The sequence below is a fragment of the Diospyros lotus genome, chromosome 10 (genome assembly GCF_014633365.1).
Source record: "Diospyros lotus cultivar Yz01 chromosome 10, ASM1463336v1, whole genome shotgun sequence".
Classification (NCBI taxonomy): Eukaryota; Viridiplantae; Streptophyta; class Magnoliopsida; order Ericales; family Ebenaceae; genus Diospyros; species Diospyros lotus.
The window spans coordinates 3,309,665-3,381,753 of NC_068347.1; the positions used below are offsets into that span (position 1 = coordinate 3,309,665).

At 36.0% G+C, this 72,089-nt stretch overlaps 1 protein-coding gene across 1 annotated transcript; it reads right to left on the reverse strand.

Annotated features, from left to right (window-relative positions):
• Positions 1-2,962: 2,962 nt before the first annotated feature.
• On the reverse strand, positions 2,963-54,955 carry LOC127811585 (xanthohumol 4-O-methyltransferase-like). Its single transcript, XM_052351575.1, has 3 exons — positions 54,729-54,955; positions 3,426-3,668; positions 2,963-3,286 (listed from the first exon to the last, which is right to left on the reverse strand). The coding sequence occupies exons 1-3, from the start codon at positions 54,894-54,896 to the stop codon at positions 2,987-2,989; spliced, it is 711 nt and encodes a 236-aa protein (XP_052207535.1). The 5' UTR covers positions 54,897-54,955; the 3' UTR covers positions 2,963-2,986.
• Positions 54,956-72,089: the final 17,134 nt, after the last annotated feature.

Below are 72,089 nucleotides of genomic sequence, written 5' to 3' on the forward strand. Positions count from 1 at the left end.
ACTTAGGAAGGCTAGACGATGCATTAATCTCAACACATACTCTAATAAAATCCAGTCTAGATCTCCCCTCAATCATTGGATCCGCATGGAGAGGCATGCCCAGGGCACTAGCAACTGTAGAGTATCCCTTACTATTCCAACCTTCAAGAGGGACCCCATAAATTTTATCCCACACAGGAATAACCCAGCCAGTGTCTCTGAGAAAATTCATATTGAGCTCCCAACGACGAAGGAAAATATGATAGCCCGCAAATTAAGTGATGCAGGTCAGTATTGAAAATTTAAGCATATTACCAATACTATTAAATTGAAAGAAATAAAATCTGGAGGTGTTTGATAGTACCTCACTGAGTCCAAATCGTTGCCACATCCTTCGAGCCAGTGACCGAACCACTTAGAATGGATGGAGATACCATTCTAAGTGTGCTTTTTTTGAAAACTGAATCTTGGAGATACCATTCTTCTGAATGCACGGGGTATATATTTCAATTGTTGTTACTTGTGCGGGTTTTTTTTTTTTATCAGTAATATCTGCCCACGATTTCAAGTTATTTTTTACCGTACCCATGTCTTCTATCCCTTTGTCTTCACTCTGCTCGGAAGATCCATTACTAGCATGCACGACCGTGTCATGCAAGACCGTCGCTTCCCTGATCAGATTCCTCAGCCTCCGTTGAGCTTACGAAGGCTACGGATGAGGGTTCACCTCCTTCTCTCCCACTGAAGCCATCTGTTTCAGGGTAACCCAGATTTTCCCGACCCGATTGCAGAAGACGTCCAAGTCGGGCTTCCGACACCACCAAGGCGAGTTGTTGGCTTCCCTTTTCCATTTCCGCTGATCTATCTTTCCCCAAGATTGACTTTCCGGTTCCCTCAAGCCCTAATGACGCCTCTTCTAGTTGGCCTTTATCAGTTTCAATACCCCCTGTTTTTCCATCCCCTGTTTTGAGCGCATCAACTCGAATAGCCGACGCCACAATGCTTAGTTCTTTGTTCACCTTCTCCCTTGTGATGCTCAAGAGTGTTGCCCAGAGTCAATACTACTTCCAGCCCTTGAGTGCCTTCCTCGCGATTGCCATTTATTCGAACCGAACGCGTCACAGGAACATGGGGTCCTGAAATTTTCTCCTTTCTCACCTTCGGTCCTGATTTCTTCTACCTCCATCTTGCTGCAGATCTTTGTTTGCATGTTTGGAGCCCCTACCCGAGCCTCGTGGCATCCCTTAAGCTCACCGGTTCTAGATTGGAAGATTTGTGGAAGTGTATCAATAATTTCCATATCCAGGTGGCCAGAACTTTCTTAATGTTATGGAGGATCTCCCAAAAGACCAAGGCTCGATAGCCAGTGGCGGAGACCGGCGAGAAGGGGCAGACAGCGGTGGCAGAGGCCGGCAGCTTAACGCGCCAGTGATACCAAGGCAGAGAGAGAGCAGATCAGGAAAGCAGGGCGAGCCCAGATCTTAGATTGGAGACAAAGCAAAAATCGAGATCCAGGAAGGCAGAGGGGCAGGGCTGGCGCGATACTGGGTCACGGTGGCTTTCACAGATCGTAAAGAGGGGGAGATGATGATGATGGCGACGGCCGGAGCTCGAGAAGGAGAGAACAGAGATAGAGACAGTGGTGGCCCGAGGTGTCGGTGGCGGCGATGGCAGAAGCAAATCGACGAACTGTGGCGGTTTGCAGTGCGATGGAGGTCTCGAGGTGATCTTGTCGCCGGCGATCGGAGAAGGCAGATCGGAAGATCGCTGGATGTGAAGCTGAATCACTCCAAGCAACCACAGATCCATGATGACTCTGTAATGAGGCTTAATAACTATCTGGGAGAAGTGGGTTATAGAGGAAATGGTATCTTCTTGACTTGGAGGAATTTGTCAGTGACGGTGCCGGAGAAGAAAGACGACCGGCAGTCCATTTTGGAAGGAGTCACCGGCTATGTTGAGCCCGGCCTGGTTTTGGCCGTCATGGAGTACCCTTTCTTACCCTTCTCAACTTCACTGTGACTTCAGTTCCCTTGTTCTGAGGCCTACTCTCTCATAAAGCATTGCACTTTTAAATTGGAAATAAACCAACGCCTAACAATAGAAGAAAGAAATAACTATTCCAGCCCCAGGGTATACCTCCGCTGCCAAAGGAATAGTCTTTTGGGGTGGATGTTTTTTGGGCTCTAGATTCCGTATTCAAGCTCTAATAAGGGAAAAAAATTTAATAGTTAGAGTGATCTTAAAAGTTAAAAATTACTTGTTCGTCCTCACGTTTGCGATGGGCTAAGGATCAAATTGGCTGTTGAGTTCTCTGATTTACATTTTTTGCTGATATCGTAGAATCGAATAGCGAGAGCGTTCGTGATAATGTGTTAATTAAAAAAAAGAAATAATTATTTAATAAAAAAAGAAAAAAATTATTAATTGGAGCCTATTTTTCAAGTGTGAAAGAGAAACCAGAATTTGGACCTTAAATAATAAAATTTATTTTATGGACAGGCGATTGAAATAGGACTATAAATTTTTTTATGAATTTTTAAATAATAATTTTAATTAAAATAAATAGGTAATTTTTATAGAAAAAAATATTTTGAATGCTATTCTCACTTGCAAGTTAACTTCATTTAATATACATAAATTATTTTATATGTCTTGGCAGAGGAGATTTGATGTGGCTTTTGGAATATTTGTGGGCTTTTCAAAATCATATTCTTTGTCCAGAAATATTATTTGGACAGTTAGAAGTGAAAATTAACTAGCGTCGTACTCTTACACTAATATATTGTATTATGTCTCCAATCAATGCAAATGTACAATACACTAAACAAAAATATCAAACCAAGTGTTATTTTAAGTGCCCGAATAACATTTTTAGATCCATAGCACAATAGAATACTCTTTATTGGAATGAAGAGAGATGGTACAACATCTCTACATAACATAACGTTTGTATATAACGTTTTTATAGGAGGACCATACATGGAGGAATTGGAGAGAGAATGATTTAGTTCGGATAGGCCTCAATGATGGAAAGCAAAGCTGGGATCCGGATGATGTTATAGCGTGGGAAGCCTCCTTTCTCCAGCACTAGTTTCCATTCAGCCTCGGTCCTCTCTTTTCCACCAGAGCTGTGAGCAAGCATTATCAGATCGTGCACAAATACCGTGTTATCAAACATGCTTTCACCATCTGGCTTCAGAATCACTTCCATTAGAATCACCTTTCCTGTCTTGTCTGGGATTGCCTTCCGGCAGTTCTTCAGGATCTTCACACAGTCTTGGTCGCTCCAATCATGCAAGATCCACTGCACGAATTCATGATTAGAAAATAAATTAAACCATCTAGACAGTTAATACTATTCAGGAATATTGCTTAATTAGTTAACTAATAATAACTTGTTATGTTTTGTGTGTTTAAAGTATTTCCAAATTTAATTCCATTACCTTCATGAAAACTGCATCAGCCTTTGGAACAGACTCAAACATGTCACCTCCAATATGGGTAACTCCTGGGTACTCAGGTGCTGTGGCGACCACATGTGGTAAATCAAAGTTGATTGCTTTGATGTGTGGATAGGCCTTGGTGATCTCGGATGTCGAAGTTCCAATCCCACCGCCCACATCCACTAGCGACCGAATGGAATGAAATCCATCTTTGTACGCAGCGACGATTGCGGTAGTGGTGACCTTGGATGTACATCCCATTGCAGCGTTGAGGACCTTGCTGAAATCTGGGTTGGCGGAGCAATAGTCCCATATCTCTTTGCCATGTGCCTTTTCGAACGCAATCCCACCTTCCCGCACACACCTGCTGAAGCATCGCCAGGGGGCTAAAGCCCTGGGGTCGCTCGACAAAAGTACGAATGGCGCCAGGCTCAGCTCAGCATCGTGCAGCAGGAACTTGGAGGCGTGGGTCAACCCGTAGAGGGTCTCTCCGCCGTCATCCGACGGAGGAGTGGCTGTGAAAATCTTTTTCCGAACCAGAAATCTCATGATTCGCTCCAGGCTAACGATATCAGGGGAAGGAGCGTCGATGCCGGCGACGATTTGGGATAGGCTGATTGGACAGTCGGAAGAATGAATAATGTCAGCTATGCGGAGCTCCACCGCACACTTGAGTGCCATGACGTCTGCAAAGCTCAGCATCTGTTGCCATATCTCTGCTTGGGCATCAAGCAATACCATTGCCTCTGCATCAATGGCTTCCTTCTCCATAATCATTCCCCCTCTCTCTCTCTCTCTCCCTCTCTATGTGTTTAAGCTTACGTATAGAAGAGACTTTGCTTGCTTGTACGGAAGATGAATATAAGGGTGGCTTTTATAGGGGAGTAGTGCTACGGAAGATGAATACAAGGGTGGCTTTTATAGGGGAGTAATGCTATTTGACCCCTGAAATGCCACCCAGAGTGCCACCCTCTAGATGTCGCGATATCTTAAATGATATCCCCATATGAGAGGGTAGCAAAAGTTTCAAAATTCAAATGCCTTTATCTTTCTCTCTCACACCCTTCTTTCTTCATGACCCTCCTCATTTTGGCCTTCTCTCTCTCTCACTCTCCCATGCTCCCCTTCGAGTAGGCGCGTTCCTTCATTCCTCTCGCTCAGGCCATCTCTCTTTCTCTCTCCACCCCTATGCGACAGCGTCTCTGGCATCCCTTGAGCTCCTTCCACCCTCGATCTACAAGGAGATAAGTCTTTAATTTTATTAGCAAAGATATATACGTGTTATTAGGTTTTGCCAAAACTTTAAACTTAGATCTACGAAGTTTCGGTCATTGGATCTTGGTAATTTTTGGATATGTTGGTCGATGGGGATAGGGGTGTCGGGTGCTTGCCTCTGATTGCCGAAAACCACCTGCCACGATGGCCGATGGCGACTGGCAGTGCGTATATACGCACTATGAGTTTGGTTGAAATTTTAAATTTAAATCTATAGAGATTCGGCTATTGGATCTTGTTGGTTTTTGGGTATGTTGCTCGATAGGTCCTTGGGTGTTGAGTAGTTACCTCTAATCGCCATAAACCATCGGTTACAGTGGCCAGTGGTGGTGGCAGTGTATTTTTAAGTTTGGCCGAAAATTAAAAATTAGATCTATTAAAATCTAACCCTTAAATATGTCTGATTTTTTTATATGTTAACTCTCTTGACTTGGTGTTTCTAATGGTAGGCTCTGATTGTGAGAAGATTCGGCCAGCAGTGGTCGCCGGCGACGTTGGCAGCGACGGTTGTGACTGTACTTACATACATATATTTATATATATTTACATATTCTCTTTTGTAATTATTTTAATTTATATTGTAAATATTGATATTTAATTATGAATTTGTATCGAAGATGTTGAAGTTAATATTGAATTTGTATTGTATTTGTGATCTATGAATATTTTGAAGGTTAAAATTAAATTGAATTGGTTGAAATTTAAATGTTAATAAATTGAATTGATTTGTATTTGTTTTGTGAATCTTTGAATTGAAATTAGTAAATTTATTTAAGAATTGAATGGTAAGTAATTGTTGTTAATTTTATTTGAATTTAGATATTTATTAATGTGTATATATATTTTAAATTTATATTAAATAAAATTTATTTTAACTAAAATTAAATATTAATATAAAATTCAATATTAAATTTATTTTAACTTAAATTTTATTTAATATGAATTTAAAATATATATCCACATTAATAAATATCTAAATTCAAATAGAATTAATAATAATTACTTACCATTAAATTCTTAAATAAACTTAATAATTTCAATTCAAAGATTCACAAAATACAATACAAATTCAATATTAACTTCAACATCTTCAATACAAATTCATAATTAAATATTAATATTTCTAATATAAATTAAAATAATTACAAAAGAAAATATGTAAATATATATAAATATGTGTATGTATGTACAGTCACAACCGTCCTGGCCAACGCCACCAACAACAACTGTAGACCGAAGCTTCCCATTATTAGAGCCTATCATTAGAAATACCAAGTCAAGAGAGTTAACATACAAAAAAATGGGATAGTTTTAACGATTAGATTTTAGTAGATCTGACTTTTAATTTTTGGCCAAACTTAAAAATACATTACCAACCACTACCGGCCACTGTAGTTGGTAGTTTTCGGCAATCAGAGGCAACCACCCGAGACCAAGGGCCCATCGACCAACATACTCAAAAACCAACAAGATCTAACGATCGAATCTCCGTAGATCTAAACTTAAAGTTTCGACCAAACCCATATAACGCTTACATACGCATTACCAATTACCACTGACCATCGCAGCTGGTGGTTTCCGAGGATCAGAGGCAATCACCCGAAACCCCTATTCCCATCGACCAACATATCCAAAAATCACCAAGATCTAACGGCTAAAACTCCATAAATCTAAGCTTAAAGATTCGGCCAAACCCAATAACGTGTATATACATATATATCACTTTAATAGATTTATCTCCTTTTAGATCTAGGCCAATGGAGACGTGTGACAGACAAGAAAGAGAGAAAGAGAGATGGTCGGAGTTGTTGCAATGGAGGAGACGATAAAGCTACAATGAAAGAGAAGAACGAGACACACGAGTTGTTGACAAAGGAACGAGACAAATGAGCCAAAAAAAGAGACTGCCAGAAGGGGAAGAAGAAAAGCGAGCGGGCTCGTGCGAGAGAGAGATAGAAAGGAATAAGAGGAAAGGTCGCGCAGGAGATAACGAGAGAGAGAGAGAGAGAGATGGGGGGAAGGTGAATTGAGGGTATGCTAGTAATTGGCTCAATGGGTAAATTTTTAATTTAGCTGAGGGTGCCATTTTGGAGGGCCAAATAGCATTATTCGGGGGGGGGGGGGGGGGGGGGGGAATAGCACTTCGAGGGGCCAAAAAGCAGTAGAATTAAATAAGGATTTGAAGTGACACTTAAAATTTGAAATGTAATATTTAAAGTAATAGAATTTGAACCACATTATATCCAAATGCAATCTTAGTGTTTTTAGCCAAAAATTAAAATTTTAAAAATTAATTATAAATTAAATAACCCCTTATTATATATATCATTCTTTACTAATTAAAAAAAATATATTCACTAGAAATAAAATTACAATGAATGAATTTGAACTGAAGCTTAACCTTGCCTTAACAAGATAAAAGAAGAAATATTATCACTTGGAGGGCTTAAGAAATAATAAGATTGAATACTTCAAAGATCTACATTAATAAATTTGTAATCATTTGAGCTATGTATGTAGGGGAGAATCCAGCAATCCAGGGTGGGGTGGGCTAAAAAATTTGGACTCGGCTATCACTAAAAAATTAAAATTTTTACTTTTAAACTTTAAATTTTATTGTGGGTTGCCATACGTTTCAGCTCAAGACAGCTCACACATAAATTTGCTCTTCAGCGTATGTTCTAATCTATTAGTGTGCCTCTCTTTTGTCATGTTACTGCTAAAGACTTAAATGGTTTTCTTGTTAGATGCAGGTCACCAACATTGCTTGAAACCTCCCCCCAAAAAAAAACTTTTGACACGTAAATTGAAAAAAAAATAAGCACTTCACATAGTTAATGCTTCTAAATTTAGTTACTGTTTAATGCCTCTCGAGGGACACACATGGTAAGAAGAGGTACCATGCGATTGAGTATTGTAAGCAACACTAGAATATGCACGCCCTAGTGAGGTGGATCCATGCATGGCAAGTCTGAATATGGAATATCTACCCATGCATGGTAAGCTAGGATATGGGACATTTGCATAAAAGCCTAGATATGGAAAGTTTGCCTGATGGTAATCTTGGATATAGCAAGTTTGGGTGTGTCGAATCTACTAGTATCATGCCCAAGCACAATATGCACGTGGCCTATATGGTAGTACTCTTGGGATGTCGTTAAACTTTTTGTGTGACATTCTGTGTTATCGGACGCTTTTATCTTTCATTATTAGGAATTCATTTGCCATGCCCCTATGTAAGAGCTTAGAGTTTTTGCATTTGAGAGTCCTCGTGGGTTTTAGTGCGGTGAGACACAAATAAAAATTAAGTAGGTTAACAAGATTGGAATTCATAACCTCTAAATAATAATAATTTTTTAAATAACTTTATTACTAGACTAAGTCTCAATTTTATTTAAAACTTTATCTAAAGATATTAAAAAGTAATATGTTACCATCAAACGTCACTCCTCTACTACTATACAGTCAAACACACTAATTTTACTTTTTATTTAAAAATATTTAGTCTAATTATCAATTGCATGTCTGGGAACTATCCCAAGCCTCTAGATTATATATTAAAGAGAGGTGCCGTGGGTACAAGGATACAGATATATGATTAGCAAACTAATTAAGGCATCGATAATGTCAATAACGATGGTGAAAACAAGTCCTCAAAATAGACTAAATTTGCTCCTTTGCTTGCAGTAAATCACCACAATACAATTAGACATAATGAGAAAGGCATCACCCAACTGGTTAAACTGAGTTACGTTTCCTGCTAGGATAGTCAGCAAACTACACCCCTTTACTAGTCAATCCAACTACAAATGAATAAAATATATAGTAAAATCCACCACCATGGTATTAGTCCAAGTTGTTAGAGTTCCGTGGCAAGGTTCTTAAGTTCTAAGTGTACGAATTTTGAGGCTAATTTTTATTATTATCTCTTGTGATTTAGTGGGCTCTAGAATACCAAGTACGTGTTTAATTTTATAGGGTTTTAATTAAGGGCGATAAAAAGTCATATGTTTGAATTAAATTTTTGTATAGACGAATATGTGGGCTTATGTGTAGTTAACATATATATCTATCATCTCAAACAACAATTGAAGCGTCTCAAAGAGTTATCACAATCTTAATGTTTTCCTTTTTAATAAGAATATCTATTTTATAACTGTTATTTTCAGTCCATCAACACCCTATCAATTTAATCCCTTACTTTATTATCGGAGTGTATTGATGGTGAAGTATAACAACACCGTTTAAAGACTGGAGGGTCAACTACAATCCGTCGTCCACGTGTCAGCGGATTGCAGCTTAGCAACCACCCAAGATTGACCTTGAAGCCAAATGGCTTCCTTGAAAGCATCAGTAATAACCACATATTCTACTTCAGTGGAAGACAGTACAACCAGAGAGTGCAGCTGAGATTTCCAATTGATGCAGTTACCTCCTAACTAGGGTGAAGAAAAATGTTGTAGTGGACTTACGAGAATCCCTATGATCTCTTGGAAAGTAAGGTCAAGGTATTTTTTGTTAGTCAGAGTACTATTCATTTATGTAAAAATCCTATTTATCATGAAAGAATTAAACATGTGGATGTAAAGTATCATTTTGTAAGAGACCAGGTGAGTGATGGAGTTGTTACAATCCTTAAAGTGCCAACTGAGGACAATCTAGCCGACATGGGAACAAAGGTAGTGACTGCAGCCAAGTTCAAGCACTGCTTGGGCTTGTTACATGTTGAAGTTGGTTAATCTAAACCAACATGAGCAATGAAGGTGAGGATTGAAGTGTGTTGCACTGGTTAGGGTCTGATCGTTAATGCTTCAATGTGGAGATTGTTGATGGTGAAGCATAACGACATCGTTTAAGGATGAAGGGTCAGCTACAATCCGTCATCCATGTGTTAGCGGATTGCAGCTTAGCAACTGCCCGAGATCGTGCCTATTCTCTTTGATGGTTTTGTCCTTTACGATGTGTAATGTTGATTGTCGATGCTGCCTTTATCTAGTGCAATCCTAGCCCTTCAATCTCATCGTGAGTCTCTTATTTATTGCATAGTGCCTCGAGATTTGAAATAGCAAGAAAAAAAGTGTGAGAGAGATAATGAATAATGTCAACTATGCGGAGCTCCACCACACACTTGAGTGCCATGACGTCTACAAAGCTTAGCATCTGTTGCCATATCTCTGCTTGGGCATCAAGCAATACCATTGCCTTTGCATCAATGGCTTCCTTGTCCATAATCATTCCCTTTCACTTTTCTCTCTCTCTCTCTCTCTCTCTATGTGGTTAAGCTTACATATAGAAGAGACTTTGCTTGCTTGTATGGAAGACGAATACAATAGTAGCTTTTATAGGGGAGTAATGCTATTTGGCTCCTGAAGTGCCACCCTCGAGATATCGCAATATTTAAAATATTGCAATATCTCGAATGATATCACGATAAGGAGGTAGCTAAAGTTTCAAATTTCAAATGTCTTTCTCTTTCCCTCACACCCTTCTCTCTCACATTCTCTCTTTGTGACCCTCCTTCATCTCATTTTGGCCTTCTCTCTCTCTCTCTCTTACTCTCCCATGCTCCCCTTTGAGTAGGCTCATTCATCTCTTCCTCTTGTTCAGGCCATCTCTCTCTTTCTCTCTCTCTCTCTCTCTCTCTCTCTCTCTCTCTCTCTCTCTCTCGCGTCCGACTGAGCCTTAAACGTCCCTTGGGCTCGTTCTAGCCCTGATCTACAAGGAGGTAAGTCTTTAGTTTTATTAGCAAAGATATATATGCATTATTAAGTTTTGCCAAAACTTTAAACTTAGATCTATGGCGTTTTGGCCATTGGATCTTGGTGGTTTTTGGGTATGTTGGTCAATGGGGATAGGGGTGTCGGGTGGTTTCCTCTAATCGCTGGAAACCATCGGCCACGATTGCCAGTGGCGACTAGCAGTGCATATATACGCACTATGGGTTTGGCCGAAACTTTAAGTTTAGATCTATAGAGATTCGACCATTGGATCTTACTAGTTTTTGGGTATGTTGGTCGATGGGCTCTTGGGTGTCGGGTGGTTGTCTCTGATTGCCAGAAACCACTGGCTACGATGGGCGGTGTTGGCAACAATGTATTTTTAAGTTTGGTCGAAAATTAAAAATTAGATCTACTAAAATCAAACCGTTAAATTTGTTCTTTTTTTTTGTATGTTAACTCTCTTGATTTGGTGTTTCTAATGATAGTCTCTGATCGTGGGAAGTTTCGGCCAACAGCATTGGCGACGACGGTTGTGACTGTACATACATATATATATTTATATATATTTACATATTCTCTTTTATAATTATTTTAATTTATATTATAAATATTGATATTTAATTATGAATTTGTATCGAAGATATTGAAGTTAATATTGAATTGATTTGTATTTGTTTTATGAATCTTTGAATTGAAATTAGTAAATTTATTTAAGAATTGAATGGTAAGTAATTGTTGTTAATTTTATTTGAGTTTAGATATTTATTAATGTGTATATATATTTTAAATTTGTATTAAATAACATTTATTTTAACTAAAATTCAATATTAATATAAAATTTAATATTAACTTAAATTTTATTTAATATAAATTTCAAATATATATACACATTAATAAATATCTAAATTCAAATAAAATTAATAATAATTACTTACCATTCAATTCTTAAATAAACTTAATAATTTCAATTCAAAGATTCACAAAATAACTACAAACTAATTCAATTTATTAATATTTAAATTTCAACAAATTCAATTTAATTTTAACCTTCACAATATTCAAAGATCACAAATACAATACAAATTCAATATTAACTTCAACATCTTCGATACAAATTCATAATTAAATATCAATATTTATAATATAAATTAAAATAATTACAAAAGAGAATATGTAAGTATATATAAATATGTGTATGTATAAACAGTCACAACTGTCGCCGCCAATGCCATCGGCGACCACCATTGGCCGAAACTTTCCACAATTAGAGCTTATCATTACAAACACCAAGTCAAAAGAGTTAACATACAAAAAAAATGGGACAAATTTAACTGCTAGATTTTAGTATATCTGATTTTTAATTTTCATCCAAATTTAAAAATACATTGCTAGCCACCATCGACCACTGTAGCTAGTGGTTTTCGGCGATCAAAGACAACCACCCAACACCCAATGACCAATCGACCAACATACCCAAAAATTAGCAAGATCCAACGGTTGAATCTCCGTAGATCTAAACTTAAAGTTTAAGCCAAATCCATAGCGCGTATATACGCACTGCCAGTTGCCACCGGCCACAATGGCCAGTGGTTTCTGACAATCAGAGGCAACCACCTGACACCCCTATTCCCATCGACCAACATACCCAAAAACTACTAATATCCAATGCCCAAAACTCCGTAGATCTAAGTTTAAAGTTTCAATCAAACCCAATAATGTGTATATACGTGTATATCACTTTAAAAGACTTACCTTCTTCTAGATTGGGATCAATGGAGACGTGTGGTGGGGGGGGAGGGGGGTTGAATTGAGGGTAGGTTAGTAATTGACTCAATGGGTGAATTTGTAATTTAGCTTTGGGCGGCACTTTAGGAGGTTGAATGGGAAATTCTATTTGCAACCATACGTTTTGCTTTTCATAACCCACTTTTAATATTCCTAAAATATCCTGAAATGAAAACTCATATTTGCCCTTCATTTAAATATTTGACACTCAACCACCCATCATTACTCTTCAAGCGCGTTCACTCACTTTCTCGATCAGGATCACCATAGCCACTTTACTCACCCACTGAACATCGCACAACCACTATTATTCAATACTTAGCATTACGTAACCACTATTATTTAATACTAAATATTGCTCAGGCCAATTCTCCTCGCCATAACCAATTACCAGTACTATCAGCAGTTACTACTAGCGATGAAAGATTATTATCCATTATTATTTACATAGAGTTTGATGAAGAAGATAACGAGTATTCCTATTCCTGTTTTGTCGAGAAACAACACAATTTACAACATCTATCACTAGTTCAATAACATAATTTACATATACATAGAAGATGGATGAATTAAAAAATAAAAGATACGCCTTAAAACCCACCCGAACTTCGGGGTTCGGGGATGCCCCCGAACCTCGAGATTCGGGGGCTAGGGGATGCCCCGAACCCCAGGGTTCGGGGTGTTCGGGAAATCTCGAATTTCAGGATTCGGTAAGCACCCCGAATTCATAGATTCGGGAAAAATTAATTCTCCCGAATCCATAAATTTGAAAAAAATCATTTTTCCCGAAATTATGAATTCGGGAGAGTTGTATTATCCCGAACCTTGAGGTTCGGGAGAATGCAATTCTCTCGAATTACATTATATAACATATTATATAATTAATATAATGTTATATGTGTCATATAATAATATATAATATGCATACTATCCATTCTCCCGAACTTCAGGGTTTGGGAGAATGTAAATGTGTATAATATATTATATATTATAATACTATTATATATATTATATAATATATGTATATTATATTATTATATATTATAATTATATACATATATATAATGATTTTATATAAATTATTTCAAAAGTATATAAATTATCGTGCCCAAATATTTGGATTAATATTTTTTTTTTGAATTAATGTTGCTTTAATTTTAATTTTTTTTGAGTTAAATACAAATTGTAATAAAATTATATTTATTTTTATTTATATTAAATTTATGACATTTTATTATAAATTAAATAAAATTAATTTAAATAAAATCTAACAACAAATACTAAAATAAAATATTATTACAATGGGATAATATTATTAAATAAAATTAATAAAATATTATTACAATGAGGTTCGGGGAAGCCCAACCCCCCTGAACAATGAGTTTCGGGGGGCTGGGGCTCCCCCGAACCCCGCTGTTCGGGGGGCAATTAGCTCCCCCGAACAGCGATGTTCGGGGGAGCTAATTACCCCCCGAACAGCGGGGTTCGGGGGAGCTCCAGCCCCTCGAAACTCGTTGTTCGGGAGTTGGGGGTTCCCTCGAATATTGAGATTTGGGGTGTGCGAGTTCCCCCGAATCCCTAGGTTCGGGCGATAACCAAGCATCGGCTGGCTTTTAGGAACTCCGACGAGTCCCAACACTATCGCATCTATATGAAATCAAACTAGAAGGCAAAATTTTTATCTGGTTATGCGATTTGGGGGATTTCAACAGACTATACGAGACAAGCAAAGTGGGCGAGGCAAGCAAAGTCGGCGGCGCTGCCACAGAAGAAGAAGAAGAAGAAGAAGAAGGAGGAGAAGGAGAAGAAGAATAATAAGATTTGATGCGCGTGGGCGTAGTTTTTAAGGGTTGAGTGTGTGGAGGGTATATTTGGCATATAAATGGTTGTACAAAATAATAAATGTGGCTGTAAATAGTAAAATTTAATATTTTAATTAGACTAGTTACGAATAGCAAATTCTATGGTTATAAATAGAATTTTCCAGGCTGAATAGCACTTTGGGGAGCCGAATAGTAGAAGCAGAAGAAAAGCAGTATAATTAAATAAGGATTTGAAGTGATCCTTAAAATTCAAAATGTAATATTTAAAGTAATAGTATTTGAACCACATTATATCCAAATGCAATCTTAGTGTTTTTAGCGAAAAATTAAAATTTTAAAAATTAATTATAAATAACCCCTTATTATATATATATATCCTTCTTTACTAATTAAAAAAAATTATATTCACTAGAAATAAAATTACAATGAATGAATTTGAATTGAAGCTTAACCTTGCCTTAACAAGATAAAAGAGATAATATTATCACTTGGAGGGCTTAAGAAATAATAAGATCGAATACTTCAAGGATCTTCATTAATAAATTTGTAATCGTTTGAGCTATGTATATAAGGGAGAATCTAACAATTTAGGGTGAGGTGGGCTAAAAAAAATTGGGCTGGGTTATTAGTAAAGAATCAAAATTTATACTTTCAAAATTTAAATTTTATTGTGGGTTGTCGTGCGCTTCGGCCCAAACCAACTCACACATAAATCTGCCCGTGTATGTTCTAATCTTTCTCATGTTACTGCTGAAGACTTAAATGGTTTTCTTGTTAGATGCATGTCACCAACATTGCTTGAAACCTCCCCAAAAAATTACTTTTGACACTTAAATTGAAAGAAAAATAATCACTTCACATATAATGCTTTTAAATTTAGTTACTGTTTAATGCCTCTCGAGGGACACACATGGTAAGAAGAGGTACCATGCGATTGAGTATTGTAAGCAACACTAGAATATGCACGCCCTAGTGAGGTAGATCCATGCATGGCAAGTCTGAATATGGAATATCTACCCATGCATGGTAAGCTAGGATATGGGACATTTGCATAAAAGCCTAGATATGGAAAGTTTGCCTGATGTTAATCTTGGATATAGCAAGTTTGGGTGTGTCGAATCTACTAGTATCATGCCCAAGCACAATATGCACGTGGCCTATATGGTAGTACTCTTGGGATGTCGTTAAACTTTTTGTGTGACATTCTGTGTTATCGGACGCTTTTATCTTTCATTATTAGGAATTCATTTGCCATGCCCCTATGTAAGAGCTTAGAGTTTTTGCATTTGAGAGTCCTCGTGGGTTTTAGTGCGGTGAGACACAAATAAAAATTAAGTAGGTTAACAAGATTGGAATTCATAACCTCTAAATAATAATAATTTTTTAAATAACTTTATTACTAGACTAAGTCTCAATTTTATTTAAAACTTTATCTAAAGATATTAAAAAGTAATATGTTACCATCAAACGTCACTCCTCTACTACTATACAGTCAAACACACTAATTTTACTTTTTATTTAAAAATATTTAGTCTAATTATCAATTGCATGTCTGGGAACTATCCCAAGCCTCTAGATTATATATTAAAGAGAGGTGCCGTGGGTACAAGGATACAGATATATGATTAGCAAACTAATTAAGGCATCGATAATGTCAATAACGATGGTGAAAACAAGTCCTCAAAATAGACTAAATTTGCTCCTTTGCTTGCAGTAAATCACCACAATACAATTAGACATAATGAGAAAGGCATCACCCAACTGGTTAAACTGAGTTACGTTTCCTGCTAGGATAGTCAGCAAACTACACCCCTTTACTAGTCAATCCAACTACAAATGAATAAAATATATAGTAAAATCCACCGCCATGGTATTAGTCCAAGTTGTTAGAGTTTCGTGGTAAGGTTCTTAAGTTCTAAGTGTACGAATTTTGAGGCTAATTTTTATTATTATCTCTTGTGATTTAGTGGGCTCTAGAATACCAAGTACGTGTTTAATTTTATAGGGTTTTAATTAAGGCCGCTAAAAAGTCATATGCTTGAATTAAATTTTTGTATAGACGAATATGTGGGCTTATGTGTAGTTAACATATATATCTATCATCTCAAACAACAATTGAAGCGTCTCACAGAGTTATCACAATCTTAATGTTTTCCTTTTTAATAAGAATGCCTATTTTATAATTATTCTTTTCGGTCTATCAACACCCTGATAATTTAATTTCTTACTCACTTCACTATCGGAGTGTGTTGATGGTGAAGCATAACAACATTGTTTAAAGGTTGGAGGGTTAGCTACAATTTGCCGTCCATATCGCAGCGGATTGCAGCTTGGCAACTGCCTAAGATCAACTTTGAAGCCAAATGGCTTCTTTGAAAGCATTGGTAACAACCACATATTCTGCATCAGTGAAAGACAGTACAACCAGAGTCTGCAGCTGAGACTTCCAACTGATGCAGTTACCTCCTAGGGTGAAGAAGAATGTTGTAGTGGACTTACGAGAATCCTTATCTCCTGTAAAGTAAGGTCAAGCTATTTTCTGATAGCCAGAGTGCTATTTATTTATGTAAAAATCATGTTTATCATGAAAGAACTAAACATTTGGATGTAAAGTATCATTTTGTAAGAGACCAGGTAAGTGATGGAGCTGTTACAATCCTTAAAGTGCCTATTGAGTGCAATCCAGCCAACTTGCTCATATTAATTAAGTTTTGATGATTAACAAAAATATTTTTATGATATAAATGTATTTATTTCTCATATAAAAAAATAAATTTATTTTGAATTAAAAGTGGGTACAAAGAGTAAATTTATTTAAAATTAAAGGTGGATTGTCTTTAAATATGTTTATTTCTTTTGATCATTTATGTCTCAAAAGTTTATGTTTGAATTTTCATTTATTGATAAATGTTTTTATTACTTATGCAAAAAGTATATTTATTTTGAATTAAAAGAGAATTACTTTTAGATATGTTTTATGTTTCTCATACAAAAAGTAAATTTATTTTGAATTAAGGAGAATTAGTTTTAGACATGTTTTCTCTTACTCATGCAAAAAATAAATTTATTTTGAATTAAAGGAGATTGCTTTTAGATATGTTTTCTTGTTTTAATCATTTATGTCTCAAAAATTTATATTTGAATTTTTAAATCTTGATTTCTCATGCAAAAAGTAAATTTTTTTTGAATTAAATGTGAGACACGTTTTTTTATTGTTTGAGAAATTCTAAATATTTTTTGAATTTCAAACTTCATATTAACCTTTTCTTTAGTGGCTAAAATGCTTATAAATATCCCTCAAACTCATTTTTTGAGTATCCATTACACATATTGCACATTCAAAGCTTCCAAAAGCTCTCAAGCTAATTTTCAAGCATTCCAAGGCTTTCAAAGATTCATTGTTTATCCACCGAAGAGTCACAAGACGAGAGGAGAAAAGTTCTTCAAGTCTAATATGACAGATCCGAACTTCTCTAGTTGAGGTTACAAATTCATTTATTTATTTAAATATTATTACCTTGTATAATTTGTTATTAATTGTTTATTTGTGTTCAAGTGTGGACAAATTATTTGTAAATATTTAAATTATTATTGAGGATTGTATAGGTTTCCTAGATCCGTTAAAATCTAGGTGAATCTAGTTTTCAAGGTAAACTAGGGAGAAAACCTTGGTGTAGTAGTTGCCTAGAACCCATTGTACTATGTGTATATCTAGTTTCCAATGTGAGTTAGTGTGGAAACCTTGGTGAAATTATTTTAGTGGAACTCCAAGGATGGTTAGACCTTGCGAGAGTGGACTAGGTGTATATGAAGATACCGAACCACTATAAATTGTCTCGTGTCTCATTGTATTTATTTTTATTATATCTTGTGGCTTACATTTATTATTAATCTCAAATATAATTTATTATATTTATTAAATATATATTTTTCAATAAAATCATTAATCGAGAATATTTATTAAAATTGAGAAAAATTTTAATCACTCAATTCACCCCCCTCTTGAGTGGCCATATCCTAAGGGACCAATAGGAACAAAGGTAGTGACTGCAGCCAAATTCAAGCATTGCTTGGGCTTGTTGCATGTCAAAGTTGGTTAATCGAAACTAACATGAGCAGTGAAGGTAAGGATTGAAGTGTGCTACATTGGTTGGGGTCTGATCGTTAATGCTTCAAGGTGGAGATTGTTGATGGTGAAGCATAATGACACAGTTTAAGGGCTGGAGGGTCAACTACAATCCGTCATCCATGTGTCAGTGGATTGCAGCTTAGCAATTGTTGGAGATTGTGCCCATTCTCTCTGATGGTTTTGTCCTTTACGATGTGCAACGCTGATCGTCGATGCTGCCTTTATTTGGTGCAATCCTAGCCCTTCGTTCTCATCGTGCTTCCCTTATTTATTGCACAATGCCTTGAGATTTGAAATAGCAAAGAAAAAGAGAGAGAGAGAGAGAGAGAGAGAGAGAGAGAGAGAGAGAGAGAGAGAGAGAAGTAAGGAGTAGTGAGGGGTTGATCATTTTGGGTTGTTCTACCCTTCGTTTTCTCCATGTTCTTCTCTTTGGTTCGATAGGGTAAGCCTCTTATCTCTATTTTTGTTTGGTCATGGGGCATTTTTATTAGCCAAACTAGTTTGTGTATAGAGAGTGGTTGTGAGACTTGTACATCTTTGAGAGTTGTAAACCCTATTTACCCCTATAGCGTAATGTGCTCTTCTTTATTGAAGCCCAACATGGATGCAGCTCATTTAAGGGTGAACCATGGTAAATCTCTCTGTGTTGATTCTCTCTTTTTTATTTTCATTTGTGGTGTGTTTATCTTTCTATTGTTCTTTCGGTTTATGCTTCCGATTGAGGCTCTGTTTGTTGGGTCAAAAGTGGTTTAGTGGTATCAAGGTCGTGTGTGTATGTGTGGTTGATTTATTGTTTTAATACAATAGAGTGTTTTGCAGGTGCCATCACTTCCCATTCCAATCACCGGAACCAGTTCTGATGTCCCAAAATCTCCCATTTGGAAACCCTTTGGGCCAAAAAGAATAATAACCATCATTTTTTATATTAGATATTATGTTTTGGAACAAAGAGCCTAATCTAATTATTGTACTTTGGCCTATCAACCGAATTAGCTATAGATAAATAAGTTGTCATACTTTTAGACAAAAGCTTATATTAGTCATTATGATAGAGGTTGTCTTAATATCGTCAATAATATTTTAGTCATGTTAGCATCAATCACAAATAAACTCATCTCATTCACAATCGAGATTTAAGGAACACTTGCATACACCCAAATCGAATCCTAATCCATATTCAAAGAATATCACATAATTGCAAGTGCCCAAATCAACCCTAACTTCAAATTCAAAGAACCACACACAACTGCAAATGCTCAAATTGAACCCAAGTTCACATTGGAAAAACCTTATACAATTCCAAATGCTTCACTAGAACCCCTTAGAATCCTAGATCACAACCTCAAACAATCTAATCCAATGAGTTTAGAATTTGATTTTTGATACAATTTTCTAATTAAGGTTTGATCATGGATAAAGTTGATGTCGATAATCGAATTCAAATGCTATTGATGACATTAAGGTAACACCTATATATATATAGCTACTTATTTGGCATTTTACCCTTGTTGTTCATCTTATAAAATTTTTTATTTCATACACTACATTTTTTAAAAGGAAGAATTAAAAAGTTCTATTAAAGATTTGGATATCAATAGTTATTTAAAATTAAATAGTATATATACATATGTATAAATCAAATGAAAGTTTCCCTACATTGCAGATACTTAACCTCTACTTATCATTAGATCTACTTATCATTTCACACTATTTATTTATTTAGTTATTTGCTAAACAAATGAGAAAAACTCTAGACATGAGAACACTAATGGGCTATTGAGAGATTTGGAACACTCCATCGTCCATCGAGGTTTGCTCATTTTATCTTATATTTGCTTCTTATCAAATATAATCACTTTACGAACCTTATTTTAACATTATTTAAAATAATAGAAATTTACCTAAAGACTAAATAATCATTACCTACCTTCTCGATAACAATTTAAGAATTTCATTGAGTTAACCATACTCTCTGAGATTTTTTTTTATAACTAATGGGTGGATAACTTTACTCATAAACAAACCCTGTTGAGACGTGATTCAAAGGTTGACTGGGTTTGTTGCTGAGACCAAGTTTTGGGGTACATGGGTTGTTAGCAGGTTGTTTTATGTAGTGGGCGTTGTTGTTAATAATAAGCTAGTGGCTGTAGTGGACCTTCATTAGTAACGAAGTGATCCAAAATTTTTGGTTTGTTTGTTTCAATGTAGGCCTGTATATATAGAAGCACTTCACGTTATTTTATTTGATTAACTTTTAGCCATAAAGTAATAAAGTTTCTACAAAAGCTTTATTCCTATATGTGTGTGCTACCTCTTTCTTGTTACCTTTTCTCAACAAATTTGGTATCAGAGCCATAATACGTGAGGCTTGGGTACTTTGGAGTTTGAAGAGTGATACACGAGAGAACAATGGCAGCTGCTGGGTTTTCTTCCTCTCAACCACTCATATCGATTTTCAATGGTGAAAAGTACGAGTGGTGGAGCATCAAGATGAAGACATTGCTTAGATCGCAGGAGCTATGGGACTTGGTGGAGTATGGGTTCGTTGATATAGAACCCAGTAAAGAAAAGGAGAAAAGCCCAAAAGTAACCAAGGAAGATGAGCCAAGCCTGAAAGAAATCAAGAAGATGGATGCTAAAGCATTGTTCATTCTCCAGTAAGTAGTCTATGAGACTATTTTCTCACGAATTGCAGCGGTAACCACATTAAAGCAAGCATGATCAATTCTGTAGAAGGAGTTCCACGGTGGTTCAAAGGTTATAGTAGTGAGATTACAATCACTAAGACGTGACTTTGAAACCTTGTTTATGAAGAATGGGGAATCTGTTGCTGAGTTTTTGTCAAAAGTAATGGCAATAGTCAGTCAAATGTGCTCCTACGGTGAGCAAATTCCAGATGAGACGATCGTTGCAAAAGAATTGAGAAGCTTGACTCAAAAATTTGACCACGAGGTAGTTGATATAGAAGAAGCTAAGGATTTGTTAGTTCTTTCGGTTGATGAACTAATGGGATCTTTTCAAGTTCATGAGTCAAGAATCAATAGATTGCTTGAAAAGAAAGAAGAGAAGGCATTTCAAGTGAAGGAGATAGCCATCAAACATGGAGACAAGGACCGTTCAGCAAGCAGGGGTCGAGGAAGAGGAGGATCTCGTGGTCGTGGTTATGGTTGTAGTCAAGGTAACAACAGAGGCAGAGGAAGGAATGAATGACAAAGGTAGTCCAATGAGCAAGGAAACATGAAGAGTGGCATTCAATGTTATCATTGCAGGAGATATGGGCATATAAAAGCTGATTGTTGGTACAAAGATCAGAACATGAATTTTGCAGCAGAAAATGAAGAAGAAAACAAGCTTTTTGTGGCTTGTATTGATACTAATTGCAAACCAAGTGATTTGTGGTTTGTAGATAACAGTTGTTCGAATCATATGACTGGCACCAAATCTTTGTTCTAGGAGCTTAATGAGACGCAAAGGATAAAATTACAAGTTGGCAACAAAAAGGAGATGCAAGTTGAAGGAAAAGGTAAGGTCGCAGTCGGCACTAGCGATGGCAAGGTAAAAGAGTTGAACAATGTTCAATTTGTACCTGATCTAAGATATAATTTATTGAGTGTTGGACAATTGATGGCTGGTGGATATTCTATTTTATTTGATGATAATGCATATGTCATTAAAAATAAGAAATCAAGCCAAAAGGTTCATATTGGCATGACTTCAAGCAAGATGTTCCCACTGGATGTTTCTAAGGGCCTGAATTTTGCTCTTACTGTAAGTGCAAAGGAAGACTCAAAGCTATGGCATTTGAGGTACGAGCATCTTAACATTAAGGGTTTGAACTTGCTAAGTGACAAAGGTATGGTTCACGGGCTACCAAGAATTGGCTCTATTGATTTATGTGAAGGGTACATTTATGGAAACCAAGCTAGGAAGTCATTTCCTGATGGAAAAGCTTGGAGAGCTTCAAACTGTCTAGAATTTATTCATGCTGATTTATGTTGGCCTATGCAAACTGAGTCCTTGGGTAGGAGTCATTATTTCTTTCTATTTACAGATTATTATAGTCGCATGAGTTGGGTTTATTTTCTAGAAAGCAAGTCAGAAACTTTTGAGAAGTTCCAGAAATTTAAGGTTATGGTGGAAAAGCAAAGTGATTGCCATATCAAAGTTCTTCGCATAGATAGAGGCAGAGAATTCGTGTCCAAAGAATTTAATTTCTTTTGCGAATAAAGTGTCACCCATTGGGAGTTAATAACTCCTTACACTTCGGAGCAAAACGGCGTCGCTGAGCGCAAAAATCGAATTGTTGTGGAGATGGCAAGAAGTATGTTACAAGCTAGGGGACTTTCAAACCAATTTTGGGTGGAAGCTATTACAACATCTGTCTACTTGTTGAATCTCTCACCAACAAGGTTTGTCATGAACCAAACTCCATATGAAGCTTGGTATGGAAGGAGACCGTCTGTAAGTCATTTACGAGTCTTTGGGTGTGTTGCTTATTCTTTGATAAATTCACAACTTCGTCAAAAGCTTGATGAAAAATATGAAAAGTGCATTTTTATTGGTTATTGTACTCAATCCAAAGTATATAGACTGTATAATCCTCTTAGTGGAAAGATTTTAATTAAAAGGGATATAGTATTTGATGAAAATGGAAGCTGGGATTCGGGTGAAGAACAGATACAGCAAGAGATGCCTATGCCCGTTGAAATCTCCTCAGAGGAAAGACAAGAGCCAACCCGTACAAGTTCACCTGCTATGGCGTCAGCAAAGTCATCAACTTCAGCAACACAAGGAAGAAACTCTTCATCCATAGCTCTTCAAGAGTCTTTAGATGAGACACCACCAAGGAAGTATAGATCTTTGACTGATATATATGCATATTGTCAGTTTGCTCTTACTGTTTCAGACCTGTAAAAAGTAATGGGGTCAAAAACTAATTCCGTCGATGTAGCTCACTGGAGGAGGCCCTCAACCATAGATAAAAAGCCAAAAAATGGCCAACACCATCATATCAAATCTGGCCTTCCTTTTGAAGCGCAAAAGCATATGCTTTATGGGTCACAAAAGGAGGGAATTCACAAGAAATAAATGACAAAGAACGCGACTACACATGCTGGAAATGATAAAGGTGGGGACGCACTTGATGAAGAATTTGGGAGATATGGAGCTGCCACTTTGGATACAAATGGTGGGGATGTGCATGGTGGGGACCTTATGCATAGGCCTCAACCAAGATCTCCTTTGATTAAGAAGGACCCCCCCTCCCAATTATAACACGATCATGCATGGTGATAATGAATTTCCCAGGCATGTTAAAGATAAGGGGAAAGAAGACATTAGTACGATAAAAAATAATTCTAAGTCGTGGGTACATATTGTTGATGAAGAAAATCCACAGAAACAACAACAGCTAGAATATATCCCCCTGTACATTCAAGAGAATGGTATTCCCAAAATTTAGTTCTCATAAGACATCATAGAGGATGTGTTTCGGATTAGAAAGAGCACGCTCGTGGGCTACTTTATTGAGCGTCGTCTTCCATTCCAAGTGGTTCAGTCATTGGCTCGGAAGATGTGGCAGAGGTTCGGACTCATTAAGGTATTATCAAACAACTCAGGTTTTTATTTCTTCCAATTTGATAATATTGTTAGTATGCTTAGAGTATTCAATGCTAGCCTACATCACTTTGCGGGATGTCATATTTTCCTTTGTCGCTGGGAGCCAGGTATGATTTTTCTTAAGGACACCCACTGAGTCATCCTTGTTTGGGCTAAAATTTATGGAGTCCCTCTCAAGGGTTGGAATAAAAAGGGATTATCTATGATTGCTAATGCCTTGGGAAAGCCCCTCTATGCGGATCCAATGACTAAGCAGAAATCTAGATTGGGCTTTATCAGGGTATGTGTTGAGATTAATGCTTGGTCCATCTTTCCTAAATATATTGAATTGTTCCAAGGGGTAGATGAAATAACTAAGGAATCTAAAGTTTTGAAGTTATCGGTAGATTATCAGGGGTTGTCGTCAATTTGTTCTCATTGTGTGGTGTTTGGTCACTCAGTGGCTAAATGCCCAAATAGGCTAAAAGACTCGGTCCCTAATAATCTTGGGGGCCCTCTACAAGGGGAAGTTCCAGGAACATTATTTGAGGGGGTGACGAAGTGTCATGTAGAATCCCAGGGAAAAAATAAAACAATTGCTCATAAAATTGCAAGATGGATTAGAAGGGATTCGGAGCCTGTCCCATATACGGATGTCAGGAATGAGAGCTTGAGGATTTTCTCTACCCAACCTTTGGAAAAAAAATTTGGAAATCGATCATTTGATGAGTAATCGATTTGGTATCATAGCAGAGGAGGATCATGATATTCCTTCCCCACATGAGCCTGTCTCATATTGAGGATCTTAGGGCTCTCGAGGGTAATCAAGAGATTGAACAGGGAAGCTTGGGAGATAATGATAGGGAAAAATCTTTAGCTAGTGTATTTGGAAATAGAATAATCTCAAAGTCTAAAGTAAAGTGGGAGCATAAGAAGAAGCGAGATAGTAAGAGGAAGATGGTGAGCCATGTTGGTGGAGGCCTAGGGAGTTTCCTACAGGAGTATGTTCCATGATGCAAGTAGCCTTGTGGAATATTAGGGGCCTAAATTAGGCCCCAAAGCAATGGGAGATTTGGTCTCTCATCTCTTAGCATTAATTCCATAGTGGTGCTCTTAGAAACGAGTTTAGAAACCCCAAGCGCGTGCTATCTTACGCCTTATTATGCCATTATGAGAGTGGGTGTTTGGTTACAATTGCTGTTAGAATGGGCGTATTTGGATTGGGTATGATTCGGTGGCTGTCCACCTAGAGTGTTTAGTAAAGTCTAATTAGTTTTTCCATTTTAGTGTTTCTGGTGATAAACTTTCTTTCCCTTTCTTTTTGACTAGTGTTTACACTAAGAATGGGGAGGTGGATTAGGAAAACTTATGGTGTTCCCTTCAGAGAGTGGGTGCAGCTATCTCGAGTGACCCTTGGGCCCTTTTGGGTGACTTTAATGTGTGTCGTTCTGTTTCGGAGATGAGGGGTGGTAATATTGGCATCTCTCTAGGTATGTGTCAGTTTAATAATTTCCTTTTGGAGTTTTTACTTCAGGACTTAGTCTATAGTGGCCCCACTTTAACGTGGAATAATAAGCGCTCAAGAGAGGATTGTATTTTTTGAAAGCTTGATAGAGTTCTTGTAATGATGGTTGGCTTAATTAGTAGATTCCTGAATAAAAAGGTTACCTTCTTACAAGTAGGGGTGTCAAATCATGGCCCACGGTGGTTAGCTTGTTCGAATCTGTCTAGCCTAGGGGAGGCTTGTTTCGTTTCCTCAACCACTTAGCAGATCACCCCTTATTCCTTGACAAGGTGAGGGCATCATGGGGTTTGGTGGTGTGAGGTTATCCTATGTATTACCTTGTTTGTAAGCTCAAGGCTGAAAAGGGGCTTTGAAGTCTCTTAATCATACCCATAGTCATATTACTAAGAGAGTCGTGAATCTTAGGGCCAGGTTATATTAGGTTCAACAAAATTTCATTTATAACCCTAGTGATTCTATTCTTCGGTAGAGAGAGTCTGAGTTAAGTAAGAATTTGTTGGCTGTCTTATCCTAAGAGTTAGAGTTCCTTAGGGTGCGAGCGTGTGTGCGGTGGTCTGTAGAAGAAGACAGTTGCTCTCGGTACTTCTTCCAGTCTATGGTGGCTTGGTGTAATTATGAGAAAATCCTTAGTATACAGAGGAATGATGGTACCATGATAGACTCAAACGAGGAGGTAGTTGGGACTCTAGTGAACTATTACAAGAATTTATTGGGAAGTAGTGCTCGAGTGTCGGGTTTCCATTTGAGAGATATCACCCCTTATGTGGTCAATCAAGTGGCTAGTGATAGTTGGGAGGGTCTCACAGTTCCCATGGCTTAGGAGGAGGTTAGGTAGGTTATGTTTAGCATGGAAGATGATAAAGCGTTGGGGCTTAATGGCTTCACGGTTAAGTTCTTTAGGAGAGCTTGGGATGTGGTGGGATCTGATGTGGTAGAGGCTGTTAAGAATTTCTTTGGTTCGAGGCATTTATTGGGAAAGGTCAATGCCACAGTGATTAGCCTAGTTCCCAAGGTTTCCCATCTACAGTCTCTTGCCCAGTTTAGGCCGATTTGGTGTTATAATGTCATATACAAAATCATTTCGAAGATCTTGGAAAATAGGCTGAAGGTAGTGCTTCTAGGCTTGGTTAATGAGTCCCAAGCAACTTTTGTGCCAGGCTGATCCATAAGAGACAATATCTTATTGGCCCAAGATTTAGTGCATCAATACCATCTTCATAGGGGCCAATTAAGGTGTGCTATGAAAGTTGACCTAGTAATGGCTTACGATTAGGTGGAGTGGGATTTTCTTTTAACCATTCTTTTGTTGATGAATTTCCTGTCGCAATTCTATAGTTGGATTCGAGAATGTGTCACCACCCTCCGCTTCTTTGTCAAGATAAATGGCTATTTGTATGGTTTTTTTTGAGGAGGTAGGGGCTTGAGGCAGGGAGATCGGCTGTCTCCTTATATGTTTGTGTTGGTCATGTAAGTACTACAAGGTATGGTTAGCCGATATGCTCAGTTTCTCGAATTTAAGTTTCATTGGAGATGTGAGCAATCTAAGATGGTGATGCTCATGTTTGCTGATGACCTATTACTGTTCTCACATTGAGATGTTGCATCCAAAAGAATCCTCAAAAAGTGCTTGGGAAAATTTGCTCTAATATATGGTCTACGTGCTAACCCCAAGAAGAGTGACTATTTTATTTCTTGTCAGGATGAGGCCTTGAGGGAGAACTTGCTGCGGAGTTCCGTAGAGGTTAGCTCCCCATGAGATATCTAGGTGTCCCTCTATTATCGATGAAGTTAGCCTATGGGGATTGTAAGCCCATCTTGGATAATGTTAGGACTCGAGTGTGCTCATAGCATAGTCGGTTATTGTCCTTTGGGGGCAGGCTTCAGCTAGCTCATTTGCTCCTTGCCACGATATACCTGTATTGGGTGTCTATCTTTTTGTTACCTAAGCGAGTGATTAAGGAGTTAGAGAAAATCATCAAGAATTTGCTTTGGAGTGGGTCAGATTGGGACTCTCACAAAGTTAAGGTTGCATGGCGACATGTGTGTTGTCCCAAGGAGCAAGAAGGTCTCGGGTTGAAGCCCCTATAAGTGTGGAATCAAGTTATGGTGTCAAAGTTAATCTGGAGGCTCTTGTTAGCTGAGAGTGAGTCTTTGTGGGTAAAATGGGTCCATACGTTCCAAATCAAGAACAAGTGATTTTGGATGCTTCCAATACCATATTCCTGCCCCTGGTACTGGAGGAAGCTCTTATCTATCCGTTATGTGGTTAAAAATAAATTTAGTTGAAGGGCGAGGGACGGTAGTCGAGTCTTCCTGTGGTATGATAGGTGGCACCCACTTGGGATTTTGGTCGATCATTTCTCTTATCAACTTCCTCAGCGGTTAGGTATCCCAATTACAACCCGTGTTTTTGAGATCATTATTGATGGTAGGTAGGCATGGTCGTCAATCTGGGCATCTCCTTCTTTGGAGCTTATCCAGCTCTAGATCCCGGGTCCCCCTAGGGTTGGGAGTTATGATGTGCTGAGTTAGACTCCAGCTTTAGATGGTGCCTTCTCTATTAGGTTTGTTCTACAAGGTTTGTTAGAGCAACAGGATCGGGTTCCATGGCATTGGTGGGTTTAGTTTGGGTATGGAGTCCTTGCCCATTCTTTTATTTTATGGTTGGCAGTTAAAGATCGATTATATATTCTTAACCATGTTAACCTGTTTCTTCCTTTTCCTAATAGATGTTTTCTTTGCAAGGCAGATTCTAAGTGACACAACAATATTTTTTTTGAGTGTTCCTATTCTAAGTAGGTGTTGTCTTCTTTTTGAGTTCAACGAAATTTGGAAGGCCTTGGCAACGATGGGGAATAGGAGTTCTATGGGCGGTGACTCGGTGGAAGGGTAAGAGCTGGTGGTATGTGGCTAACTGATTAGTTTTGTAGGCGATGGTCTACTTCTTGTTGTGTGAGCGCAACAACTGGTGCTGGCGAGGTATTGAGCGGTCTATGGACTAGCTCATCCATCAAGTTCAATGTGTTGTATGGGCACGATTGGTCACCATTCCCTTTCTCGATTTGCTTCAAAGTCGTGCATTATAGCATTTCTAGCGAGTTTTAGTCGATCAACACTCCTGGTTTAGGAAAATTGATATGCTTTGTAACTTGGAATAGGTAGACCCTTGTGTGTCTCCATAGTCATACGGTAGATAGCTCCTAACTACTGGCTATGAATTGACGGTGTTGAATTTTTTGGTTGTGTCAGTGAGTATCCTAGAATTGCAAAACTCTGGTGACCAAAGTTGATACTCTCCCTTGATCCTAGCTTTTACTTTGTACGTGATGTCATGTAGATTGGCTTTGTTGCCTCTTGACCTTGCCTGCTTAGGTTGTCGCCTACTTAATAACTTGGAGTTGGCAGACCCACTATACGTCTCCATAGTCAAACGGTATGTCGTTCTACTTAGTAACTTGGAGCAGGCAGAGCCCCTGTGCGTCTCCATAGTAAAACGGTAACTCCTGAGTGGGTCTCGAATTGATGGTCATTCCAGTTTGTGTCCCGAGGTTGATGATGCTTTCTAGTTCATCTCTTTGGTCCTAGTTTGTCACTTGTACACACTGTCAGTTTGGTGACTCTATCTGTGGCTTCCTCCACATTCCACCGCATGATCTTTGTCTTCATGTAGTTTCATTGGTTTGGATGACGTGCTCAGTGTGCCTTTGGTTCTGGAGCTGTTACTTAGCATTTCTTCTATGTTGTTTAGATCCTGCCTGCATGTAGATCTTGAATGTTCTATTTAGATGATTTTCTATGATATTGTACACCAAGACATACCTTGGTTGGATTTTGTACAAATATTTTCTCTATCTATATATATTTTTTTGCCTAAAAAAAAGATTTTCTTTTTTAATGAATATATATATATTTATTATATCATGAGACATGCTTTTAGCATTTGTTTTCGGTTAGATGTCATGTGAATTTAAAAAAACTTATTTTAACATTTAAAAAATAAAAATTTACCTAAAATATGAAATTATTCATGTTTTTTAAATATTTTTTAAAAGCTTTCAAGGTCACTTTTTAGTTTAGAGCTTTATTCATACAAGATTTTATTTTATTTTCTTTTAACAACTTGATAAAACAGGATTTTGGTTATAATCTGACTAAATACTCAACTAGTTAAATATATATATATTTTTATTTTTGTAAGGTGACTATACATTTAAACTTTATATTTCATGACAAATTGTTCATTTCTATTATAATTCAATCTCTCTTTTGATTTTTTTATCAAATTATGTTAATGATAACTAACATAGCATATACTCGTATAAATTTCAAAATCAATTGATAGTGGGATTTACGTTAACTCGTATAAATGCAAAAATATTATTTGGACATTTGTGGTACTTTTGGTGACACTCATGCATCAATGCATTACATTTTGTATCATATCAACATAAAATATATAACATATTAAAATATAAAGGGCTAATAGCATGAAAAAACCAAACATTTTTCGCATTTTTGCAAATTTTATCTAGAGGTTTCAATTTTGGCAATAGAAGCCCGATTTGGTTGATTGGTTGCAATTTTAGCCACGATCCAAATCCAATTTGAGAGCCATGTGCGCCCTCTGACGTGGCACACCACCTAACATTTTAAAATATTTTGAGTAGACCCCACATTAACACGTGCAGAAAAAAATAAAAAATAAAATATATATGTGTTATATATATATATATATTAGGGAATGCTCGTGCCTAAAGGCACGATGTAAATAATATAAGAATAAATAATATTAAGACTAAATTTTGAATAAAAATAAAAATTAAAGTTATTGTATAACGTTGTATAATAAAAAATAAAAATTAACGTTGTATAATAAAAAATAAAAAAGTTAAATTAAAAAAAGTGCTTTTTAATGGAACAAATTAAATTAAAAGTTAAATATCAAACAATACATACTAGTTAGTGCTATTGTTGCCAATCAAATATAAAAAAAATTAAATATCAAATACTATTGCTACTACTGCAAATAGAAATTAAAATTAAAATGCATACCAATTAGTGCTACTGCTGCCAATCAAATTATAATTACATAAAAAAAATAAACATTATATTGTTATTCACCAAAAAAGTGAGTTAAAATTTTACAAAAACTGGGTTAAAATTTTACAAAATATGTATGCTTTACAAAAAATATGTCAATAACATGTCTTCAAACATGTGTTTGCCTGAACTTTCTCCTCATTACTTTTCAAAAAGTTTTCGTATCAACTTGTATGCATCCCCGATGAGGAACATGCACAATAATTTGCTAATTTGTGAAAAAAAAAAAATATAGATTAGTACATTTATTGTAAATATACATATCAAAATATACTTTGAGATTGAAATTACCTTATTACATCCCCATCGAAGCAATGTAGTTGTATTTCTCATTTTAAGCTCCATATATTTTTCAATCAAATCCTACATAAGTCCATATTTCAAATTATTTTTAAATTTAAATTTAAAAAAAAGTTATATAATCAATAAAAATAATAAATCTACATGGTTACCTTCTAAACACTATAACAACACTTCAGGATAAACAATATTTGTAGTAGAATCCAAACAATCTTTAGGGAGCATAATACTTATACGATCAAATTATGTACATCTTGACAATGCCACATAAAATTGCCCATGGCTACACACTGGTATGGGCAAATCAACCCCAACAAATTTCACAGATTATCCTTGAGATTTATTAATGGTCAAGGCATATGCTAATCGGATTAGAAATTGACGTCTTGTCATTTGGAAAGGCATTTCTGAAGAAGATGGTGACAAAGATATCCTTGGTATGAATGCCAAATTGCTAAACTTTTCTCTAGTTAAAATTTGAGGTTCAATTATGCGAGTGTCACACTTAGTAACCATCAATCTTGTACCATTACATAGTCCATCTTTCGATGTAATGTTTCTCAACAATATTATAGGACAACCCACCTTCAACTCTAACTTAAAAGTTGGTAACCCAGGAGGATCCAATGAATTTAAATATTTATTAGGATATCTATTTGTAATGGTAGGATCGATTTCATTATATTCAGACATTTTATCTGCTGCAAGATAAGTATATAATCTCCCGGGAAAGATATTCAACGCAGTAGCATTAATGTCACTGACATCATCGTTACACGCAGACAGAATTGTGCGTTCAGTTAAAAATGTTGGGGTTGGCGTCTCTATTATGTTCAACCGTGGGTAAACTATAGAGGGTAATTCATTTAAATCTTGACATTTTTGTATTATTGATGGAAGGTTAGCGATTTCTCGAGGATTGGTCCCAATCTAAAAAAAGTGAAATCAATAAAAAAAATAAGAATGAAAACACAATTTATTAATTTAAAATATCTATATAATATGGCACAAAAGTTATAGTAGTGTTACCTCCATCAAGAAATTTGCAAAATTAGCATTTTCACGGCCTTCATGATTCAAGCGCATTTTCAAATCCAAAGTTAAGATATGTATATACTTCTATAGAACATAGTGTCTTAATGATGCATTCACAATTTGCTCACGAACTCCTTTGGGTATAACTGGTAAGATTTGTCAAAAGTCTCCACCAAGAACAACAGTAATACCCCCAAATGGCTTTTCACTATCACAAATATCCCTCAATGTACGATCAACCACCTCAACACAATGTCTATGTTGCATTGGAACTTCATCCCAAATTATGAGTTTTGTTTCTCTAAATAACTCGGCTTGTAATGATTGTTTGCTAAGCCCACAATTTGAATTTTCTAACACATCTAACGGGATGGAAAATGTTGAATGTGTAGTGCAACCTCCGACCAGCAATAATGATGCCATTCCAGATGAAGCCACAGTAATAATAATATGCCCAAGGTTGCGACATTTTAATGCTATCGTATTATACAAAAATATTTTCCCTGTTCTAGCACCCCCATTCAGAAAGAAAACAACTCCTTTATTTTGAAAAACTGAAGAAGTGATTGTGTTGTAAGCATTCTGTTGTCCATTGTTGAGACAGTCAATAGAAATTTGTGGATCTGCCTGTTGTGCCTCACTCTGCAATTTTTGATGTTCGAATATCAATCGATTACCAACTACTACACTCCAATTTGCAATAGGTTGTGGTATAGGTGGGAACTCAATTAAACTTTTGCCTAATTCATGAAACATTTGATTCAAAAGATGGAAATCATAGTCTTTAATTTGAGCCTTAGTTGGGTTAGAAATGGCAAACAATGTACGAATCTTATGTGCAAGATCATCACATATATGCATTGAGAATTGATTTCATAATGTACATGGATTTAGTGGAGAGTACTGGGTGAGAATAATACTAAACAATCTCCTCAATTGATATCCATTCTTCATCATCTTCATAACTGCAGCCTCTTTCAAGCATTGTATCAATTCTTCATCATCTTCTAAAAACCCCTTTGTAACACATGCTAATTTAAATGTATCATGCACAACATTATCGACCGTGCGTAAAAATCGAAATGACTTTGGTCATTTGACAACGGTTAGTAACAAACGCAAATAAAATATTTCACCACAATTAGGGCTAGCAAAATATATTCTACCAATTGCAAATCCCCTTTCTCTTGATTTCCATCTCTTTTCTAATTTGAGCCAAACATAATGCTGTGAAAATTCTTGGTAAGTGAATGGACATTCATCTTCACTGCCAGCACAATATGCAAAGAAGCCAGAAAGAGTTGACATTTGTTGACCAACTCTAGATTGAATTGTTTCTAATGACTCTTCTGAATTAAAAACAACGCGATGCATTCCAAGTAAATGAAGTGCCAATCGTACAACTGTTGACATCTCTGCATGCAAAGGATGACCAAATATTCGCCAAGCAGCTCTTGGAGGTCCAATATACCATGCATCGAGATATTGTTGAATCTCATTTATCATTCCTAACACCATCGTTGTATGATTATAACCCTTATAAATGTACTTATGTATATACTTGACACATCTCATCCCGGCACAAACTTCCACATTTATATGACAGTTGAAAAGTTTAGAAAGATATGTATTGTATGGTACGACATCCCTATTATCAACTTCTTGCCTCCTCACAATATGTACTTGACCATTATTGCGACCATCTTGATCCATAGTTGTTGTTTCTATAAAAACTTGAGGGTATCTCTTAGTGCATTTACCATTTTCCATACATGGTGCTTACGGATTTCAAGCACCACATGGTTCATGTACCATACAACATTTGATAGTTTCAAAAAGTACAGGATCATCTTTTGGGTTTGGAAATTCTACACAGACTAATTTGTTTACTTGAGCACATGTCCGAATTTTGTTTGGGCCCTTAAGAAATAAAAGTGCATGCATATGAGGGAGGCCTCGTTTTTGAAATTCAATTGTAAAAACATGTGCAACTTTTTTTTCAAACACCTTATTTGTTTCTCACCTTCATCAAACATTTTCTCTTCAACTCAAAAACACGGGCAATTAAATCAGGATGATCAATAGGGTTTTGATGTGGTAATAATGCTGAAGTAATTTCTAGTCAATTGGGATTTGCAGTCATGGTCAAAAAAATATCTGGGTGTTGATTGTATTACGTGATAGGCATTGAATCTTGAAAAATTTCAAACATATGTCTTGGACTACCAGTAAATGAAGATGGCAAAATAAACCTTTGACCAATTTGACTAGGTCGCATATAATCTGGATCCATATCCGACAACTCTTAGTAAAGCTCAGCCCGAAGTTTCCCTTGATTAAGCTTGTAGTATGTCAATCGATTTTGCTCAGTTGCAGCCCAAGCATCTACCAAAAACTCTTGAAATAGTTTTTCACCTCTCAAAATTGTTGAATACTCTGTGGGTCGTTCAAACAAACGATAACTGTAAAAATCAATTTGAGTAAGTCGATCAGTTGAAGATCGATCATACTGAACATTCCACAATTTCAATTCAGGTTCCTATCCAAGCTCACCATATGGAAATAATAGAACATAATGTAATGGAAAATATACTGGGTGTCATTCATTAATTTGTATCAACTCATTATTTCCTCGAAAATGTAAGATAATATCTCTCATTCCACTTGCCTCTGTTCCATCACCCGGTATTACAATCGCAATCTCATCTGCAGTTGGTAGGTTATACCGACATCGATTAGTTCTTGAATTGTAATGAAGATGAGTAGGTAAATTGTGTCCTGTCGAGTCTAATTGATGTAAAATGACATGAGCCTGGCGAAATTTATCTATAAATGCATTAACTTGCAACAAACTATCCTGAATAGTTTTGAGAACATCCCTTCTCAAGATAGGATTTCTACGATTATGAATTTCTAAAGCTGAATCAGGGTCATAGATATACAGTTGAGCATAACTCGTATCCTACCCTGGTTGTGGTTGTAGTGATCCTGTTCGATGTTGCAATTCCCCATGAATTGTGAATGATGTAGGGCCCCTTTCACTGAGTACTCTAGGATCTAATGTAGCACCAAGACTCGTAAAAGCATTGGCTGCGTTGTACACTTGAGTTAACTTCAAAAGGATTTTGATTGATCATTATTCCCATCATACAACTCTTGAAGTGGTGGAGGGGGTGTAATAAGTAAAGGTAGCATAACCGTTCCTTCCAAACAGCAAGTTCCAAATAAGGGATGTTTCATAAATGATTTTATCAATTTTTCATCCATCCAATGTAAGGTTGAACAATAAAGACATAATACATCCATCTTGCCAAGATAATGGCAGCAATAATCTTTGTGTTCCCGGACGTCAATTGATGGACTCATAGGCATACCTTCTAATTCATCATCAGTACATAAATCTTCTTGAAGAAATTGATTTATAGGAGTAGACCTATAAATATTTGTGTATAAATAAAAATTTATAAAACAAAACTGTATGAGTAAAAGTATGTATTTCAAGATTATACACAGTATGTATTTAAAGATGTGATTGGCATAGAAAACGAACATATAGAATGATGGGTAACCATTATTCGTTTTTGTGCCGAATAAGAATCTTCAGTTATTGTTTCTCACTCCAGGCGAGTGCGATCGCGACAAATTGGTGTTAAAGAAGATTGTCTTGGGTTAATACATTCTTTTGATTTTTCTCGTTCTCGTCGCAGACGTTGTCCCAATTGGTATGCAGAACATGACTTTTGATTTTTTTCATGTTCTCGTCGTGCACGTTGGGCCAATGCAGCTTTTGATAACACATTATCATTGTGTGCCTATAATGAGAATATTTTAGGAGTATGCACTTGTTGGTTTAAAAACACTACCCATCTCTTTAGCGTGTGATATTTTTTACTTTCCTTTTTATTCTTCCTGTTCTTTCCTTAAAAACTTCTTATAAGAAAAATAAAAAATTAAAAAAAACTATATTATGTAGTTTGCTATTTTTTTTATGTTTTTCTCTTATATATTTTCTTCTCTTATTCATTTTCTTATCTTTTTAATAGACAAACATATTAAAAATTCAGATTAATGCTTACTTTAACATGCATTAGAAAAACATTCCACATTCAATAAAAAAGAATTTTGAATAAATATTTGAAAAGAAACTTTTTAAAAATGTACATAAAAAAGAGTACATGACACTATGTAATTCCTAAAAAACTTTATATGACAATATTTGAAAAAGAAACTTTTAAAACTTGTTGAGAAACCATACCACATGATGTGCATTTTTCTTTCCTTTGCCAGAAGGGATAACCTTTTCTTTTTCCTTTGTCTTTGCCTATAATAAAAAATAAGTAGAATATATTTATAAATTATTTTTAAAATGATAAGAAAATGTATATCCTTACCTCACGAATGTGAATAGTATTAAGGTCACACTCATCGCGAATAACAACATTAACATTTCTTTCTTGAAGAAATCGAACCTATACATACAAACACGTTAGAGTGATAAATAAAATTTTATACACATAAATAAAAAAATTAGTAAACGGAATTGATATTACGGTTCGGTGTAAGTCTCCATCCATCTATAAAGTATGAGAAAAAAAATTCTATTAGAAGAAAATTAGATATGATAAGTTTTTTTTTTTTTTTTTAAAAAAATAGGTTTTACATTATAAGAGAGGTACTTAAAATTATATGAAGAAAAAAAAAAAAACTTACTTGACCAAAAATAGTGATATTGTCCATAACTGTTATACTTCAATCTAAAAATGTTTGGTTATATAATTTTAGACACCAAAAAATAAAAAAATTAGCAATACTAAATAGTTAACATGGATTTAATTGGCAATGTCATGTTATTTCCAAATCAGTTGCTACCAAATTAAATAATAAAATTTAATATTTTATTTAAATAAATAACTACCATGGATAAAAAATACTTAATGGGTTATAATCAAGATGTATTTTACCAATCACATTAAAATGATAAAATTAAAATTGGAGCACAACAATTGTCCAAATTTGAACTCTTATCTTTCCTAACTGACTTCACTTTTATATAAATGAAATTAAAAATAAAATCAAAACTTGGTATTAATAATTATCACTTGGAAAGTCCAAACATAAATTTAGGCACAAAAAATAAATTTCAACAGATAATAAAGTCATTTTATAAATAATAATGAATAATTATTTCACACACATTTTTATATATATACGAACACACATGGTTGCAGCCATGGCAATCGCCGCCCATTGCCAATCGCCATAGCTGCAGCCATCAATGGAAAGAACTCTAATTCGGGGTCGAAGAACCTTGGGTTCCTGACCGCAAGTGGTCGGGAACCCTTGTGTTTCCCGACCCCCATGGGTTAGGAACTCTTGGTCAAGGAACACGTTTTTTTTATGTTATTTTAATTAAAAAAGATTTTTTATAATAATAAAATAAAATATAGAATTAATAAAATAAAAAAATAATACAAATAAATGAATTCTTTTTGGGTAACCAATTTCGATTTAAACTTTGATAGTAAAAATCGCCTTTCATCATCATTAAAGAAAGAAGTTTTTATTTCTTTTGAAATTAAATCATTTATGATTTACATAGTTGGTTTTTTTTTATTTAAAAAATTTCAAATGTTGTAGTCCATAATTTTTTAAAAAATTGATATTTAGAATACTTAATATTAGATTCCAAATTGAAAATTAAAAAACATTTTAAACGTGAGCATCCGTGCATACATAAACATGTAGTGTAGTCCATAATGTTTGAATTGCTTCTAAACATTATGTATATACACATAAGTTTGCTTTTGTGCATACACATACACATTAGTTTGCTCATAAACTGTTTAATGTTTATGTATGCACAGAATCAATTAATGTTAATTAAAAATTTTAAAAAATTGCCGCCCATGGAGCATCTTTTGACGCCCATATACATACACAATATCTTTTGCTATATACACATACATGTGCTACATAAATTAAATTTTTAATTAATAATAAAGCATATTTTGCTGCTCATTTAAATACATATACAGAAATGCAAAGAACTCAGACATGTATTTGTTTGTTGCTTATTGTCTATATACATTCAAGTGAGAAAGGATTAATATATACATAAATGGAGCAGCAAACAAACACCATTTGATAGAAATATATACACAGAAATGCACATAAACGAACTCCATTTGATAGAAACACTCCCATCTCACTTCATTTGACAAAAACGCTCAAATGAAGAGAGAAACGCTCATCAATTAAAAATTTGACAAAAACGCTCATTAAGATTTCTGTCAAACATTTGACAGAAATACTCATTTGACAGAAACACTATATATATATATGCATTTCTGTTAATCCATATGGATTAAACATTATCCGCAAATGGATAAACATTAAGATCTTGCATTAAGAATTATGTGAAAGAAATCTTTGCAGAAATGCATGAAAAGAGGGAAAAAGTTAAAATGAAGTGAGATGGGAAGTGGAGTGGGAACTAGTAGGAAAGAAATCTTGCATTAAACATTAATGAAAATGGAGTTCATTTGAGATAGGAGCGTTTCTGTCAAATGGATTAAACATTAAGATCTTGCATATATATATAACAAAAAACATTAAACATTAAAGAAAGAGAGAGAGAAGCAAACATTAGATTCCAAACGTAACTCGAATGAGCAGCAAACATTAAACATTAAACAAGAAACATTATATTGCTTCTGTGCATACATAAACATTAAACAAAGAACAACAAACAGAAATGTATACATAGATTTGCAAACATTAGATTCCAAATATTAAACATTAAACATTCACAAACATTAGATTCCAAATGGCGTACATACATACATACACAGCGTACATACATATAAAATTTGACTACTTCCTTCACAATCTAATTGTGAGTAGCAAACACACAAGATATATTTATATGTATGTAAACAACAAACACCATCATTTCTGGCATACATTACATACATACATAGAAATACATACACATATATGTGGCGTTGGTAGGGGCGACAGGGACGGTGAGGCGAGCTGCACTGTGGCTGGGTGGCAGCGATGACGGGTGTGAGCGGCTGTAGGGGCGACGACGGTGGCCGGGTGGGGGTGATGGCAGTCCGAGCAGCCGCATGGGCCGGGGAGATAGAGAAAGAGAGAGAAGGAGAGGGGGAGGGATAGAGGCAGAAAGGCCAGCAATAGGTTTGGCGCTTTGAGAGAGAGAGAGAGAGAATGAGAGGGGTAGGATATAAGAGGCAGAGAATAAGATGGGATAGTTTTTTTTTTTTTTTTTTTTTTTTTTGGGGGGGGGGGGGGGGAACATACCTAATCTCAACCATAGATGAAAAATTAAAACTCATCTCAACCATAAAAAAATGTCCCCCTCACATTTGTCTCTCAATTTTAAAAACCATCATCCCTTATTATATAGATATATGCACACGCAAAGAATGGAGATAAGCGGAGACGAAGACGACGACGAAGGAGGACGGCAACGATGCTAGGCTAGAGGCGGTGGCCGATCTAGAAGTTGGAGGTGACGATGGAGGTCGATCTAGAATTTAAAAGCTTGATGGCTGATCGTTGACATTAATGGGGTCGGCTTAAGCAATTGACGACGAGGGATAGGCGACTGGCAAAGGACGTCATTAGCCAGTAAGAGCATAAGGTCGTCGATCACTTTCTGTGAGGTGGCCGTGAGTAGGAGAAAGCTCAGATCGGTCATCAATCCAACTTCTAAATTGGTCATTGTCGCCATGAGCAGGAGGAAGCCCAGATTGATCATTGTCTCTAGCTTCCAGATTGGTCGTCGCCATCACCATCATTGTTCTCTTTTGTCCTCGTCCTCGTCCTCTGCCTACTTCTTTCTCTGTGTGTGTATATATATATATTTAATAATTTTTTTTTACTTGTCAATATAGGGCCCACTCAAAATATTTTAAAATGCTAGGTGGTGTGCCATGTTATGGGCGCATGCGTCTCTCGAATCAGATTTAGGTCATGGCTAAAATTGCAATCAATCGACTAAATTAGGCGTCAATTGCCAAAATTGAAACGTTTGGATAAAATCGCAAAAACATAAAAATATTTAGTTTTTTTCATACTAATAGCCCAAATATAAGTATTATAAAAATATTATAACTAAGAATCGAAATAACATTTCCAAGAACAACAATTTTATTTTCTTTATTTTACCAAAAAATTACGATAATTATTTCTTTTCTTAAAATATGTCTTAATTTTTAGATTTGATTATGCTATTAGAATTTTTAATTATTCTTCTAATAGAGAAAGGGTAATTGATTGTGTTGGGAATATTCCCCATTTGTGAGATTTGAAAGATTACATTAGCTTCACTTTTTGTATGGGCCAAACTTATATTTTTGTCTCTGTATTTTTATATTTTTTTTATGGGACCACTCAAAGTTTTTATTGTTTCTATTGCATATTGAAATTTGTATTTTCAAGTTAATTTAATTCTTATACTTTAATTTTTTTTATGTGGCGACAAATTTTTTTTATTGTTTCTATTACACTCCTAGATTTATATATTTTAGTCAATTTAACTCATGTTCTTTAACGTAAATAAAGTGTAATTGAAACAACAAAAAAAAGATCAAAGTACATGAGTTAAATGACTCAAAAATCATATTCAAATGTGTAATCTAAACAACAAAAAGTTTTGACAAGCACACAAAAAAATGTGAAAATATATAGATAAAAATATGAATTTGATGTTTTATAGTAAAACTATTTATCTCTACCTGTGAACATAAATCATAGGCTGCAGTCGAACTACGTAATCTTATATTTGTTTATTATTTTCTTGTTGTATTCACCTTAATTTTCATAACATTTTAAAGTGTATTAAATAAATTTAAAATATATATAATAATTCATAAATTATGTATATTAAATAATTTAATTAAAAATAGATCTTTACAACTGCTATAAAAATGCTTTAAAATATAAAATATAATAAGATGTCCCCATAGGATAACAATGTGATAATAAGATGTCACCACAGGATAAGTTTGAGTTGAAGCTAAGGTTTGATTCATTGAATTTAGTTTTATCCACAGGTTGTATTCAATGGTCGGTCAATTCATTTTACTGTCTTATTCTTTAATTAATATTACATTTGAGTCGATTAGTCCAATTCATAGTTTAATAAACAACCTAAGAATCTGGTTGCTAGTATTTACCTTAGAAGCTTCATTGGTTGGAATAAAATATTTATGATAATAATCACATCATGTTATTTTAATGAAGGAATTAAGGGTGGGCATTCACTCAATTTGATTGCTGAGCCAAGAGATGCTGAAATCAAAATAATCAAACCTGTGTACAAAAATTCAATCGGATTGACCTAACATAATCCGATTGAAACAATATGAAACAAACTTAATCGGTATAACAAATAAAGATTTGTTCATTAAATATTATTCGATTAATTTTTGTAAATAAATTAATTTATTTACAATTATTCAATTAAATTATTCGATTAATTTTTGTAAATAAATTAATTTATTTACAATTATTCAATTAAAAAGATTTGATACTCGATTAAAAATGATATTATTAGATTAAAAAAAATTATTTGAGAAGTGTACTATATCAAGCAATCACCAATGCTAACATAGTACTTTGTTGCATATAAAAAGATTAAACAAGGGTAATGTCATCTATGTCTTAGATAATACATAACACATCAATCAAATACTTCAAATCTCTCGAGAGTAACTTTGAACAACATATGATCATCATTCGAAGTTCTTACACTCATGACCATCACATAGATGATTGTATGAACTGTGAAATGTAAAACTTGCATGATGTGGTATAAATTATTTTTCCTAAAATTCGAATTCATCTATCTCTTGGTTCAACCATGCACTTACCTCGTCATGGCCTGCGTAGCTGCTTACTTACTGACCAATTGGGTGACATGCTAAACTAGTGTAATTGAACCTCAACTTCATGAAACAATTCTAGGTCCGAAGGCATGCGTAAATGGGTCCCATGCAGTGATAGAGAGAGGACAATCCTATCACTTCCCTATAGCAGTCGTGTATACAAGTGCATACTATATGACGTGCATGCTATGATGGAGTTCCCACTAATTGAGGATGTCACACTCGAAACACCGTACAAATATCAGCCTAGTCATCACATAGGCACTAGCTTGAGGCACTCAATTTATGAGTGATCACATCCAACTATTATTAGGCTTAATATGGAATTGAGATAGATCCATATTCAATTCTTCAAATGAGTGTAATCTTAGTCGTGCAAAGGCGAGAACATCCTTGAATACCTCTCATGTATCAAGGCACTTACAGTATCCACATAAGTCTAACAGTAAGCCATCTCATCCTACACACCACACATGTGTCAGGGTGATCATTCGTGTGAGAGGATCGATCCAAGCCTGGTGACATTCATGAACATATGTAACTATTTCAATGTTTTCCGTCACAACAACATAATGTCATATTATGAAAACAAAAAGAAGATAACAAATATCCATCAATACAAAACAATATGAATGTCATAAATAGTGATCAAAATGAGGAGTTCAAATTCTACGTAATCTCATGCACGTTACATGGGATTCAAACACATTCCTACTAAGTGGCTTTGTCAATGAGTCAGCTAATATTTCAGCACTAGGAATATAATTTAAGATAACTTCCTTGTCCTTGACTAGTCTTCTAATGTAGTGATATCTTATTCTTATGTGCTTTCATTTATAATGAAATTTAGGGTCATGTGTGAACTGTATCACATTAATGTTTTCGATATGAATCTCGACAAGTTCACCAGTCTGAGTTGTTACCCTAAGCTCTCATAGGAAAGCACTAAGCCAGGATGCTTTTCTTCTGGCTTCTGAGCTAGCCACATACTTCTCTTCCATGGTCAACTGCCAATGTAATCTTGTTTGTTTCTTCGCCATGAAATAGAGCCTCCACTAAGAGTGAAAACATATGTTGACGTGGAGACACTATCATCTATATCCTCGCCAAAATCAACATCAATTTAACCACACATTTTCATCTCTCCACCTTAGAAGGCCAAGATATAATCACAAGTGCCGCATAGATATCTCATAATTCTTTTGACAACTTTTCAGTGTTTCTCACCTTGATTGCTTTAGTATCTACTTACTAGCCCAACAATGAAATAGATATCAAGACGAGTATACTTCATTAAGTACATGAGAGTCCCAACAACACTGACGTATGGTTTCTTCTCCATTTTTTTATTTTCTTCCTTTGTTTTAGGGAACTGACTAAGACTCAAGGTAGAACCCTTGTCAACTAGAGTATTAATGGGATTTAAGTTATCCACATGAAATCGTTCAAGGATCTTATGTAGATATGTCTTTTGAGATAGACTCAAAGGCCTCATTAAGCTATCCCTCAAGATCTTAATTCCGAGGATATAACTCACTTCCCTTAAGTCATTCATTTCAAAGATAGAGGATAGCTATTCTTTAATGGTATTAATCATCTCCAAGTTGTTTTCAACCAATAGGATGTTATCTACATATAAAGATAAAATCAAGAATCCATCTTTTGTTTGTTGGACATATACACAATGGTTTTCCTCCATCATGGTCAAACAAATGGAGGTAATAGTTTCATGAAACCATATATACCATTATTTAGATGACTACTTGAGACCATATATGGATCATTTGAGACAACAATTTTTGTCCTCTTGCCTTTCAATAACAAAATAGATGGGTTGATCCATGTATATCTCCTCATCTAGTTCTTTATTGAGAAAATCTGTCATGACATCCATCTAGTATAGCTTAAGGTCTAAATAAGTAATGATGGGTAGAATTACGAGAATGGAGTCAAATCTCAACACAGGAGAAAATATTTCTAATAAATCCACACCTTCCTTTTGGTGTAGCCCTTTGTGACCAAACATTCCTTATACTTGTTGATTGATCCATCAGCTCGACGTTTGACTTTCAAGAGCCACTGATTACCAATCACCTTTCTATTTGGTGGAAGATCGATAAGTTCTCATACCATGTTCTTAGCCATTGAGTCCATCTCTTTTCTCATAATGATCAACCATTGACCTCCATTTAGGGAGGTTAAGACTTCTGCATAAGAAATCAGCTTAGTGTCATCCGACATGGCACACAAAGCACCATTCCCTCAAAATCATTGAAATGACAACAAAGGACAAGCCCACATTGGCTACGTCAGATTAATTGAGTCTCAAAAGTAGTGTTTATGGGTTCACTCTTATTGATTGCAGGAATGCTCCCACTGACTAAAGGCAATTCCTCCTGTAACTAATACTATTGGAAGTCCTTATCAACCTCATCAATTCTTGGGAACTCATCCTTAAGGAACTCTACACCCCAAGATTCTACCTCGGTCAAACCCCCAATAGGATGTTCACCATACATGATGTATTCTTTTGAGCTTACAAGATACCGAATGAATATCTTTTTGCTAGCTCTCAGTCAAAGTTTACCATACTTGTGGGACATTCTATGGACATATCCAGTTGACCCCCAAGGATGCAAGTGTTCCAAGTTTGGACTTCTACTAGTCCACAACTCATAAAGGATAGAGGGCGTGGACTTGCTTGGAACATAGTTAAGAATGTAGGCTGTAGTCAATAGTGCATCTCCCCATAAACTAATCAAGAGATTCGCCTGCACCAATATCGATTTAACCATTTCCAACAAAGTTTTATTTTGACATTTTGCAACACCATTTTGTTGTGGAGTTTCATGAATTTTCAGGTGTCGAACTATACCTTTTTCCTCCCATAGACTTTTGAACTAATTAGAAAGATGTTCACGGCCTCTATCGGTTCAAAGAGTTTTTAAACTCTTCTCTATCGATTCTCAACCTCATGCACAAAGTGTCTAAAGCAATCTAAAGCTTTTGAAAATTAGGTGCACGTAACCAAAACGTGAATAATCACTTATGCAGGTGATCAAGTATGATGAACCATGGCATGCCTTCAAATTCATAAGACCAAATATGTCAGAGTGTACTAACTCTAATGGGTAAAATAAACAAGAAACCTTACCAACAAGTTTCCTCTTGGCCTTGCCAATAGACCTCGAGCCAGCCTCGCCATCCTATCTTGTCCCATATGACCAAGCCTTTTGTTCCATAAATCAAAATCAACACTCATGATAGAAGAAGTAGAGGAAACTAAAGTAATGGAATGATTATCATAAACATGATTCATGTTCAGTTTGAAAAAAACATCAACTAAGAAACCATAACCAAAAAACGTATTGAAATAGATGTTCACACCAGTACCACGACAAAGAACATAATATCCTTGTCCCAATAAACATGCTACTGATAAAAGATTACACCGGACTCTATGAGCATACATAATGTCCTTAAGGAGTAGACTTTTTCCATTCTTCATCTTGAGCTGGTACAAACTAACTCTAAGAATCTCTTCTTGTATGGCATTCCCAAGCATGATGTACCTTGTATTCACTGGCACTTGGTGGTAATCCACAAACCCTTCTCTCTCAATACTTATGGGTCGCATTGCTTCTGTATCCATAATCCACTCAAGACGGGAGTATGCAACTAATGCATGCGAGCAAACATAAAACAAAGGAGAAATAGACAAGGAATATACCTTCTTCGGCTCTGGGCAATCTGGAGCGAAGTGACCATTTTTCTTACAATTGTAGCATTTTAATTTGGACAAGTCTTTCTTTCCACGCGTCCCTTTCTTGGCTTTCTTGCTCTTTCCATTCTTAGGTGTATGGCCTGATGCCCTAGATCCTTGCCTTTTGCATTTAGTCTCGAAGCCCTCATGCTTCTTGGTCTTAGCCATAAAAGTTGCTACTTGGTTTGCTTTGATGCACTTTGCCTCAAGCTCTAAGTGACGTGAAATATCATCAAATGTTTTGATATTCTCACTATGTGTCATTAAGAGCTTCATCTAGGACCACTCAGGGTTAGGCAAGGATCTAATCACCTCTAGGAGTTGTTGCTCATCATTAAACCCTATTATTTCATTTTGAAGATCTCTTATAAGTGAACCCATCACTCTTAGATACTCAGCCATGCTATGCCTTGGGGACATACTATTGAAATTTCAACTATAAAGCACGAAGCTTTGTAGTAGATGTCTAACCAAAGGTGATCTTCAACTTTTGCCACATCTCCACGACAGTCTGGCAAGGCTCAAATTGGCTTATGAGGTCACTTTGCATGCTAAAAAACATCGTAAGGTGAGCATGATGATCCCTCTCGAGCCATTTCTCATAGGCCCTTTGTGTCGCCCCTTGTAGCTTGTGACATGAAGTCTCTAAAGTGTCTCATACCTTTTCCATCTAAAGTAGATATATACTGAATCTTCTCCCATGTGGAGTAGTTGGACCCATCAAACTTGTCTATCTTGGTCAAGCTTTTAGCAACTACCTGGTGGCCATGATCACTAAATTAGGATAATAATAATAATAAAAAAGACATTCAGTGTACATGTTCAAAACAAATAATTAAATCAAAACATTTAGCTATGCACTCAAGGATCAATAGATTGCCAAGCTTCAAAGTCATCACCTATATGATGCACAACTAAACACTTTAACTTAATTGTTTATGTGGAACTGATCCACAAAATTCAAACAGTACCCAACGACCCACACAAGACGAAAGATTGGTACTAAACTGAAACTTGGTGCAAATTAATTATTAATGAGCAAATAAAACTGCATATTTTCAGAAAATAGATAATTAACAAGGTAATTTTCTATTATACAAAATATGCCACATCATATTTATCTCATATACATGTTCAAATTCAATATTAATATTTGCAACTAAAGCAATTATCATGACAAAATTAAAACACATAATAATTTTTCATGATTATACAAAAGAATTAAAGGCGTTCATACCACCCTAGTATGTTTTCTAAGATCAAACAAAATTTACATAGAGTATTTAATCCATGAATATGTACTATAGAACTTGTCATAAAGATAACATCACTAATTTTCAGAAATTAGTATTCCAAAAAAAATGGATACGCTAAAAAAATAATTTTGATTTTTTCTTCTTTTTTTTTGAAATCCTTTATTGGGTCGCAGATCTATTGATAATGGGTTGGATTGACCCTGATATTGATTCATCTCATGGATCTCTTAATGGATCAGGTTATTCCAATCTAGATCTGACCCAGTGGGTCGACCCAACACTTAATGGGTTAAAACCCATCTTCTTCCCCATCATCACTTAGGGTTTCTCCATGCTTCGCGTTGCATCAACCTTTCTTTCTTGCTTTCATCATTGCCGACCACCTCACCTTCTTCTTCTCCCTTTATCGTGGGCGGCTTCATCGCCCTTACCAACGACTCTAACACTATAAGCTTCGATCGATGGCTTGACAACCATGGGATGCACAAAAACCCGATGGCCATCGCAAGCACCAAACTAAGGCGAAAGCAACTTATCGGCCATGGCATTGAAACCTGAAGAACTCTGGTCACTCCAACCATGTCGAGGAAAAAGCTCTTGTCCATGGCAGTGACCAAAGGTTGTTGACCATGGATGGCGAGAATCGACCCACGATTGAGAAAAAACGCCTCAATTGTCTGACCAAGATGAAAAATACAACCACCAATCGGTTGGCCAAGACGTTCGATGAACCTTGATGGAGAAGGCGACCATGGCGAACAGAAGGCAGAGGGTCATGCTCATGGTGACCACATCAAGACATGGATGTCGGTGACGTGTGAAATCAATTGACTATTGGTGATGTACGTGATGAAGAATGAACTTAAACCGTCAACCATGGAAAAAGCTTGAACCATCGACCATGGCAATGACTAGACATGGCCAAAATTGAACCGGACCGGCGGTTCGAACCTGAACCGGACCGACCAGAATCGGACCCGGAACCGGCCGAACCGGAACCGGAACCGGAACCGGACCGAACCGGCGAAATTCGGTCCGATTCCGGTTCAAGGTTCCGGAGAACCGGAACCGGCCGTGCCCCCCCTCCCTCCCCCGTGCCCCCCCTCCCCCGTGCGGCCGTGCCCCCCCTCCCCCTCTCCCCCAACGGTCCAATTTTGGACCGTTGGCCCCCCCTCCCCCGTGCGGCCGTGCCCCCCCTCCCCCAACGGTCCAATTTTGGACCGTTGGCCCCCCCCCAACGGTCCAAAATTGGACCGTTGGCTGCCACCCCCAGCCAACTTTTTTTTTTTTTTTTTAAATTTTATAATTCCTATCTATATATACCCCTCCCTCCCCCACTCATTTTTCACACTTTCTCTCTCTCTCTCTCTCTCTCTCTCTCTCAAGTCTCAAGCTATTATTCTCTCAATTTTGTCTCTCATTTAATATTTTAATTTCAATTTCTTCAATCTTCTCATTTTGTTATTTATCAATTTATTCAATTATATTGTTAATTATTTATTACTTGTTACTATATTATTTTATCATTATTATATTTTTTTATTATCATACTTTTTTCAAAAAAATGGCAAGTGAAGGTAGAAATTTTGAAAATGTTGAAAATGTTGAGTTTGAAGCTCAAAATTTTCAAACACAAGAGAGTGAAACTCAACAAAAGGGAGGTGGAAAAATTTCTACTTCTGATATTTTTAATATTCATTTCAAGAAAACACCAAAAGGAGATGGTAAATTTGATGTATCTTGTAATTATTGTAATCAGGTATACAAATTCAAGCAAGGAGGTGGATATGGTACTTTCGCCCGACATTTGCAAACAAAGCACCCGTTCAAGGTTGGATTGAGCTGCGATCAAACACAAATATCCGGGTTTGCTACCTCTTCAAACTCTCCTCAATTATTTCATTATAATGAAGCTAATTGTAGGTCTGGTTTAGCTAAAATGGTAGCAATTGATCATTTATCTTTTAGTTTTGGTGAAAAATTAGGTTTTACTCGATTTTGTCAAAACTTTGTTAATCCTAGTTTTAAATCAATTCCTAGAAATACTTTGAAAAGGAATTTGTTAAAATTGTTTAAAAACTCAAAAATTGAATTGATAACATATTTTCAAAACAATAATATTAATGTTTCTATTTGTAGTGATATTTGGAGTGATCATTGGCAAACTCATTCATATATGGGTATTACTTGTCATTGGGTTGATGAAAATTATGTTTTACAAAAAAGAATTCTTGCGTATCGATGTTTTGATGAAAGTCATAATGCTGAAAATATTTGTAGATTAATTCAACAAATTTTACAAGAATATAGATTAGTTAATAGAATTTTTTCAATTTCTTTTGATAATGCATCGGCTAATACTGCTTCTATTAATGAATTGAAAAGAATTTGCCAACCAAATTTTGGTGGAAGATTTTTTCATGTTAGATGTGCATGTCATGTTTTAAATTTATGTGTTCAAGATGGTATTAAGTCACTTAATTCTTATTTAGATCCAATTAGAAATGTTATTTCTTATATTTGGGTACACCCTCGAACTGCAAAAGCATGGGCACATTTTTGCACCTCCAATGGTCAAACCCCAAAACGTTTTTCAAAAGATGTCCCTACTCGTTGGAACTCAACTTTTAAATTACTTAATCAATCTTTTGAATATAAAGATTTATTGTGTTCTTTTGCAGCAAATTATATTCCACAATATCCTATTTTTCCAACTATGTGGAATGTTTGTAGTTCAATTTTGAATATTTTACGAATTTTTAATGATGCTACTCATACACTTAGTAGTGTTTATAAACCAACTTCACATCAATTTTTAATAGAAGCAATGAATGTGGCCGGTGTATTAATGGAAGGAATTAATGTTGAAGATATTTGTCATGCTGTTTTAGAAATGAGAGAAAAATGGTTACGTTATTATCAATTTATTCCTGAAATTTTTCTTGTTACTATGGTATTTGATCCTAGGTGTAAATTTGATGGTTTAATTGAGTGTTTGTCTAACTATTATTCGTTGTTAGGATTAGAAAATAATGAAGAAATTGATGTGAATATTATAATTTCTAAGGTTAGAACTTTATGCAATCAATTATATGAAGCATATGTTATTGCTCCTAGTAGTGAAGAATCATTTCCATCCATGGCTCCGCATTCCTCTTCCTCCCAACCAATGAAATGGGGTCATAAATTTTTAGATCAAAGAAGGAAAAAACCTAGATCGAGCTCACATTCGGAGCTCGAAACTTATCTAACCACAGTTTTTGAGTTTGGTGATGATACAGGTTTAAATTTTGAAATTTTGGAGTGGTGGAAAAGGCACAAGGAGACATTTCCAACTCTTGCAATTATTGCAAGTCAACTTCTTGCAGTTCCAGCTTCAACTGTAGCCGTTGAACAAACATTCAGTAGTGGAGGCAACATTTTGGACGAAAGAAGATCAAGATTGGCTCCAGAATCATTGGAAGCTCAAGTTTGCCTCGATGATTGGGAAAGAGCTAACATGCGACGTCAAGAAGAACTTATCCATTCATCATCATCTGACGAATGGGTTAATGATGGTTCAACAACGGCGACTTCCGACTCCAATGAAGATGCGTAGGATCCAAGTCCATATTTTATTTTTTTTCACATTTGTAAAAATTAATTACTTGTATTACATTTTTGTTGTAATTATTTTTTAATGAAATTAAGTCTAATTCTATTTTTTATTTTTTATTTTTCACATTTGTAAAAATTAATTACTTGTATTACATACTTGTTTAGTTGTTTTAATTATTTTTAATGAAATTATTACTTATATTTCTTCAATTTTTAGTAGTGTTTTTTTATTAAAAATATGGTTGAGAATATTTATATTTACAATTACATTTAACAATTAAAAATCGAAACCAAACCGAACCGAACAACGGAACAAGGACCAAAATTGAATACAACAATATTTAAAAAAAATTAAAAAAATTCGGTTTGAACCGGAACCGGAACCGTTGACCGAACCGGCTCAAACCGTTGACCGAACCGGTCCAAACCGTTGACCGAACCGGAACCGGAACCGAACCGTCCCAAACCGCCCTTGGGCGGTTCGGTTCAGGTTCAAAGATTTCTTGAACCGGAACCGGCGGTTCATGAACCGTGGCCATGTCTAGCAATGACTATTGGACACCACTGCCGCTTCGCCTCAAGCTCGCTGACAACACAAGTGAACCTCCCACCAATCCTAATGTGCGCGATAGCGACACAGCCTTAGCCATAGCAAGGAAGACCCATGAGCAATACCACCGGCTGTGACACACACGGGCCGGCGACAGAGCTTCGGCCATGGCTAGTGAGCAACAAGCAGACACAGAAAATAAACAATCAAATCACAAAATAAAAAGGTCTAAATTGATTAGCGATTTTGTAATACCCGAGAATGATTTGAGGTCATAAATAATATTTGATGAAGGGCATAAATGGACTTTGTGGAAAATAAGACTATAGGGTACACTAACGCAACTTTGGACGATCGAATTAGTCAGAGGGAGTACCCTGGACCCTAGATAGCCAAGGAAAATGGTATAGTATCGACAAGTAATACGAGTTATGATTTTAGGCATCAAAAGAAGTTGGATCGGGAACGGTTCCCGGTACAGCTAAAAAAAAGGCAATTGTGATTTAGGCTGAAATACCGAATTATCGTACGGGGCATCCGGGAAGTCAATGGAACCCCAAGGAAGTTCATATTTGGCATATAGAGTAACCCTTCAGTAGTTTTTGGAAGAAACAAAAGGGTTTGTAGCTAAAACGAAGATTTGGGCCTAAGTGCAGTTTTTTCGAAATTGACGGAGGGAGATCGAAACGATATTTTTTCGGAATTTTAAAGAGAGTGTTTTGGGATATTTCAAAGGGTTATAAAGGTCTTTAAAGAGAAGTTCAGTTTTTGAGCCGGGGGCAAAATCGTAATTTTGAGGTTGGGGGTAAAAGTGTAATTTACCGAAAAATTAGGGGCATTAGCGCAATTAGTCCATTTTTCAGGGACTAAAATGCAATTAAAAATTAGCCCGGGGACCATGTTGAAAAGGGTCTAAGTGCAATTATCCAAAAGTTCGGGCCAAAGTGTAATTCTTGAAATCTTTTTACTAGGGGCATTTGGGAGATTCAGGAAAAAAGCTTCATAAATGACTTTAGAGATAAGGATGAAGTCTCATGATGACGTTAGAGATAAGATGAAGGCTCATGATGACTTTAAGGATAAGATTTGTATAAGATTTGATTGGATAAGAAAAGATTTGATTTGGATAGCAATGATTGCAGAAGATCTTACAAGATTTTGGAATGAATATATAAAAGATATTAGAAGATTTGGAATGATTATAGAAGATTTACAATGATTGCAGAGAATCTTAGAAGATTTTGGAATGATTACAAAAGATATTAGAAGATTTGGAATGATTATAGAAGATTTACAATGATTGCAGAGAATCTTAGAAGATTTTGGAATGATTACAAAAGATATTAGAAGATTTGGAATGATTATAGAAGATTTACAATGATTGCAGAGAATCTTAGAAGATTTTGGAATGATTTGCAAAAGATATCAAAAGATTTTGAATGATTATAGAAAATATTAGAAGATTTGGAATGATTGGAAAAGATTTTGAAAGATTTGAAATGATTGCAGAATATATATTTCTTGGTGGCTAAGTTTCCTAAACATATAAATAGGGGCTCAAGGCTAAGGATTCTCTCATTCGAAGTTGTGATACATTTGTGCTAGACGAGAGTGCTTCGGGTTTAGTGGATAGAGGGTTTTTAAAGCATACGCGAGGCATCACACGCGTAGAGCACTTAGGCAGCGCGTGAGGACCTGTAAGGAGGTGGTTTGGTTAAAAGACTTGAGGAGTTGCACGAAAATTGAGGTTGGGCACAAGATTCGAGGTGTTCTGAGTTTCGTTCAAGGTGAGTTGTTCGCTACCAAAATTTGGCTTTCTTGTGAGTGGTTTTCCTCCAAAACTTGATTTATTGTGCTTGTTCTATCTGAACATATGGTGATTTCATGCAAAATGGTTTTGTGCATTAAAATGGTAACCGGTGACGGTTGGATTTATGAGGGAGGTTTGTCCCTAAACGTTTTGAACTGTGCATTGCATTTTATAAATGTTGTTTATACGATGCATTGAATTGTGAATTGTGAATTGTTGCATTGTCTTGAGTTTTATGTGTACGTATGGAATGTCAGCCTCGGATGTTGTCTGGATAGTGTAGCCATAATTCTCCAAGGGCGTGACGGAATAATAGGGATATCTGATGCTGGTGTGCATGTCAGGATAGCCGCCTTGGTTTCCGTGCCAGACCGTTTGGTCAGGGAAGTTGCACTAGGACGACTAGGTGATCCATACTGTGTTGTTCATGTGGGATGTCAGCCTAGGATGTTGTCTGGATAGTGTAGCCGTAATTCTCCAAGGGCGTGACGGAATAATAGGGGTATCTGATGCTGGGTGTGCATGTCAGGATAGCCGCCTTGATTTCCGTGCCAGGCCGTTTGGCCAGGGAAGTTGCACTAGGACGACTAGGTGGTCCATGTGAAATTTTGGAGTTGGGATTGTATGGTGGTTCCTGGATGCTTAAGGTGGGAACGTATTCTGGTGAGATGCGTTGGCAGCCCCATTTAAGCTAGAATCGCGTCGCGTCGTCGTGTCGTCGAGTCGGTGTGGTGGCATAGCTTTTAGAGAGATTGCTCTTTCCCCATGGTAGGGTTAAGCATGTGGGAATTCTCTTGAGCTAGGGCTTATCGAGTATATTGGTTTATTTCATGTCTTGCATTATTCATGAAAAATGTGTTTTGAACTCTCACTTAGATGATTCATCATCTAATTTGGACTTTGTCCCTGGAATATTCAAACGTTCCAGGTGAAGGCAGCGGTGCAAAAGGGAAAGGAATCGTCGAGGAGTGACGACGATTAGCGGATAGTTTACATTATGTCTTTTCTGTTATGTTATTTACTTTTGAAAACGTCATGTAAACGTTGGTGCAACTTTATATATAAATAAAGTGGTTTTGGTTATGACCTGTTGAGGTTTCGATCTAGCTTCCGCATTTGTGTTGGTGAACCTGTCTTGGTTTATTAATGGTTCATAGTTGATATACTGAGAAGGTGTAACGGGATCTTCGGGGAATGGTTTTTGTGTTGGATTTTTGTTTGAAAAAAATTTATCCTCGGAATCTTACGTTACGTTAACGCTCCCGAGAATTGGGGTGTTACAGATTTTGGGCATGGACAACCACAACAATGTAGACAAATAATGAAGCTCAGATACCACTGAAGAACTCTAATAAATAGCTTATGGTATGTATATATAATTGAATTGGAGCGGAAGAATCGAATAACGATTTGTCTAACAACCTTTGTCGAAGAAAACTATAAAAGCTTTCTTTCTTCAGTCCACCCCTTGTCTGTCCAAGACTCTAAATGGTGATGCCGGAGATGGTGTGTGAGTGACTACAAAATTGAATCAGAGTTGACTAACTTTTTTATGTTCTATGTCTCCCACTCTCTCTCTCTATATATCACCTAGATATATCCTTTTAAAAATCAAAACGTGGAGGGATTTGAAAATAATTTATCAAATTCAAATTCCAACATTTATTTCATCACTTTGCCCATTAAGGAACTTCCGGCAGTTCTTCAAGATTTTCACACAATCTTCCAATCATGCAATATCCACTGTACGAATTCATGATTAGAACATAAACTAAACCATCTACACAGTTAATACTATTCAGGAATATTGCTTAATTAGTTAACTAATAATAACTTTTTTTTTTTGTGGGTTAAAATATTTCCAAATTTAATTCCATTACCTTCATGAAAACTGCATCTGCCATTGGAACACACTCAAACATATGTCCTCCAACATGTGTAACTCCTGGGTACTCAGGTGCTGTGGCGACCACATGTGGTAAATCAAAGTTGATTGCTTTGATGTGTGGATAGGTCTTGGTGATCTCGGATATGGAAGTTCCAATCCCACCGCCCACATCCACTAGCGACCCAATGGAATGAAATCCATCTTTGTATGCAGCGACGATTGCGGTAGTGGTGACCTTGGCGGTACATCCCATTGCAGCGTTGAAGGCCTTCTGAAATCTGGGTTGGCGGAGCCATAGTCCCATATATCCTGGCCCTAAGCCCTTTCGAACGCAATCCCACCTTCCCCGCACACACCTGCTAAAGCATTGCCAGGGGGCTAATGCCCTGGGGTCGCTCGTCATCTGTACGAGCGGCGCCAGGCTCAGCTCAGCATCGTTCAGCAAGAACTTGGAGGCGTGGGTCAACCCGTAGACGGTCTCTCCGCCGTCAACCGACGGAGGAGTGGCTGTTAGAATCTTTTTCCGAACCAGAAATCTCATGATGCGCCCAGGCTAACGATATCCGGCGACGGAGCGTTGATGCCGGCGGCGATTTGGGATAGGCTGATTGGACAGCCGTAAGAATGAATAATGTCAGCTATGCGGAGCTCCGCCGCAGACTTGAATGCCATGGCGTATGCAAAGTTTAGCATCTGTTGCCATATCTCTGCTTGGGCATCAACCAATACCATTGCGTCTGCATCAATGGCTTCCTTCTCCGTAATCACTCTCTCTCTCTCTCTCTCTCTATGTGTGTGTGTGTTTAATCTTACGCACAGAAGAGGCTTTGCTTGGTTGTAAGGCAGCCGAATAGAAGGGTGGCTTTTATAGAGGAAGATTGATGAGTTGGCGGAAGAAGAAAAGAAGAAGCTATAGAATTACATAAGGATTTGAAGTGACACTTATGTATTTGTTATTTCGAATAATAATATTATATGTTAGAAAAAATGAAACCAAATGATGTATAAAAATAAAATCAGACTTACCTAGTTTGCACATCAGAATTCGAATAAGTTAGGTTGAGTTATGGTATAAAAAACGAAATCACAAATGAAAGTCGCTTGATTTCCATAACCTAAAAGCCTTTCACACACACACAGTTTGGTGACCCATTTCCATCAGCTATTTGAAAGTTTTTCTAATAGTTTTCTGACCCATTTCCATCAGCCTTTCAGCTATATTTTCGCATTCTATCTTTTATGTATATATAAACAATACATATATTAGCATATACGAGAAATCTTCTTTCATCTATCCACTTTCAAAGTGAACGGAGAAAATGACGTTCAATTGCCGATTGCAGTTACTACCTAATACTTAAATGGTTTTCTTGTTAGATGCAGGTCACCAACATTGCTTGAAACCTCCCCCAAAAAATACTTTAACACTTAAATTAAGTTGAGATGAAAGAAAAATAAGCACTTCACATAGTTAATGCTTATGAATTTAGTTATTGTTTCATGCCTCTTGAGGGAGAGATGCTTCCCTCCTATGTTGTCGCATTTGGCTGTGCTCATGTGCTTGGACACACATGGTAAGAAGAGGCACCATGTGATTGAGTATTGTATTCAATGGCTGCTCAATTCATTCTACTGTCTTATTCTTTAATTAATTAATTAAATAAAAAAGAAGTAAAATTGTGCTAGTACTTACCTTAGAAGTAAAACTGTGACCCAAATATTAACTTTGAATTGATTTAGTCCAAGTCATAGTTTCGTAAACAACTTAGGAATCCGGTGGGTAGTACTTACCTTAGAAGCTTCATTGGTTGGAATAAAATATTTATGATAATGATCACATCACGTTATTTTAAGGATGGAATTAAGGGTTAGCATTCACATCATGTTGTTTGGTTATTCAGTAAAAAAATACTGAGACTGAACTTATTGTGTCATAAGTAAAATTCTATTAAAAGATAAAAAAGAATTTAAAAATTCAAATAATACTTTGGGCTAAAAGTATAAATTTTTCCATAACTAAGGGAAGGGAGGGGATCTGCACAACATACAAACTAAATAATTTCAACATTTAAAAATTTATTCGAATATTCCATAAAAAGGATCAGTAGTTATTTGTAAAAAATTTTAATTTTAAAAGAATTTCAGAATATTGAGATAAATATCATTTGGACCGTCCGACCCTAATCTCGGCCCTCTCTTTAGGCCCAATGTTGGTCCTCCCTTTGAACCCAGCCTTGACCCATCGCCAGCCTGCCATGACATCATTGCGACTCTTACTGGATATCCGTACGGCGGTCTCAGATCCTATCATCATTAATGCACTACAAAAAATTTGATTTTTAGCGGCGGTTTCTAAAACCGCCGAAAAAAATGAAATTTTGCGGCGGTTTGCAAACCGCCGCAAAATACTATTTTAGCGGCGGTTTTTTTTTACATTTTGCGGCGGTTTTCAAAAAACCGCCGCTAAATTTAGAAAATAATTAAATAATTAAAAAATAAAATTTAATTTAGCGGCGGTTTCTGAAAAACCGCCGCTAAATTCAAAAATTATTAAATAATTTAAAATTAAAATTAAATTAATATTTGCGGCGGTTTTCAAAACCGCCGCAAAATTCATTAAAAAATTTAATTTAGCAGCGGTTTCTGAAAAACCGCCGCTAAATTCAAAAATTATTAAATAATTTAAAATTAAAATTAAATTAATATTTGCGGCGGTTTTCAAAACCGCCGCAAAATTCATTAAAAAAAATTAATTTTGCGGCGGTTTCTAAAAAACCGCCGCTAAATTCAAAAATTATTAAATAATTTAAAATTAAAATTAAATTAATATTTGCGGCGATTTTCAAAACCGCCGCAAAATTCATTAAAAAAATTAATTTAGCGGCGGTTTCTGAAAAATCGCCGCTAAATTTAAAAATAATTAAATAATTTATAATTAAAATTAAATTAATATTTGCGGCGATTTTTCAAAACCGTCGCAAAATTCATTAAAATATTTAATTTAGTTTTCAAAAAAGAAATTTCCCCCCAAAACTTGCATTAATAATTTACAATTAATACTTATTGTATTAATAATTTATATTTTATAATTTGCATTAATAATTTAAAATTTTCAATTGCTTTGAAATAATAAGTAGTAATAAAATTTTTCCCCAAAATTTGCATTAATGATTTACATTTAATACTTATTGCATTAATAATTTACATTTTGTAATTTGCATCTTTATATATATAAAAGAATGATAGTTTTCGAAAAAGAAATTTCCCCCCAAAACTTGCATTAATGATTTACAAATAATACTTATTGCATTAATAATTTGTATTTTGTAATTTGCATTAATAATTTAAAATTTTCAATTGTTTTGAAATAATAAATAGTAATAAAATTTTCTCCCAAATTAATGATTTGCATTTAGTACTTATTGCATTGATAATTTATATTTTGTAATTTGCATCTTTATATATATAAAAGTAGGATAGTCTTCAAAAAAGAAATTTTCCCCCAAAATTTGCATTAATGATTTACATTTAATACTTATTGCATTAATAATTTACATTTTGTAATTTGCATCTTTATATATATAAAAGAATGATAGTTTTCGAAAAAGAAATTTCCCCCCAAAACTTGCATTAATGATTTACAAATAATACTTATTGCATTAATAATTTGTATTTTGTAATTTGCATTAATAATTTAAAATTTTCAATTGTTTTGAAATAATAAATAGTAATAAAATTTTCTCCCAAATTAATGATTTGCATTTAGTACTTATTGCATTGATAATTTATATTTTGTAATTTGCATCTTTATATATATAAAAGTAGGATAGTCTTCAAAAAAGAAATTTCCCCCCAAAATTTGTATTAATGATTTACATTTAATACTTATTGCATTAATAATTTACATTTTGTAATTTACATCTTTATATATATAAAAGAAGGATAGTTTTCAAAAAAGAAATTTCCCCCCAAAACTTGCATTAATGATTTACAAATAATACTTATTGCATTAATAATTTGTATTTTGTAATTTGCATTAATAATTTAAAATTTTCAATTGTTTTGAAATAATAAATAGTAATAAAATTTTCTCCCAAATTAATGATTTGCATTTAGTACTTATTGCATTAATAATTTACATTTTGTAATTTGCATCTTTATATATATAAAAGTAGGATAGTCTTCAAAAAAGAAATTTCCCCCCAAAATTTGCATTAATGATTTACATTTAATACTTATTGCATTAATAATTTACATTTTATAATTTGCATCTTTATATATATAAAAGAAGGATAGTTTTCAAAAAAGAAATTTCCCCCCAAAACTTGCATTAATGATTTACAAATAATACTTATTGCATTAATAATTTGTATTTTGTAATTTGCATTAATAATTTAAAATTTTCAATTGTTTTGAAATAATAAATAGTAATAAAATTTTCTCCCAAATTAATGATTTGCATTTAGTACTTATTGCATTAATAATTTACATTTTGTAATTTGCATCTTTATATATATAAAAGTAGGATAGTCTTCAAAAAAGAATTTTCCCCCCCAAAACTTGCATTAATAATTTACAAATAATACTTATTGTATTAATAATTTACATTTTGTAATTTGCATCTTTATATATATAAAAGAAGGATAATTTTCAAAAAAGAAATTTCCCCCCAAAACTTGCATTAATGATTTACAAGTAATACTTATTGCATTAATAATTTGTATTTTGTAATTTGCATTAATAATTTAAAATTTTCAATTGTTTTGAAATAATAAATAGTAATAAAATTTTCCCCCAAATTAATGATTTGCGTTTAGTACTTATTGCATTAATAATTTACATTTTGTAATTTGCATCTTTACATATATAAAAATAGGATAGTCTTCAAAAAAGAAATTTTCCTCCAAAACTTGCATTAATGATTTAAAATTAATACTGATTGAATTAATAATTTGCATTTTGTAATTTGCATTAATAATTTAAATCTTTCAATTGCTTTGAAATGATAACTAGTAATAAAATTTTTCCCCAAAACTTGCATTTAATACTTATTACATTAATAATTTACATTTTGTAATTTGCATTAATAATTTAAATCTTTCAATTGTTTCGAAATAATATATACTAATTATGTAAAATTAATAATAAATTTTAAATATACAAGTTTTTCAATGCTAATTGTTTTCTATTAAATTTGCATGAATTTTATGAGAAATATTAATAGACAACTTAAACTATTAATTAAGTCATAGAAAAGTATCTATTTATTTAATATATTATTTTTATATCTTTATTCTATGTATATTTATATAATAATAAAATATGATAGTGAAATAAAGTATTTTGCCAAATGTCAATTAGTAGGGTTGTCAAGTATTAGAGTTTTTCAATACTAATTAATATTTAAGGTATCACATTTTTAAGACTATGGAAGAAATCAAAATTCATTTTTTTTAAATTTTGTTATTATTGAAAAAACTTATTCTTACTCATATTTAAGAGTTTTAATTTATATTTATAATTATAATATAATAAATAGAAAATAACGAACGTCTTTAAGTGAAAATATTATAGATTTTATAATATTTATTTATAAATAAATATAATATAATAAAAAAAATTTATAAGTATATTGAATTAAAAGTGTTCTCCATTAGCATATTGAATAGTGAATAATTAAGTAAACTTAAATTTTTTCAATATGATTAAAGATTAAAAAAATTATAATTATCAATTTAGTTAAAATTATTTAAAATAATAAATTTATTTTTTTATTTTTAAATTAAACTCTCCCACATATCACGCGGGTTCACCACTAGTTAAAAATTTAATTTAAAAAAATAAAAATAAAAATAAATTTAACAAAATTTTAATAATTTTAAAATATATATAATTTTTTTATTTTTAATAAATTAATTTAATTCAATTAATTTATTTTTAATTTATTCCTTTATTCTTTTAAAAAATGATAAATTAATTAATATTTTTCTTTCTATATTAAAAAATATAAAATATAATTCTGAAAAATAGTGGTATATAATTTATATATGTAATTATATAACAAGGGAAGTTGGTAGATCAGGCGGTTTCAAGCATGCAATGGCATATGGGAGGTTGTGGGTTCGAAACTGGGGAAGGGGGGAGGCTGGAAATTTAATTTCCAGCCTCGCCACGTGGCGCGCGGATATGCGGCCACGTGGCTGGGCGGGTGGGCAACCGTGTGGGCGCGGGCGGGTGAGAGAGTAAAATTTTTAATTTTATTTTAATTTTAGCGGCGGTTTTAAAAACCGCCGCTAAAATTAAAAATTTTTAATTTTTTTTAATTTTAGCGGCGGTTTCTAAAACCGCCGCTAAAATTTTAAATTTTAATTTTTTTTTAATTTTTTATTTTTTTTAAATTTTAATTTTTTTAATATTTGCGGCGGTTGAAAAACCGCCGCTAAAATAAAAAATTTTAAATTTTTTTAATTTTAGCGACGATTTTTAAAACCGCCGCTAAAATTAAAAAAAACCGCCGCTAAATCACTAATTTTGCGGCGGTTTTAAAACCGCCGCAAAATCAGTGATTTAGCGGCGGTTATTCCAACGGTTGGTCAAAACCGCCGCTAAATGCTCCACGACGGCTGGTTCAGCGGCGGTTTTGAAAACCGCCGCTAAATCACTTAGCGGCGGTTAAAAACCGCCGCTAAATGCAAAAAAAACCGCCGCTAAATGCCAGTTTTTTTGTAGTGATGGCGGATCTCATCCACATTAATGAGAGTCCCATCTCCACCATGCTACCACCTGAGAACCTCCATCGATGCCGAATAATCAGTCCTATCACCTGCAAATGCATGACGCATGCATGTAGGAGAACATCTTCTCCTCCTATATCAACCATATTTCTTCAGAGTCAATGTATGTTTTGATCTTTGACTTACTCATACACTGTCCCTCATTTCTCTCTTACTCACTCGAGAGTCGGAGTGCTTACAGATGCCAGCCGCGCCACCCCCGAATGGACCCATCGTCAGAGCCAGGGCCCCGCCTTCGATCGTCCTCGTTTGGTCAGGAAGGAACATTTGACGCCCACCGTGGGGCTTAGTAAAACTTACCTACTCCATAAGCTTACTAAAAGCCTTTCAAACCAACCTCCCCGTTGCCACGCCATGGCCGAACTGAAAACGTCTATACCCAAGGGTCAAGTGACGACCACCACCACTTAACTGCCCACACTCTTTCCCGCATTAACCCACCCCTAGCCAGTCGAATAACTGGGGTTGTTGACATCATTGCTGGAGGTTTTACCGACGGAGTGCCAAGCTCGACACAAGGGCAGTACTTTCATGCGGTCATGACAATAGACGATACTAAAAAGAAACCAAGAAGAATGGCCAGGCACCCCGCGATCTGCTTCATGGTAATTTCAGTTGTCGTCGTGGATTTTTTGATAAAGAAGGTTTTGGTAGACCGGGGCAGCTCAGCCGACTTGTTGTACCTGTCTACCCTGAGAAGAATGGGCATCTCTGAACGAAAGTTGGGACCCTTTAATGAAAACTTGATTGGCTTCTCAGGAAAGCAGGTAGGTGTTAAGGGTTACATCGACCTGCCAACCTCGAATCATTTGGGATGGCTCCGCTGGTCAGGGCCATCACTATCCGGTACCTAGTGGCAGATTGTCGAACGCCGTATAACGCACTCCTAGGCCAACCATCTCTCAATGCTTTGGGCGCAGTAGTATCCACCTCCCATTTAGCCATGAAGTTCCCGGTATCTAACATCGAGGTCGGGGTCGTCCACGCTGACCAAAAAGAGGCCTGGCGATGTTACCACGACAGCCTCAAAATCAGAGGTCTCTAGCCTAGCAAGGATGGGAAGAAAGGTGACGCCTCCAGTAGCAACCGAGCAGAAGGCATCAGCAGCTAGGACCCATAGCACCATGTGCATATGGTCGAGCTAGACCCATGGAGCGAGCTCTCGGATAGACGACCCAAACAATTCGTCCATATAGGCCCCACGTTATCAAGTGAGCTAAAGGAAAGGCTCACCAGCCTACTCCAACAGAACACCAATCTCTTCGCTTAGACCCTCACTGATCAGGTCGGGATAGATCCACTTGTCATCTCCACAAGCTAGAACTAGATCCAAAGGCCAGACTGGTCGCCCAGAGGAAAAGAAGACTGGGAAAAGAAAGACGGCGTGCAGCCGCTGAGGAAACAACCAAACTCCTAAAGGCCGGATTCATTAGAGAGGTCCCATACACAACATGGCTCTCCAACATGGTCATGGTGAAAAAATCCTCAGGAAAGTGGAGAATGTGTGTCGACTTCACTGACCTAAACAAGGCATGCTAAAAGGATTCATACTCGTTGCCCAACATCGACCGCCTTGTGGATGTGGCATTCGGTTAAAAGTACTTAAGTTTCATGGACGCATATATTGGTTATAATCAGATCTGGATGCACCCCGAAGATGAAGAAAAAACAACATTCATCACGAAGAATGCCAACTTCTGTTATCATGTCATGCCATTTGGGCTAAAAAATGCAGGCGCAACATACCAGCGACTGATGAACAAAGTATTCGCCAAGTTGATTGGTCAGAACATTGAAGTCTATGTAGATGATATGGTGGCTAATACTTCAGAAAAACAGGACCACTACTCGGACCTAATTAAAATCTTTACGCAACTCGACAGCACAGCATGAGGCTTAACCCTGACAAATGTGCCTTCGGGGTGCAAGCCAGTAAGTTTTTGGGATTCATGCTAACTAGTCGAGGAATTGAAGGCAACTCAGAAAAATGCGAAGCCATCCTCGCAATACGTAGTCCTGCCAGCCTGAAGGAGGTCTAGCAGCTAACAGGTCGAATAATAGCTTTGTCCTGCTTCCTCCCGAAGTCGGTCGACCGAGAGAAGCCCTTCTTCTAATGCTTAAAAAAGTCAGCCGAGTTCCAGTGGACAGAAGAATGTGAAACTGCGTTTTAGGAACTAATAGCCTTCCTAGCAACCCTCCCATCCTTTTGAGACCAGAGCTTGGAGAGGAACTTTCACTCTACCTCTACGTCACCGCTAACGCCCTCGGTGCGGTACTAGTCAAGGAGGAAGGCAAAACACAACTGCCGGTATACTTCATAACATAACTTTTCAAGGAGCTGAACTATGATATCAAAAGATCGAAAAGCTAGCGTTAGCACTAGTGACGACGATCCGAAAGCTCAGGTCATATTTCCAAAGCCATCAGATCACAGTACAGGCTAATCAACATATCCGACAAATACTATAGAAGCCGGACCTTTCGGGAAGAATGATTGCATGGTCAGTCGAGCTTTCCGAATTCAGCATACAATACCAGCCATGAAAGCACATCAAATCCTAGGTACTCTTCGATTTTTGTGTTGAAATCTCCCCCCTCCCCCGGGCAAAACCCGAAACCCAACCCCTAGATACTATTTGTCGATGGAGCCTCTAACATAAAAGGAAGTGGGGCTAGGGTAATCTAGAAGAACCCAACGATCTGATTCTCAAACAATCACTCCACTTCAACTTCAAGGTAACCAACAACTAAGCAGAATATGAGGCCCTCATAGTTGGTTTAAGCCTAGCAAAGGAAATCAGAGCATCCTAGTTAATCGCTAAGAGCGGCTCCCAATTGGTAACCAACCAAGTCAAGGGCGAATTCCAGACAAAAGAACCATAGCTTGGCCGATACCTCCACAAGGTTAGAACCCTGGCTAAATCTTTTAACTATTTCCAAATTGAACATATCCCCAGGGAACAAAATGTGGGAGTAGATCTACTCTCAAAGTTGCCAGCACCAAGAAACCCGGGAAACAACCAGTCGGTCATACAGGAGACCTTGGATTTGCTCATCGTTGTTCTTCCCAACTTACAAATAGTAGAAGTAGGGCACGAATTTTGGGGAACTCTTATCATCCGATTCCTACAAAACGGGACACTCCATGTGGATGTCAAAGAAGCCAAGAGACTCAAAAGAACAACTTACTACTTTACCCTACTTGAGAACCAGCTGTACCGAAGTGGTTACTTTGCACCACTTCTCAAATGTGTCAACCTTGACTAGTTCGTCTGCATCATGACCAAGATACATGAAGGAGTATGTGGAGGCCATCTCGGCGAGCGGTTCCTAGCAGTGAAAATATTGAGAGCCGGATACTACTGGCTAATAATGCGGAATGACTGTTTAGTTTATGTGAAACATTGTGACAAGTGCCAAAGGTTCGCAAACACACATCATTCCCCGCCGAATGAGCTCCACAACCTCAGTAGCCCTTGGCTGTTTTACAAATGAGGGATAAACATCCTCGGACCCTTTCCAACCGTAGTAGGACAACTTAAATTTATGGTAGTGGCAATTGACTACTTCACAAAATGGATCGAGGTGAAGCCCCTGGCTACAATCATCGTTGAAAGAATCCAAAAATTTATCTGAAAGAATATTGTTTGTCGATATGGTCTCCCTGGGGTGCTAAGCTCGAACAATGACACTCAATTCACCAACAATAGACTCCAAGACTTCTGCTAAGAACTCAGTATCCGCCAGGTCTTTACCTCAGCCGAGCACCCCAGACCAATGGTCAAGCTGAGGTCGTCAACAAGGTCATACTGACAGGACTAAAGAAACGACTCGACAGCGCAAAAGGAGATTGGCTAAACAAATCTCCCCATGATCTTATGGTCATTCCACACCACCGCTCAAACCTAGACCAAGGAAACCCCTTTTCGACTCACTTAGAAGTCAGAAGCTATGATCCCTGTCGAGATTGAGGAGCCTAACCCTATGCTACAGTACTTTCGGGAAGACACCAACAATGAAGAACAACGAGCTAACCTCGACCTTGTCCAAGAAATCCGAGACCAGGCTCAAATTCGTGAACAAGCCACCAAACAAAAAGTGGCTCGAAAATACAACAAAGGAGTTCGGCCTAGACAATTTCGAGAAGGAGACTTAGTCCTAAGGAAGATTGAAGGCCCAAGAAAACAACCATCACAAGGGAAACTTGGTGCCAACTGGAGGGCCCTTACTGAGTCACTAATAACCTCGGCGCAACAGCTTACCACTTAGCCGAGCTCTCAGGAAGGCCCTTGACCCAGTCATGGAGCGCAGCTAGCCTGTGAAAATATTACAGTTGAACGGCTATCTTTTTGTAAATCATTCAAAAAATATATACTCTCAAAATTTTCATATGGGCCCAGACCCAAAGTTTCTTTTCTTATGGCAGGCCTTGAGTTACCTCGATTTCCTGCCTTTGGCCTCGAGTTACATCGGCCTATTTATAATAAAACTTTGTATCAAACAAGCCCCGGCGAACCTCGAGTTACCTTGGTTTGCTGCCTTTGGCCTCGAGTTACCTCGTCCTATCTACAACAAAGCTTTGTATCAAATAAACCCCGACAGAGCTCGATTTACCTCTGTTTGCTGCCTTTGGCCTCGAGTTATCTTGACCTATCTACAACAAAGCTTTGTATCAAGCAAGCCCTGACGAACCTCAAGTTACCTTAGTCTATTGCCTTTGGCCTCGAGTTACCTCTCCCTATCTACAAGAAAGCTTTGTAACAAACAAACCTCGATGGACCTCGAGTTACCTCAGTCTGCTACCTTTAACCTTGCATTACCTCGACCTATCTACAATAAAGCTTTGTATCAAACAAGCCCGGCGGACCTCGAGTTACCTCGGCCTACTACCTTTGGTCTCGAGTTACCTCAGTTTATCTACAACAAAACTTTGTAACAAATAAGCCCTGGCGGACCTCGAGTTACCTCGGTGTACTGCCTTTAGCCTCGAGTTACCTTGGCCTATCTGCAACAAACCTTTGTATTAAACAAGTCCCGATGAACCTCGAGTTACCTCGGTCTGCTGCCTTTAGCCTCGAGTTACCTCGGCCTATCTACAACAAAGCTTTGTAACAAAGAAGCCCTGGCGGACCTCGAGTTACCTCGGTCTGCTACCTTTGGCCTCAAGTTACCTCGACCTATCTACAACAAAGTTTTGTATTAAACAAGCCCTGGCGGATCTCGGATCATCTCGGTCTATTTCGGGAGTCAAAGTAGTACGAAGACTATTCAAGTAAAAGTAAATCGGAAGCTTCGTCGATCTCGCTAAAGCCCACAACAGAATAGGCGGACGGGCAATCCTAAATCGTTCGATACTTACAACAATTAAGCAACTAAACATTGCAGCAAACAAAAGTGAAGGAAAAGTACAAGTTACCCACATTCAAGAAAACTTTCATTTCATTACTCCATTTTCATTATAAAGTATATCCATAATACAAAACTTTTATTACGCTTTCGATGGTTTACTTACAACAAAATACAACCAAGCAAGTTCAATATTCTATCCTAGTCAAATCCTAGCATAACAAGACCTACGCAGCTAATCAAGCTTTGGCACAATAAGGCCGACCCTATTGTCAAATACCCACCCTCCGTAGAGCCCCTAGCGGCTTCCCAGTGAGAATCACCAGAAACTAACGACAACATCATAACTAGCCTTGGGTAGAACCCGGCTGGAGGCCCCTCTCGACCACAAGCTAGCTAAACAACACCCCCGCAGGCCATGCCTTAACGATGCAGACCCACGCTGTTGAAGGCATGAGCAAGAACTGTAGGGATATCCAAGAAATGTTACAACACCAATGTGATGATCGCACACCCCATAGAACCTGAAATTCCAGGGAAGGCAGAAAGGCGAGGGTGACAGAGGGTGAACTCCTCAAGATTAAGGAATAAATCGGCCTTTGTACCGCGACCATTGAGAACTACCAACCTGTATATCGTGAACACCTAGAACCACAAGTCACGGCTAATTCCAATAGTCAGCGCATCCCCTAAATCGACCACGTCGTCGCCAGATATAGTACCAGGCACCGACAGAGTCTTGACTCTACTTAACATCACCAACCATCCACCCCCAAGATATCTAGCTAAAAGGAGGACACTCAAATGCGGAGTAGAGGATGTGCAAGGAGTAGTAGGAGCGCCCAAATTTTATAGGCATGATAAGGAATACCGAGCATCATTCGCCCCACCTATGATAACGCCGCTCATTAATGCCCTGCATTCACTGGCAGGAGACACTACAACAAAAACAGGTATTAACGACCAAAAATTAGCGACAGCATTAGTTTTGGTCGTTAATGTAGTACTATTAACGACTAAATATAAATCTCGTTGTTATAAGATAACTTTTAACGAAAAGCAAAATAAGTCGTCGTTAATAAACCATTTTCCTATCGTTATTGACTAAAATTTTTAATTCTAACTATGAAATAATAAAAAAAATTTATTAAGATTTAAGTACTACTTATAATAATTACTTTATTATAATTATACAATATATCAAACTAATTAATTTATTATAATTATTAGATTTATAATATAATTATATTTTTAAATAAATATTAATTTGATATAATAATTTAAATTATTTTATTACCATATTTTAGATTATTAATTCAAATTATTATTTTATTAATTATCATAATCATAAATTATTTTATTTTTATCAATTAAATAATTAATAATATTATTTGTATAAATTATTTGATTTTTATTTAACAAATAAATATTTAAAAAATAAAAGAAAAATAAATGTGGGCGAGCGTATCTCTCTCTCCCTCTCCCTTTCCCCTCCTTCCCCAAATCAGCAAATCCCTAAATCCTAACTCACCCCCCTCTCTCTCTCTCTCTCTCTCTGTGAAGTATGCCTGCCGTCGATCGATTCGCTGCTACCTCCGCCTCCTGTCGTTGCCGCTGCCTCCGCCTTCGCCGCCTGAAAGAAGGTATATGTATATATATATATATATTGTGTGTGTATGTGTAGTCTGTGTGTATATATATTCTGTGTGTATATATGTATTCGACGTGTATGTATATGTATTATGTGTGTATGTATATATATTTATTTGATACTTTGATTCTTCGATTCGACTGATCGTGTGGCGCTAAAGCTACATAATCTTGTTAATTAGGTTTATCATTGCTTATGAGAAGCTGCTTTCAAATAGTTACACGATAAGGACATAACTCTAAACACTTGTTGTAATTGTTGTTCTAATCATGCATACTTATGTCACAATGCCAAATCTTTATGAAATCTCTTGATTCTTCAAACGGTATAAAATATTATGAAAGTTTTGAAACACTATAAAAAAATTACAGTGATTGCATATGCTCGATCCTGCTTCTTTCCTTCTTAATTCAACTATTTAGAGCAAGCTTCTGATGTTAAAAAAATAGAGCAAGTTTCTGAGTGCTTGTGACATTAGCCAACGAACAGTTAATTGTTACAACGTACTGTTATCAAACCAAAAGAAGAAAAAAGAAAGCCACAACATCTAATCTTTTCCAAATCTAAAAAGGGAACATGAAGATAAAACTTTGTACTTCCATCACCTCTACCTTGACCCAGACATCCTTGCTTTTCATTTTAGTAAGACAAAAACAGTCACTTGAAAGGATAATTTTGGAATGTTAAAAAAAACATTTATTTGTAAAATGAGCAAGCGCCATTACTCACCAATTAGGTTATATTAGGGAAAGTCAATTTATGACTTTTTATTGTTGTTCAACTGGTATATGAATTCCAGAATATCCTTAAATAATTAATGTCAATATTATTAATCTCTTTCTTCTTAAATTTGAGATTCTTAGGAGAACACTCTTATTATCCAAAACAGAAAAAAAGAGAGATAGAAAATAAGAAAAGCGTTGGTTTATTTGTGGATGTAGAGTCCTAGTTATCTTTTAGGGTTGTAAAATTGATGTTTTAATTAAAAAGCACATTTTTAATTTTAACTAGTGTAAGTAATTACTTTATTAGTAGGCATTATTATGGGGGCGGGAGGGGTGTTACTGTTAGTCCATTAGGAGATATGAAATCACCCAAATGATTTGTTTCTTCTCCCAAGCCTAATCATGCTCCAATTTCGGAGCTCTCCACCTCCTCAACAAATTTACAGTGATTGACTTTTACATGCTCAAAAAGTTAAGTTACATTATAATTTTCACACACACACACAAGCTTTTAATTGTTCAAGTAATAAGTTGGCCTAAACTTTTGTTTACTTACTTTTAAAGTTTAGTTTTCTAAAAGTTCATACAAGTTTAAAGTCCAACTCTGAAAATGAGAAGCTAAATTTTGTTATGAATAGCCAACTTTATTTCTTAAGGCTTAGATAAATGATATTATTGTTATATTGTTTAGGTGAAGTGCAAGATTTTGTCGTTCTTTTATGAGATAAATTCAGCATACATAGAGGTGCAAGTTTCATTTAGTTCTTATTTTGTTTGTTGTGCATTGGTGCAAGTTGCTTTTAATTCTTACTGCTGCCCTTATTTTGTTTGTTGTGAATTTGGTGTAATTATTAAATCATCCTTCATTTCTTGGAGCTATGTACCTGTAGTTTACAATCCTTCCTGGTATTAGTACCTTAATTTATGAGTTTTCTTTCAATCTTTCAATAGGCACATAGTGCTTATCATGGTATTGGCATGGTCAAATTGATGGGGTGTAGTAGTGGATTTATAGCCATGCATGCCGCGCTTGCTAGTGGACAATTTGATATATGTTTGATCCCAGAGGTACTTAATCAGGATATTTAATAAAATTTCTTTTACCTGAGCTTAGAAATTTACTTGATGTTTGCATGCACTTCAGGTACCTTTTAATTTACATGGACCGCATGGTGTCCTGAGGCATCTGAAGTACCTAATTGAGACAAAGGGATCAATTGTTGTCTGTGTGGCAGAGGGAGCTAGGCAGGTGAGTTATGTCTGAATTATTGGCTTCTAGGTCAAATTGTATTCAAATAAATGATACCTATGTATCTCTGTTGCAATCCCATGATGTAACACCCCCTCTCCTAGAACTGCCCGAGAAGAGGTGTTACTGGGGATAATAAAATAAACCAACTGATAACTGAATTCTGATACCAATACTGTATATATCAATTAACTGTAATAAGACTCTGAGTCAACAAAAACTGAAATCATAATTGCATCTAATGGAAATTCCCTAAACTGGAAATTAAAATGAATCTAAACTAATCAAGCACTAACTAACAACTAATAACTCCCAGACATCTTTGGTCTTGAGCGGCTCCACGTACACACACTACTGGACACTGCTGCTAGGCCCCACGTCTGGTACTCCCCCACTAGGACCTGGAATGGTGAAGAGTACAAGGTGAGCTACAAAGCTCAGCAAGTAATAAACTGGAAAGAATAACTGAAGCTGAATCGAAGAATATCGATACTGATAAAAATACTTACTGAACTTGTACTGAGAGATATAATAATCACTGGATGGCATTTATAAGATGTAATGCACATAAGCTGTAAACTAAATGCAGGTATGCAACTTTGGCCCATAGGCCCACATAACTGTAACACATACCTGACTGATCTGAGTCCTGCAAACATAAAAACTGTAAGCACATACTTTGGGCAATATGCCCCTAGCTCCCTGGTCGACATCAGACGAGCAACTCATAACTGAGATATAATTGTACTGATACTAGTGGGATCCCCGCGGACAAGCCGCCTAGCGCGCATAATGCAATGCTCATATAAATGCTAGCACACGATATGTAGTGCTCCACATAAGTCATGCTCAATGCTCATACAATGTGTATGCACATAATCTCACAAAATAATGCTGACCATGTCATAATGAACTGCTAAACATGGTATATGATTTTTACTAGAAATATTGAGATTCAAATATTCTGAAATTTCTAAGTATAGGCATGGCATATTGGATTTTATGATATCTTGGCACAAAAATTCAATATTTGAATAATTGAATATTCATACTAAATTTAAAATTTGAATCAAGAATTTATTGGAAGCTATTTGGATGATTGAGAAAGTCTAAGGAAGCAATTTGAATGAAAAGGCAGCCATTTGAATTAAAGAAAAGGATTTCAGCAAGCTCATTCGAATAGCAGAAAACTCATTCGAATGACAGAGACTCATTCGAATGACAGAAGGCTCATTCGAATGATAGATGATATTCAAAGGCTATTCGGATCTGATCTGGGACTCATTCGAATGACTCTCAAATTCATTCGAATGAATTTTGAAAATTTCCAATATTTGAACTGGCAAAACTCGACTCATTCGAATGCAACAGTAACCTTATTCGAATCAATTTGAAGATCATTCGAATGACAAGAAGGCTCATTCGAATGGTAAGCTATACAAAGCAACAACTTACTCACATCTTTAAGGGCTCATTCGAATGACAACAAGGCTCATTCGAATGACAGTCTAAAAACCTCAAAAATTCATACGAATGATACGATATCTCAGGACTCATTCGAATGACAAGGCACTCATTCGAATGACTGATACATTACAAGGAAAAACATTACGATAACACTGAAACTTATTCGGATGCTTTGAAATTCATTCAAATGACACAAGACTTATTCGAATGACTGGAACCTCATCAGATATAAAGCTTACGATAACAGAGATCGTAACTTGAATCAAAACTTAGCTTCACTACACCATTCCAAAAGAAATCTTGGGAGAACAATCCCAATTGATATATAAACAACTTGAGGGATGATTTACTGATCATAACTAAT

Excerpts from the sequence above, each read along its gene's own strand:
- LOC127811585 (XM_052351575.1), bottom strand. The coding sequence starts at position 54,896 with ATGACGAGCGACCCCAGGGCATTAGCCCCCTGGCAATGCTTTAGCAGG. Across the intron at positions 3,669-54,728 it reads CAATGGGATGTACCGCCAAG|GTCACCACTACCGCAATCGT; the intron begins GTCACCACTACC and ends TGTACATCCAAG. Across the intron at positions 3,287-3,425 it reads CTGATGCAGTTTTCATGAAG|TGGATCTTGCATGATTGGAG; the intron begins GTAATGGAATTA and ends GAATTCGTGCAG.